At 47.6% G+C, this 56,867-nt stretch overlaps 1 protein-coding gene across 2 annotated transcripts; it reads right to left on the bottom strand.

Moving 5' to 3' along the window:
• Positions 1-14,837: 14,837 nt before the first annotated feature.
• Positions 14,838-56,590, bottom strand: SLC6A8 (solute carrier family 6 member 8). Of its 2 annotated transcripts, none has more exons than XM_081177210.1 (13): positions 56,252-56,590; positions 48,895-49,026; positions 47,705-47,957; positions 47,423-47,555; positions 44,150-44,284; positions 43,444-43,547; positions 40,241-40,365; positions 31,001-31,113; positions 30,695-30,832; positions 28,110-28,212; positions 25,007-25,107; positions 21,925-22,095; positions 14,838-20,622 (listed from the first exon to the last, which is right to left on the bottom strand). In XM_081177210.1, exons 1-13 carry the CDS (start codon positions 56,523-56,525, stop codon positions 20,479-20,481), a joined length of 1,926 nt encoding a protein of 641 aa, XP_081033336.1. In that variant the 5' UTR covers positions 56,526-56,590; the 3' UTR covers positions 14,838-20,478. The 2 variants fall into 2 exon arrangements, with proteins under 2 accessions (XP_081033336.1, XP_081033337.1); XM_081177211.1 differs by having other exon boundaries at positions 48,895-48,946; positions 56,252-56,371.
• Between the last annotated feature and the right edge of the window lie 277 nt (positions 56,591-56,867).

Genomic DNA, 56,867 nt, shown 5'->3' with positions numbered 1-56,867 from the left:
TAGTTTGAAGAATTAAGCTGAGGAAGTAGAAGGGTTCTGAAAGAGAAGAAAGCTGCATGGTCAAGAGTGTGAGAGATGACAAGGGTCTTCAGGATGAGGGACAGAAAGAGACTCAGAGCACTTGCGCCTCAAATGTACAAGGAGCAGGATGGCTCAGTCATCCTTGAGGCAGGAGCAATAAAGCTAAAGGCCTCCCCACCCCCACCCCCAACGGGTCAGAGGAGAGGTCCTGCTTCCCCCCTTGCTAGCACCAGGTGTTTTTGCAGGGGAGAGCGTGTGCCTCCTTGGTTTTCTTGATGGCTTGCAGACTGACGCTTTTCAGTGCTGTAGGACAAGTGAAGAAGGGGTGTGTGTAGAGAGAACACAAAAAGCCCTGCTGGATCAAGAGTCTGTGTCTGGCCAGGTCCTTCTGGAAAGCCAGAAGCTGGACATGAAAGGAACCTCCTCCCCCCCCCCCCCGCGGCATGCGGTGAAATTTCTCGTAAGGGAATACCTCTGGTTGTGAATGGGATCCGTTCCGGAGTCCCATTCGCAACATGAAAAGAGCACAACCTGAAGCGCCGTATCTGCGCAGGTGCACAGTGCGATTTAGCGCTTCTGCGCAGGTGCGAGCGTCGAAACCCGGAAGTAACCCTTTCCGGTACTTCCCAGTCGCTGCGGGACGTAACCTGAAAGAACGTAACCTGAAGCAAACGTTATATGAGGTATGACCGTACTGTACTCTAATTTACCAGGAACATTCAGGGGACTAGCCTAGTCTCCGTAATCCACTGACTGCATGCCGCTGCTTCCTTCCAAAACACACACACACACACACACACACACACACACACACACACACACACACAGTTTGTCTCATGAAGCTGGTGCAGAACAAAGTTTCTGTGTCTCTCCCTTTGATCACTTCTGTCAGGCATCTTGGGTGTATTCATTGCTCCTGTTCTTGCCCTGTTTTTCTCATAACTATCATCCAAAAAACTGCCCTGTCACATCCTCCTGAAAAACCAGTGTGGCCACCATGTTAAACTTCATTTTTGCACGAGGGAAGCAGCCCAAAGGCCATGTGGACGGCGCTACAGGTAGCTGCCCAGTCTTCCAAAGCACACAGCCAAAGTGGAAAGTTTTGCTCTCTTTCTCTCCCTCCCCCTCCCTGCCCCTAGTCTTGGGTTGGTGTTTGTGCATTGGTGGATCTGTTTTCCCAGGCCCTGCCAGGTGATTTATCATGGCGAAAGCCGGATCCTAGCCAGGAGTAACCTTTAAAACGCTCCTTGGGCAGCCTTCCTGGCAGGGCAGTCGAGAGGAGCTCTCAATCGAGGGCCTGTTCTTTCTCTCCCTGTTGAGGGTGATTCTGGCCAGGAGCCTTGGCAGGAGGGAGGTGTCCCCCTGCTTTTTTTAACGGCAGGATGTATTTTTCCTCCCTCTCTCTGACAAAATGTGTGTTTTTAAGGAACACATTTATTGTGGACAGTGGGGAGTGGGGTTTTTTTAAACACTCCCCTCCACCCCCAGCCCCCAAAAGTTGGTTTTGAGCATTGGCTTCCAGCCTCCCCAAACCCAACTTGTCTCTGTTGATTTCTCACATTCAGACCCTGAACTCCTCTGTTTTGGAGCTGCCTCAACAGCTCCCCCAAATTCTGATGGCTGCCCCTGACAAGGCGGCTCAATGTGGTTTGCTGCCCAGCACATGATGACAATCCCAGGGAGGAAGCGAGCCTTGAGCCCTTCTCTTCCAGCTGGCTCAGTTCCTTCTCCTCCCCTATCCCTTTTCCTAGAAATGGGAGTGTAGTTGAATGACAACACACACAGCTCCCAGAAGCTGAACCTCCAGGCTACATTTTAAATTCCCCTACTTGAATCTTGCCTCATTGTGCTGGGTGAGAGAAGGATCATTTGCCCTCTTGCAACAGCTTGTTCTTGGGGGTGTGGGTGGGTGTAGGGAGCCGAAACACCAAGGGGGCAGGTCTCTCTCCCATCTCATGTGCGCTGCATCACACTTCTCAGTGCTGGCAGCTCCCTTGGCCTTCAGTTGCCCAGTTTGAGCAGGCTCAAGGCCCGGTGGCATGCGGTCCCTTATTGACATCCGCCCCTGGTGTGCATGTATGCGCCACCTCAATTTTGTGTGGTGTGTTGCTCATGATGCACAAATGTTTGCCCTAGGTCTTATTGCCCACCTCAGTTAGGCCTGCTCTACCTGCAAGCTGTTGTCTGTGTGTCTCCTTCTAGTCCTGACTGAACTGGGAATGAAGGCCGATAAGAGTAGATGCAAGATTCAGCTTCCTGAACGTCTTTGCCCCCTCCCCACTTCTCTACGCCAAGGGTGGCCAACAAAGGTGTCCTCGAGATGTTGGACTACAACTCCTGTCATATCTGGACAATGGCCGTACTGGTTAGGGCTGAAAGGAGATGGAGTGGAAGAACATACATGTTTCTCCCTCGTTTTATCCTCACAGCAATCCTGTGAAGTAAGCCAGGCTGAGAGACTCCTCACAGTGAGCTGCATGGCCAAGGGGACATTTAAAACATCTCTCTCTCAGGTCTTCGTCTGACTGTCTAACTGGTACACTGCACTCCCTTAAGGATGAAAAACATACTTGGAGTGGTGTGGCAATTCAACACTGTCCAGCTTCTGAGCTGATATTAAATGCCAAATGGCATTTCCCCCGCCCCCCGGTTATTCCTGGGCTTCTGTGGAAAAAATTGGGAAATCTGGGGCTTTATTTTATTTAACAATGGGACAGTAAAGATGGGAGTTCACAGTTTTTCAGTAGGCCTCTTCTGCAGGGGGAAATGTTTTTTTTATATATTTATTTAAACATTTAAAAGCACAGTGCAGTTGCATGTCATTCAGTGGCCCACATGTGCCAGCATGCAATTGAGTGTACTGCAACTAAGATTTCAGGGAGGCATTTTAAGCAGAGCTGACCTTTGTTTCAAGCTGAGGGCTTTGGACTGGAAATCCCACCAACCTTGGCCTCAGCTCTAGCCTGTAGTACTACAAGTGGATTGTATTGCAGGACTGTTGCGAGGTTCTTTCAGAAGCAGCCTGTGGGGAAAATTACGACGGTTTTAGGCAAGGCAGTTTTTCAAATGGGTACAAAACAAACTGCATTCTTGAGGTGAAACAGAACCGGAGTCAGAGCGTGAATTCCTCTCTTTGCTGCTACCTCTTGTTTATGAGCGGCTGCACTGCTGCCTAATCACAGCTGTGCTACAATCCTGGATTCCTTTACTTCATATTATTATTATGGTGTTTTATCCCTAGGAGACAGAGGAGATGGTGTGGCGGGAAGGTAGTCTCAGGGCCTGGTTTGACAGCAGGTGATTCTAAGCAGGCCTGGCCTGTGTCTGCATTGGGCGACCTGCTGGGAACCACATGGGGGCCACTTGTGAGTTCCATGATGGAAGAAATGTATTGAAATAAAATAGTGGGTTGTCACTCCAGTATGTCTTGTCTTTATGAGGAAATCCTGTTTCCCCAGAAACTATTGGAGAAGCTGGAGAAAGGAGGGGCAGAAAACGGCTCATGGTAGCCGTTTGGAATAATGGGATTAGGATTTAAAGTTTTGAAAAAGCTGGTGGCAGCAGCCATAGCCATTGGTTCCCTCATGTCTAGTTTGGCTGTCAGAGGGCTTATCTATACCTACTTTTCCTCCACGCTTTCCAGGCACTTTCCTCTCAGCCATTTCCCCCCCTCTTTCCAGGCTCAGGTCTGAGCTTTAAAGCTGCGCGTCTGAGCACACTTTTTTCGCCCTGCACTTTGCCCCATGAAAACCCTCCCTTTACTGCAGAAATAGACACGAAGCTTTGAAGCGTGAACCTGTGCCTGGAAAGAGCAGGGCAAAAAGTGCGAATAAGCCCAGCGGGAGGGCAAAGGCAGAGGTATGCTGATGTGGAGTTTCTACAATATTTATTTTTTGAATGGCAAGCAGTGCTTGTTCTCCCCACCCCACCTCTCCGAAACAACCAGAAATGTCTAGTTCACCTTATGAACTTCTCAGGCTGTGAAAATTCCAAGAAGAGATGGACGCTTGCAATGATCCCTACCAGGATTCCTTTGGCACAGTCTTTCCTCAGCAAATGCTAAAGTAAGATGATCAGAATTGCAGGGCTGGCTAAGACAAGAGTCCCACTGAGACCAGTGTTAGGGATCCTCCATTTAACTTCCCTCCCTACTAAATAGCCTTTGACACACCTATCCTTTATGAATTTGCCCCAAACCATTTATTTTCCTTTTAAGAAATCTGGGCTTGTGCCTATTGCCACATTGTGAGGTTTCATATGTCGGAATGGATAAATATTGCCTTTGTTGGTCCTAGGCCTGATGCCATAAACTTCACGGGGTCTTTCTGAGTTCTGGTAGTGTGAGGAGGTGGAGGGGGAACATTTCCATCACATGTTTGTTCTCTCCAAATTTTTTATCAGCTCGTCACATTCTCCTTCCTGATTTCTGCATACTGATAACTTAATTTCTTCAACAAAAAGCTGAAGAGTTTAGAGAAAAAATGGCCGTGGCAGTGCCCATGCCATACCTTTAAAGCACATTCTTTCAAAGACTTTTGCAAACTGTTCTTTGTTGCTGGGAATTGTAACTCTGTGAGGCGAAAACTACAATACCCACATTTATTTGAGGGAAAGGATGTGCTCAAATGTGCTTTAAAGGTATAATGTGTACGGCAGGCTGTGTTTTTAAAGGTTAGATGAATAGTCCCGATAATAGTAGTGAGGGCAAATTAAGTTGCAGGTAAGCTAGAGAAGAATAAAAACAATGTCAAGGGCAAGTGGCAGTTTCTGATAATAGTGTTCAGGTGCCAGAAGCTAGTTTTGAAGCAAATGTTGAATTCTTGGTTGCAATGGAATTTTTGCCACGCAAGGCTGATCTTGCCATGAGGAAGAGTGAAGCCCAGGTAGATGTTTGAATGCCACAGAAGAAGAGTAAATGTTTCTCAGTCTGGTGCTTGTGGAGTTTTCTGACTTGGATACCAAAATATCATAGGTGCTGTCTGCTCAGAGTTGGGTGACATTTACTGTTCTACCTCAGGGAACGAAATACCTTGGCTGGCCTGATTTGCTGTAACCTCCCGTTGTCCGAAGATAATGATCGAAACTAATAGAGTACAGGATGTACAGTTCCCACCTGAATGCCTGAATCATTAAGTTACACCTCAGCACAATGACAGAAATCATCCCATTGGAGCTCTGCGCTGGGAAGAGAAGTTTTGAACCTCTCCTCTTAACACTGTGATGTGGAGGAAAATGGGGTTTGCCAGCCTGTTCTGTACTGCTGGTTTGCCATCCTGCCTTAAAGCAACAATATAGCTTGGTTTCAGAGTATCCAACAAAGGTGTGAATGAATAAATGTTTGGTAGAGGAGCTAGGGATGCCAACATCTACATTTGCTTGGCTTCCCACTTTGCACAAATGAGTGAATGTATCATAGTCATAGAGTTGGAAGGGATCCTGAGGGTCATCTAGTCCAACCCCCTGAAATGCAGGAGTCTCAGCTAAAGCATCCATGACAGATGGCCAACCAACTTCTGCTTAAAAACCTCCAAGCAAGGAGAGTCCACCACCTTCAAAGGGAGACCATTCCACTGTCAAACAGCTCTTACTGTCAGGAAGTTCTTCCTGGTGTTCAGTCAGAATCTCCTTTCTTGTAATTTGAAGCCACTGGTTCGAGTTCTACCCACCAGAGCAGGAGAAAACAAGTTTGCTCCATCTTTCATGTGACAGGCCTTGAGATATATAAAGATGGCCATCATATCTCCTCTCAGTCTACTCTTTTCCAGGCTAAAAATACCCCCTCAACCATTCCTCATAAGGCTTGGTCACCCTCGTCTGTGCATTGTCAATATCCTTCTTAATATCCTTAAATTGAAGCACCCAGAATTGGACACAGTATTCCAGGTGTGGTCTGACCAAGGCAGAATAGAGTGGTACTATTACTTCCCTTGATCTGGACACCATACTTCTGTTGATGCAGCCTAGAACTTCATTAGCTTTTATTTATTTTTTCTGCTGCATTACACTGATTCATGTTTGGCTTGTGGTCCACCAAGACCCCTAGATCCTTTTCACATGTACTGATAGTAAGCTAGCTGTCTCCCATCTTATATTTGTGCATCTTGCCTAGGTGCAGAACTTTGCATTTATTGCTATTGAAATTCATTTTGTTACTTTTGGCCCAGTTCTCCAACTTGTTAAGGTCATTTTGAATCCCAATTCTGTCATCTTCAGCCTTAGGTACCCCTCCTAGTTTGGTGTCATTGTGAATTTGATGAGCATCCTCCCATTTCTTTGTCCAAGTTGTTTATAAAGACATCTAACAATTATGGGCCCAGGACACAACCCTATGGAATGCTGCCCATGCAGCAACAGTACTGGGGCAGTAAAGACAATAAATAAATCTGAACCTGAAAGAACAAAAACCACTATTCATCTATACTTAACACCAGTTGGGAGCCTACTATGCTGGTCCAGTGTTGGCTTTGGTGATCTATACCATTTTGTCAGATTAGATGGTAGTAAAAACATGACTTTGGCTAGGGCTCTGGTGTCCTAAGAATATAAGAAGAGACCTGCTAGGTCAACAGCCCATCTAGTTCAGCATCCTGTTCTCCCAGGGGCCAACCAGAGGCCTCTGGGAAACTCTAGCAGGAGCCAAGTACAAGAACGCTCCCCCTTCCTGTGGTTTCCAGCAACTGGTATTCAGAATCATTAAGGCTGTGCTGGGCCCAGGGGTAACCCGAGCAACACGGTCCAGGTCCGGTCCCGAATCCAAGGGTTCCATGAGGAGACAGTCTGACAGGGCCAAGGCAGGACACGAGGCAGGAAACCAGGCAAGGTCAGGCACAGGATCACAGGCAGGTTCTGGCAAACAGCAACGTTGCTCCCGCAGCCTAGGGCAGGCTCCAGCAGCCTTTTATCTCTGTCGGGGTAACGGCTGGTCCTGATTCCCCGGTGACTCACCTCCCTGTCTTGCCCAAAGGCAAGCACACCTCCTGCGAGTACTCAGGTCTCTCCTCTCTGACCTGAGTCTCTGCAGCTCGGGAGACGGTGGTGGGTTACTAGACCCAGAGGCTGCCTCAGCCTCTCCTGACCCAACTAGTAGTGGAGCAGCTGTAAGTGATGGCCCAGCTGGAGGCAACGAGGTCATCCCTGCATCTGGAGCCAGGGCAGGCTCAGGCCCCTGACTCAGCCCAGCTGGTGCTTGTTGCAGGGGAACCTGTGCAGACTGGGGCTCTTCAGAATCAGGCCCCAGCCTAGGTTCAGCTGCCACCTGAGGCAAAGGATCTGGTGCGGACTGAGACTCCTCTGGCTCCGAGTCCAAGCCTGAGTCCCAGGCCATCACAAAGGCCTCTCAATCTTGAATCTTATTCTTCTCAGCTTATTAGTCTCCTTGGAGCAAAAGTAGTTCAACAGAAGGCTTCAGCTGGCCACAGATTCTTACTGTATTCTTAATTGTCTCTTTCTTTCTTTGGTGATCACTCATAACCGAGTAAGATTGTCTTCCATAAACACAGTTTTAACATTGAGTCCATAGGTGACTGTGGAGGCCAATTCTGGATCCACACATCCTTCCACAGAGGGGACATTGGTTTCCGGGTGGGAGTTGATCACGGTGTGGATTTGCCAAGCGTGCCTTCCTCTTATCACGTTTCTCTCTTGCGTCCTGAGTTCGAGTGTCTTCAAAGCCCATGACACCTTAGGTAAAGGCTGTTCTCCAACTGGAGCGCTCGCAGACCAGTGTTTCCCAGTTGTCAGTTTTTATGCTACATTTTTAAAGATTTGCCTTGAGACAGTCTTTAAACCTCTTTTGTTGACCACCAGCATTATGCTTTCCATTTTTAAGTTTGGAATAGAGTAATTGCTTTGGAAGATGATCATCAGGCATCCGCACAACATGACCAGTCCAACAAAGTTGATGTTGAAGAATCATTGCTTCAACACTGGTGATCTTTGCTTCTTCCAGTACACTGATATTAGTTCGCCTGTCTTCCCAAGTGATGTGTAAATGGAATTGTTGATGGAATCGTTTGAGGAGCTGGAGATAGCGTTTATAAGTGGTCCATGTTTCACAAGCATATAGTAAGGTTGATAGTACAATAGCTTTGTAAACAAGCATTTTGGTTTCCCTGCGAATGTCCCGGTCCTCAAACACTCTGCACTTCAATTGGGAGAAAGCCGCACTCGCAGAGCTCAGGTGATGCTGGATTTCTGCATCAGTGTTGACCCTTGTGGAAAGATAACTGCCTAGGTAGGAGAAGTGATTGACATTTTCCAACATTACACCATTGAGTTGGATTGGATTTGTGGTGCTGCAGAGGGGTTATTTTGTTGGTGCAGCACTTTGTTTTTTTGGATGTTGAGTGATAGGCCAAGCTTTCCATAAGCTTCTGCAAGGATATTTAGGATGGTTTCTTAATTGTATTTGCATTTACACTTAGCAAGACAAACACCCACAGATGGGCATGCTATGATTAACACATGCTGTGTAAAGCTTTTCTGCCTGGGAAGTAGTAGGCCTAAGGATCTCTGTCTTAAAACTAGTGTGTCCTGAAATTTTAAAATGTGGGCTATTTACAGTTTTAAGACATTTTGTAACCATGAAGGCTAGTAACTTGAGTTTTGGAGCAAGAAACAAAATTCCATGCCCTGCCTTTGTCTAGGGATGCAGGGAGAGGCATGAGGAAGTGCTTATAGCCTGGCAGCTCTTGATTTATATGCCTTGTGCTGGGAGTTGATCAAGTAGAGCAAATGCCAGAGTCCTGGAGGCCTGTAACTATGCAGCTATTTCAGCACTGAACTCAGCACAAAGTGGTAATGCTTCCCTGTTCTCTTTTACGTAGAGTAAGCAAACTAGATTGGGAGGCAGGGCTGGAGAACCTGTGGTAGCCTTGAGATGACCTTGGACTCCAGATTCCATCAGCCCCTATTCCCAGTGCAGGCAGTAGTCAAGGTTGATGGGGCTTGTAGCCCATCAATGACTGGAGATGGCAGTTTCCCCATCCACAAGTAGGGATGAGAAAGTGAGAGTGGTCCATCAAAGTGTCTGAGTGGCCCATAAAGCATCATTTAGTTGGTGCCCACTGTTTCTCCCCTGCCCCCTCACCAGTTAAGGATCTCTACCTGTGGGTCTTGCCCATGCCAAGAGCCTTGCAAACCCACACTCTTTTAAATTAAAGTTTACATCTTAATAAAACAGGATAAAAATTGAGCCACTGGTACAGAGTGGGGAAAGTATACATAAAGAGCACACAGATAACAGGGGATCCGTCAGATAGCTGTTAAAGGTGTGGAAGCGAGAACAACATACAAAAACCTCAAAATAACAGGATGAGCATCTAGGTCACGAAAATATTTCCAAGTGAACTCAGGGCTAGGAGAGAGAAAGTTCCTTTCAGGATGATTATTCAAATAAGTGATAAAAGCCAGCTGCAAAATCTTCAGCTCTGCATCCCTTGAAGCACTTTCAGGTGATAGCAAGTGAGATTTGTGACAGAGATCTGCATACAGCTTTCTTAAACCAAATTGTCAATGGTGGTGCACCAAGTGCTTGCTTCTAAATCCTTTATCCAGCTCTGTCTTGATTCCAGAGTCAAGGGGTGCCTCCAGCCTGTCACTATTTTGTGTGAGCCATTTAAACACATACTGGAAATTAAGGTTGGTGAAATTAAGGTGATTAACGCACTCTTGGTGCCAAAGGCACAACAATTATTCTTTAAAATGACAACAGACCTTTTGCAGTCAGAAATGTGCTGGGGACATGCAGTGAAAAGTGTGTGGTAAATGAATGTTTAATGGGAAGACATATAAATACCCCACAAACAAATTGGGATGAATGCTCATTGTTATAAAACAGCCCTGCGTATGAATCAGAATAAATGTTCAATACAGAGCACACATTGTCTAATCTCTGCATAAGCTTTGTGCAAGTGAATCAGGATGAATGCTTGATAGACCTGTCACCTGGCAGAGCTCCAAGGATACTTTTGGGATACAGCCCTAATTATCAAAGTATACTTCAGGAAATGCACATATTTTGCTTCTGCAGAAGATTGAAAGGTTTGGAGTAATAAGAGTTTTTGGTCTTTCGTGGCTACAGAAACCTCCATCGCATCCAGACATCTTCGTTGCCCATAGGAAGCCACCACCCTCTCCCACCGATCCCACAGCAGTTGTCGTCATCATCACTCCTAAGAGTGAACTTGGGTGCTTGAGGGCTGACAGGACTGGAGCCAAAATGGGACCTCTGATAAATGCAGAATGAGGTATCTGCATGTTTGGGTTGAATCTCAAGGTATGCAGAATAACAAAACATTAAGAACAACAACCTGAATGGGGGCAAACATAAAACCCCGCAAAACAATAATTTGTAAGAGATCCAGGACTGAGCATGCTCCAATGCCTGTACCAGTTACATGGTGTTGACTGTCAGTAGGAAAAGGAAAAGGGGCTGAGAAGAGACATTGGCGGCCTCCAACCCTTTGTGGCTTGGAAGGGCATTGCTGGCTGCCTGGAACCCTGAACATCAGCCTTCCAGTTGGCAGACGGTGTGGATCCATGGCAGCACTTTGTTTCAGGTCACACTTGTACTGATGAGTTGAAATTCAGCCAAGAAACCCCTTTTGTGCCAGTCTATATGCTAATCTGACTTTACTTCCTTATGCTGCTTTCCCACCACCATATTCTCCTGATCTTTGGAGGAGTGCCATTCCTCATAGTTCTCTGCCCCCCCCAAACAATCCCAGCACAGAATGCAACAGGTATGGGCAGGTTTACCTGTTGAACTCCTGTTTGGCATGGGCATTTTAAAGCCAAAGAATCCTTGCCAAAAAGATGGGCAAGTGGCTGTGATATAGGCCTCAGTGAGAATTTGGGGGCAGGCCTGAGCAGTTGGCCTTTTGGCTGCTCTTTCTGAGCCAGCCTTTCCCTTGGCCTGCCTCTCTTCATCCTGCTGTTGCGGCGTCTGTTTCATCTGCCAATCTTGGCCGTGGGGAAGCTGAGGCAGAGTGGAGACAGAGCTTTGGCTGCCGGAGCATGATGTCTTCCTGAGCACCAAGCTACTCTCTTTTCTCTCTTGCACTCCCTGGCTTCATGGAGCAACAGAATAAGCGTCCCCAATCTGTTTATGGTTTCAAGAATTCCAGCCCTGGAGGTGGTGGGGACAAAGGGTGGGGTGTCAGTTTGAGAGCCAAAGAGGCCTTAGCTACGAAACTTGGTATCAGTGTCTTTAGAAGAAGAATAAATAAATTAGTAGAACTTGCTCAGTGCAGCCCAACAGGCTGGTGGTTCTTTGCCATTGACAACATGCCTGCACAATAATCACGGGGCTCTGCCCTTGCTAAACTCCACACTGCCTTGGCCAAGTATTTTGACTCGTGTGCATGGCCCAGTTGATCTTGCCAGACATAGGAGCCAGCTCCTAGGGGCCGAGGTCCCATCACAGAATTGTAGGGTTGCAAGGGTCATCTAGCCCAACCCCCTGCAATGCAAGAATCTCAACTAAAGCATTCATGACAGATGGCCACCCAACCTCTGCTTGAAAACCTCCAAGGAAGGAAGCCCCCCCCCCCCGTTGATGGGCATTGCCATTCAAATGGTGGGTGTGTGCTGTGTCATGTGATCAATTATGTGGGACAGGGCTTACCTGGGCCCCTCCAATATTTTATTTAAGTCGGCGCCCCATTGCCAGGCTTTGCTCCCTGAGGAATTACTGTTCTATGTAAGAAGAAAGGGAGCCATTTTTAATCACACACAAATTTCCATGGCAATAATTTCCCCTCTTCCTTTCCCTGAGCTCTATTCCTTCCATATAGGGGTGCAATCCACTGGGAAACTTCCTTTGCACTTTCCCTCCCCATGACCTGCTTTTAATGGTGCTGGAGTTTTTTCAGTAATTTCCCATGGATTTGTAGTTTGGCAGTTTAAATCACCTGCCCTGAAAGCTTGTGAAATAGGGAGGGTGCTAGTCCTCATGACTTATGCAAATATATTCAAACAGGTGCCAGATGTCATGGGCTGTTTGGATGCAGAAGAATGGTGGGAGGCACCCCCTTGGAACCCCCAGGGGTCATCATCATGATTTATTACGGTCAAGGCCAGCTCGAAAAGCACAACTGGGACAGCTTTCACAAGAATAAAATATACATTTAAAGCAGTGTACAACAACAGCTTAAAGATTAAAATCCAAGATAAGTGCATAAACACCTAAAAATTTGGGCTACCATACAAATTGGCCCTGACACCCTGGAGGCCGACAATGAGTGGACAGAGAGAGAAGATTGGGAGGAGGAGGTGGCAGAAGCTGAAGAGGCAACAGGACTTAGTGAGAAGGGAGAGACTGTGGCAGAGAGAAGTCCAGGTGCAGAAGCAGAAGCTGGAGCGGAGGGGGGGGCAAGAGAGATCAAGAGGCAAAGGTGAGTTAGGCTGGTGCAGAAGCATGAGAGCCAGTGTGGTGTAGTGGTTAAGAGCGATAGTCTCGTAATCTGGGGAACCGGGTTCGCGTCTCCACTCCTCCACCTGCAGCTGCTGGGTGACCTTGGGCCAGTCACACTTCTCTGAAGTCTCTCAGCCCCACTCACCTCACAGAGTGTTTGTTGTGGGGGAGGAAGGGAAAGGAGAATGTTAGCCGCTTTGAGACTCCTTAAAGGGAGTGAAAGGCGGGATATCAAATCCAAACTCTTCTTCTTCTTCTTCCCAATGGTGTGCAGTGAAACTTTTTCACAGAGGAACAATGAGGGCCAGTGGCACCAACTTGAGGGGGCGATGTCGCATGTGTGATGTCCCGTGTGTATGCATTGCACCTCCCTCTCTAAGCTGAGCAGAAACTTCCAGGGCTTTGGGAAGGAGGCACCCGGCCTCTGACAGGATGCTGCAGCCCTCCTGCCAGGTGGGCTTTGGGAAGGTTGTGGAAGAGCTCTTGGATCCTGTTGGAGCATTGTACCTCCCTCTCTAAACCCGGCAGAAGATTCCTAGACTATGTGAAGGAGGCATCAGGCTTTAATACTGTAATACTCTAATTTACTGGGAACATTTAGGGGACAAGCCTAGCCCCTAGTCCACTGCCCCCTCCTGCTGCGACATGCTCCCCTCCCCACTGGTCTCCTAGGGCTAGGGAGGGGCATGAAGCGGGAGGAGCAAAGTCAGGCACACCAGTGCAGTCTCAAAATGTGGGAGGGGAGGAGACTTAGGCATCTGTGGAAAGGCAGGCAACCTACCAAAGAAGAGTGGCTGTGCTCATTAGCCTGGCACTCCTGAGCAGATCCTGTTTCTTCTAATAAAGAGTTAACTTCACTTGCTCTGTGTGATTTATTGCTGGCTCACTCCTGACACCAGCAGCCCTTGTCCTTTTTCTAAAGTGAAAAGTTCCAGATCTAAGCCTACCTGGCAGCAACTGCCCCAAATCCTGTATGTGAGAGAGAGGTGGGCTAGTCAATAAAAGTACAGGTAATGATGTTCTGGTCCTGCTGAGACCTTTTTCGTTGTTTGCATTTTCCTGAGTTGACTCCAGTTGTGTACTACTTCTGGGCCTTTCTTTGTAGGGTTTCCAGGGCTTCTGGGGCTCATGGCCTTCTTCAAAAAATAAAGCACATGCACACACACACTTTAATGTGTCTCCTAACTGATCTTCCTTGTAGGATTTGTCTTCCAAAGCAACTACTCTATTCTGAACTTAAAAATGGAAAGCATAATGCTGGTGGTCAACAAAAGAGGTTTAAAGACTGTCTCAAGGCAAATCTTAAAATATGTAGTATAAACACTGACAACTGGGAAACACTGGCCTGTGAGCGCTCCAGTTGGAGAACAGCCTTTACCAAAGGTGTCATGGGCTTTGAAGACACTCAAACTCAGGACACAAGGGAGAAACGTGCTAGGAGGAAGGCATGCTTGGCAAATCCACACCATGATCAACTCCTGCCCAGAAACCAATGTCCCCACTGTGGAAGGACGTGTGGATCCAGAACTGGCCTCCACAGTCACCTACGGACTCATTGTTAAAACTGTGTTTATGGAAGACAATCTTACTCAGCTATGAGTGATCACCAAAGAAGAAGAGACTGCTTCTACCTACACTGGCGATGGCTTCTGATTCACTCTCTATCAGAGAGAGACTACAACAGGTAGGGAAAGTTGGGTTGTTTTAAACTTTCCAAAGAAGAAAAAGCCAGGGATGGGCCCAGAGGCAAATAGCCAAGTTTCCCCTTTGCTTCCAACACCCTGGAGACCTTGACATACAATGTGGCATAATGGTTATAGAGTGCTGGACTGGAACCTGGAGTACCAGGGTTCAAATCCACACTGAGCCATGAAGGTGACTGGGTGACATTGAGACAGTCACTCTCTCTTGGTCTAACCTACCCCATGTGGCTGTTGTGAGAACTGAAAAACAAAACAAACTGCTGCTGGGGGGAAAGAGCCATGTACTGTATATGCCTCGAACTCCATGGACAAAAGGTGGGGCAAATATCTGGGGTCCAAGGTTCAGAGCCAGAGTCCTCATAGTCCTGCTTCTTGACCACTCCTTTATGCTTCCCAGGTGATCTTCCCTGGTGTGGCCATCACCTGCTCTCCCTCACACCTTCCCTGTTACTACAAATCGCTCTCCCCAAAGCTTTGTCTTGAAGTGGTGAAAACTATCTCTCAGGTTATAGATATCTATAGCCTCCATTTTGAGTAGCCTTTTGAGTTTCCTGCATGCAGAATTTTTATTGGCTTGGTGCTGTGTGTGAGAAAAATTCTGTTCCTAACCCAGCAAGGGAACTGGTGGGTTTATGAGCAGAATTCCTCCCTCTGTCCCCCAACCAAAGCTCCCCACAATAAACATAGACACATTCAGCTGGAAGATCAGGGTGGTTCCTTTTATTGCTATGTTCCATGATAAAGTTAGCACAAAAATCACAGACAGTATATAACCTGCACTGGGCAGGACTTGAGGGGTAGGAAGCGAAGGAGAAGGTCTGAGACAACACTGGCATTGAGACAACACTGGTGGACTTAAAGCTGAAACCCTGGAAGACTGTGTTTGGGTTCTCCCACGGCTCTGGCGATGCAGGCGTGAGTGTGCGTGCAAGAAGATGGAACAGTTGCTCTCCCAGTGAAACCTGGCCCTGAGCAGATGAGACTTCTGATAGCCACTCGCCCCTCAATTTGCAGGAGGGTGCAGGGCAGACACTTGGCACGTTCACAAATCTGGAACATCTTAATGATGGCAGCAGCAGCAGGAAGAGGTGGTGGTGTTTGGAAAATCCCTAATTTTGGGCCCAGTTGCAAGGGAAATAACTCTCACAGTTATTATGGAAACTGGAACTGGTGGAACTGGTTGGCATTCTCAGGCTTAAAGAGCACAGCAGTTATTTCATCCTCAGAACTAACCATTGTTAGCAAAACAACTTCTCACCTCCTATACCATGTTGACATTCCCCATCCCCAGCCATTCAAGAGTGGAAAACACTGGGTTCTTGGGCCCTATTCCCTTTGCTCTGGCTTGCAAATTTGTAAGGGAAACACAAAGGGGTGTAAAAATCCTGTGCAATAGCTCAGAATGTCAGGAAAAGTGGTCTGTAGTCTTACGATCAAAAGCAACAAGAGACTATTTACATCATTAGCATAGGCCAGCAAATTCCTCTCCAATCATTATATGAGTAAGGCAGTTGCATTTATCATCACTTAGGAAAGATGGTTTGTTTTGGTCTGGGACAGACAGGAAATCAATGGCCCCACTTTGGCAATCTGTGCCAGAAGCTAATGGCCTTTGAAAAATGAAGCAAAATCTGGCCAGATTTCAGCCCTTCCATCCATCAGGAATCCCAGGACTTCCATCTGCTTTATCAAAGGGTTAGTTGTTACTTGCAGTGTGGGGTGGGTCAGAGGTTGTTTTCAGGAGATGAACAGGAGAGGCTGTGTTACATAGCTAAACGGTAACAGGGGTGAGATGAAGAACCGACAAGAGCCGTTACAAGGGGGAGGGGTGTTTGGCAAAGGATATGCAGCTCCTAGGTCAGGTGAAAAGCTCAGCCCCAACCAAAAACCAGTACATAGTTCAGAGCTGTACAAGCCTACAATTTGGTGCCTCTTCCAGCTGGGAAAAGAAGTTGTCCCTCATCCCCTTACCCAAAGTGCAATGTACATAGGCAGGAGGTAGGGACCAGGAAGGATGGACCATAGCATGGAGCATGACCCAATCTCCAGCTGGCCCGAGCTGATGAAGAATGGTTACTCCCATCTATTGATTATTTTCCAATGTCCTATGCTAGGAACCTTGGTCATTAGCAGCAGAATATGACTCAGAAAGCACAAGGTGTCTACAGAGTCCCAGCAACTGTTGTGGCAAGATGTTTGAACACCTGCAGAGAGAGTAGGGCTGGACCAGGGGGCATGCAAGATTCCTCAGAAAGAAAGAATCAACAGACATGCTGGTAGGACAGTGGGGTGGGTGGAGAGAATCTGAAGTATCTCCTGGAAATGTCCAAACAACTCTTGAGAGCCAACCAGTTCTGCACCAGCACCTAGTTCCATTCCAAGGTGGTGTTCACTGCTGAGTGAGTCCCTTTGTTAATTAAATTTGTGTTTCTTAATACAATATTCCCTCTTCTTCCCATACAGAATGTTTTGAAAGATTTGCATTTTGTAGCCAGTTAGCAATACATGAAGGCTCCCTCTTCCAATAATTATTGGGGAACGGGGGCAGGGAGAGAAGCTACTGTTTCCATTTGAGGAGTGGTGGTAGAATAATTAAAAACAAAACAAAACAATTTCTACCCCACTTGTACAGTGCTCAGACTAAAGTTTATGTGGTTGTGTGTGCATGCAAAAACATTTAAAATATTGAAAAGATGCTGTTGTAAGAATTCATATAGGCAAGTGTGTGCAAAATGCAGAATGGGAGTCCATGTTAATAAAGGTTGTTGAACCTGAGCAGCCATGAACCATGAGCATAAGAAATAGGATTGTAAGGTTTAATTTTAGGTGCTGAGGGCAGATTTTGGTTGCTGGGACTGAGAACAAACAGCACATGTCTTTGAGGCTATTTTGGCTCTGATGCTGTGCCATAATAGGAAATGGTAGAGGAAAGCATTAAAATATGACCTTTCATTCGAACAGGGAGTCACAGATCTTATACTTACAATGCATCTCAAAAAGGCACCTATATTGAGATTTTGGTAACATGCAAATATATTTAAAATGAATCATTCAAAAGGCATGTGATTAAACAACTGAGAATTCCATAATCAGCAGAAGTTTAAAAGCAAACAACTTGATAGAGGAGGAGGTGGAGAAGGTTTTCCAAAGCGCTTGCCCAAATAAAATTTGCTGGTGTTAAAGAGCATTTTGTTAAGAATTGGCAAATTTGTTATGTTGGCAAATCTCCTGCACATTTCAGGAAAGAAATTGCATGCAACTTGCATGTAGAATGTCATGTTTAACAAGTGGTATTCTGCTGTGAACCCAGCAAAATGCAACACGTGTAATCAGAGGCGTTCCTAGGCTCCCTTGCACCCTTGGCAAAGAGGTCCACCGAGGCACCCAGAGGAGTCGACGTGCCATGCCTGGCTGCCCAGAGTAATGGAGGGGTGGCCCAGGGAGTGTGCAGATGGGCAGGGGGGGGGGCTCCTAGGCACTCTGAGCCAGAGTCAACAGGTGTGAATTTTGCCCCCCTGGGCAAGGGCCAATTTAAGTGACCTGTAGGTATGTCTCTGCGTGTGACTTGTCAGATGTGGTCCACAAGAACATTGCATGCTTTTTCTTGCTTGAAAGAAAGCATAACCGCTTGAGTCCTGCTGGATTGGACCTCAGGTCCACCTTAGTCCAGCATTCTGTTTTCAACAGATGGCAGGCAGATGCCCTTGAGATGCTCACAGGCTGCTCATGAAGACAACACCCCTCCTCTGTTCCTCAGAGTGTGCAATTTAAAGGTATACAGCATGTGATCATGGAGGCTCTGTTTAGCTTTCTGTGCAGGATTTTTGTCATGCTAGGAGGTGGTACCTATTCTGTGAAGTATCAGTTAACACATTAAGTGCACGTTATACATTAGGAGTGTAGACAAAGCAAGCTACACGCAGCAGAGAATGGAACAAATCACTCAAGTCTTGGCTAGTGCAGCAAACACAGTGTAACCCTCATAATCCTGTCCACATTTCCTCCCCCACTGTTATTTGCTACACTGACATCCCTCCCCCACCCACTCCACACAACCCCCCCGCTACAATTTCCAAACACCCCAATCCCCTGTAGCATGAGGTTGGCTTGTTATGCAATTTAATCTCATTATATATATATATATTTATATGTATGTATTTATGAAACAAATATAGACATAATATTTATAATTTTGTCACAAAATAAAATTCTGTGATTTCTCTCTCTTTGTCTCTGCTTTTTTTTTACAACCTGCAGAAATATTAAGAAAATTAGATATTTCTCTTTCTTTTATAAGTGCTTCCAATAAAAATATACACGCGAGAAGCTTTTTGTACTGTTAAAGTTATGCTTGTTTGAGATATATGTATAAGTATGTGAGTTTATCACTCTCTCTCACACACACATACTATCTCTTACTCTGTCATAGAAAATGTGCAAATTAAAAGCGTAGCAAACATATTTTTTTGAGGGAGTGTGGGAGGAGAAGCTAAGCATAGAGGGATACCAGCTACTTGTTTCAGAGACAGGAAACTGGTCAGATCCTGTCAGGCAGGGTTAAGGGATTTTGAGTATAATCTTGACTTGGACACACAGGACACCTGGGTTCCTTATCTAAGTTAAGGGAGAATTCCACATGTCGTCTGACCCCACCCCACTCCAGCAATCAGGAAGAAAATTCCCACAAATCATTTCACAAGTTGGATTTCAGAGCGCTCCTTAAGATACACTGGCGCAAGGGGTGGGGCACCTGCAGAACTGTTGGTCATCAAGAACCTCCGCCTCCCACGGTCGACATGCTGTTCCTGCCAATCAGCTGTGTGGGCACCAATGAACATGGGTTGCCACTATTTGAGAACACATCTGAACCTCAAAAAGGGACCCCCCTAGTTGTCACATGAATGACCCAAACAGTGAACCTGGAGCAGCCAGCAAGTGTCTGCAGCCAATCCCAGTGCCTTGACCATTGTACCTAAATGGTACCCAAGTTTGCAAACACCTGTCTGTCAGGTTCAGACTTTACATTTTTAGGTGTATGCCCCAGAAATGTAGCACGTGAGGGAGTCTAGAGGCCGAGGCCTGCTGCACTTTCCCCTTGATCAGTCTGCCATGTCTGAATAATAGAGTGACTTAATAGCAGGGAGCCTTAGGAGGTGTTGGGAACCTGCAGGCGGCCAGAAATTTACGAAAGGGGTTTGTTCTTTGCAGGGGAAGACAGAGGGGTTGGCAATACCTCAGAGTGAGTTTGAGGAAACTTTCTAATGCTGTTAAACACAGTTTCCCACAAAGAGCTCCAAAGATTTATGCCATCCTGTGGCAGAGATTATGCCAGGGTTTGCTTCTGAATCAGATGCTGGTATATCTGAGAGCAGTTCTGTGCACCCGGGCTTAATGCAGGGGAGAAGTCAGGGATATAAAAGAGTTCCTTTGTGCACTGTAAACCTCAGCCCAAGGGCCTGGTTGCGGCTGGCTGCTTTACAAAACGCTTCTGTTGGGGCAGAGGAATGGGCTTCCCGTAACACTGTGGTTGGTCAAGGAAGTGGGATCAAGGACGTCAGACATTATGCCTTGCCTCCCCCTGGGGACGGCAGGGCTATTCCACACAGGCCATTGGAGGCAGGGAGGGGTACGTTTGCCACCTCAACGCAACAGGGACCCGGCTGCTCACCACAAGCTGCTGGATATGGCTCCCCCACTTGCCACTGTGGGTCGCACCCAGGTGTCCTGGTTCACAGCACCCCTTTTTTAACCCCCTCCTGCTTCTTTTGACTGTCTCCTCTCACAGAGCAGGAGTGGAACCCAGGCGTCCTGCATCTAACCCGTTAAGATCCCAGAGAGCTCTGGGAATAAAATTCCAGGACTTCTGGATCCCTTTGGGTGGGAGGGAATTCTCCCTCCTGTGTGTTTGGCTAAATATAGATAGGTAAGAGATATATAATGCATATATAGAAATTTAAAATATTTTATCTTTAAAAAATAACTTTTCTTTTTTAAAAAATGTAAATCTAAGGCTCTCTCTCCCCCCACTTCCCTCCCCCACCCCCCACCCCTATGGCCTTTAGGACCCCCACCCTCCACTCAGAGATCTGAGGGGCTGGCTCTCCCTCTCGCCCAGCTGGGCTTCATTCTGGCCCCTGAGAGGAGAAGGTGGGAAGTGAATAAAGAACCAGCAATACCTTTCCCCCCAACAAGCAGGGAGCACCGCCCCCCCCATTCCACACATGGCAGGTAAACTGTATCCCCCCTCCCCCTCCCCTCCCCCCAATGGCAGCCAGGGGTTGAGTGGCACAAAGACCTCTTGTGGCCTCTTGTTGTGGGAGAACAGTGGACGAGCATTGGTCACATGACGCTCTCCAGGATGACTGCCTTGCTGCCCCCATCTGAGGCAGGAGTCAAGGTGGTCAGAACGCCAAATTCTGATTCAGGCACCTTGTATTCCAGATGGTGCAACCCCCAGATCGGCTGGGTGAGGTGGTGCCAGCGCTGTTGAGTGGAGAGAAACAGACAGTGAAGACCTGTAGAAACTCAACAAATGCATGCTTTTTTGCACATAATACATTCTCTGTGCCCTTTACTACTAGAGACATTGACAGTCTCATAGCCAATGCCCCCAGCAGCACACTAACCTGACATGGGCTTCACGTACACTCTCTCTCTCAAAGGATGGCCAAGGCTTCAGCAGTGCTGCTCTCTTCCTTGCCCCTTCCCACCACCAACACCTAACCTTAAACACACTGTGCTTACATTTTCTCTTAACTTTGCAGAAGTTGGAATGTTTCTGTACTTCCCCCATCATGTCAGCAGAAGAGTGAACAGCTACAGAAGACTCAAAGTAACTTCAACTCAAGCCAGAGCTCTCAGAGCAAATTGTTACAGTGGCAGCAATCCCTGAAGTATCCCTTCTCAGTATTTTTCTTTTTTGGGTTGAGTTTTTCTGCCTTGAGCCATTCAATGTCAAAACTTCTACTTTTCTGTTTATATGCTTTAATTTGATATTTGTCTCTCTACAGCCTTAAGACGATTCTCCAGATCTGCCTTTGACAAAATGGACAGGCAGGCAGGCAAGTGGGTGGCAATGGGATGTTTTCCCAAGCTTATACCCCTCTTCTAGTTTTGCATCTTACGGCTATTGTGCTAAAAATGGCAGAAGCACCGAAAAATAAAACTAGCCTGCTAAATCTGGGTGAAAGGGCAATGCACTAAGTGAACTGAGAAGGCTCCATGTGCCTAAGAAGTGCCTCAAATTCTCTAAACGAAACAAGCACCAGCATGTCTGTAGGACTCTCACTGGCGGTATCAGATCAGCAAGCAGCCCAGGCAGCATGGCCGTCTAAGCCACGGCTGCTGAGAAGCATCTCAGGAGGGAGGAGCTGGGGGGGCACCAAAGGAGGAAAGGAGAGGGCTGGCTGCAGGCTGTGGCCATAGTAGCCTCTGCAAACTGATCAGATCACTGACCTGGACAAGTCACTATAGGAGCAGGGGAGCAGCGACCCAAAGAAATCAGGAGCCCTCCACAGTCAGTGCTCAACAGGGTCAGCTGGCAAGGGGCAGGGGCCCTTCTGGCACAACTCATGGCTGCTGCGCACTGGGGCAGGTGGGCGTTGAAACATGCATGGCTTGAGCACATGTCTGCAATCCTCATGGGCTAGAGTGCTTCAGCATGCATTTCCCCCTGGCACACCCCTGGTCAAGTGTGGGATGTTCACCCTCCAGGCTCAAACCCACCCCCTTGAACCTGGGAGTCCTGGGTCTCTTCCATTCTGGAGATCTGGGAAGGAGCCTCACCTCAGCCAGTGTCCCCTTGGCACGGATGAGCTTGTAGAGAGCAGTAAGAGGGACACACAGCATGGAGGATAGTGCGAAGCCCCAGCCGATGGCTTCTCCCCACCAGGGGTAGACGTAGCTGTTGTTGTAGATCAATGGCTTGTAGTAGGCAACATTGAAAAGAAAGACGCCCTGGAAAAGTGGGGGGAAGGGGGGGCAGAGAGGTATCAAGTGGTTGTCAGGTGCCTTGTGGCAGCTTCCATTCCTACAGCAGTCAGGCTTTCTAACCCCACCTCCCCTCCAAACCTTTCAGTTTTCCTTTCTTTTCTTGCTTAGAATGAAAATGTTGGTATCCCTCTTTAACATTTTGGCCATGTTCTGGTGAATGGACCTATCTCTAGGGAGCATTCAAGTTGTTCTCTAAGGTGTCCACACATGGGGTTTTTGCCATCGTGGCTCACACAGCTCTACATACCCAATCAGACACACGGGAGGCACCCAAGATTGCAGCCACTTCCTTCGGGTGACCTTACTATGTGGACAATGGCTGCTTGCTGTCACAACTGTTGATAGAAGCAGGTTTTCCATCTGCAAAAAGCTGCTCACAACAGCAGCAGCACCTGGGTATGGAAAGCGATTGGGAGCATTCTTGTGATCCTTAGAGAGTGCACGCTATAAGTGTGTATGCCTGAGTGTGCAGACCCATGTTTGCCACTTGCAGGAGGCAAAGTGTATTGGGACAGATTTAATATTGCCAATGCAATCCTGGGCTGCATCAATAGGAGTATAGCATCTGGATCAAGGGAAGTAATAGTGCCACTGTATTCTGCTCTGGTCAGACCACACCTGGAGTACTGTGTCCAGTTCTGGGCACCACAGTTCAAGAAGGACACTGACAAACTGGAACATGTCCAGAGGAGGGCAACCAAAATGGTCAAAGGCCTGGAAACGATGCCTTATGAGGAACGGCTAAGGGAGCTGGGCATGTTTAGCCTGGAGAAGAGGAGGTTAAGGGGTGATATGATAGCCATGTTCAAATATATAAAAGGATGTCACATAGAGGAGGGAGAAACGTTGTTTTTCTGCTGCTCCAGAGAAGCGGACATGGAGCAATGGATCCAAGCTACAAGAAAGAAGATTCCACCTAAACATGAGGAAGAACTTCCTGACAGTAAGAGCTGTTCGACAGTGGAATTTGCTGCCAAGGAGTGTGGTGGAGTCTCCTACTTTGGAGGTCTTTAAGCAGAGGCTTGACAACCATATGTCAGGAGTGCTCTGATGGTGTTTCCTGCTTGGCAGGGGGTTGGACTCGATGGCCCTTGTGGTCTCTTCCAACTCTATAATTCTATGATTCTATGATTCTAATATTCCTGTTTTGCAGGCATGAAGGAAGGCCAAGAGCCACAGCTGAGCTGGAATTTGAACCCAGTTCTCTGCTAGGTTCCAGGGCACCTCTACAGAGGTTGCTTGTCAGATGTGTCATGGTGTCTGCCCAGCCTCTGTGAACAAGAACTCACACCTCGCCTCTCTGTCAACATTACATTTGTATGAAATCTGTTTGGAATCTGTAGAAGTCTAGCAGCCATTACCTCACTGGTAAGGGTTGTTAGATTTCAGGTGTGAAGCATCAATATTTTGATGAGATGAGAACTTTGGTTCTCCCCTCATGTGAGGCTGCAGTCCTGATCCACTGGGCACAGCCCACTAGGTGCCCTTACGCACCCTCACCAGGCTGTGCCTCATTCCACCAGGCCTCACCTCTTGGCACCACCCTTTAGCTCCCAAGCTCCCTAACCTGACAAGCCAAATCAGTGGTGGCACCGAGGGGGGGGGCATCTGAAGTGGTGGTTTTGTTGGGGCAGAGAAAGAGAGCAAGAATTGGGTGTATGTGGTTTTATGGGGACATATAGATTCTGAGAGGAGAATGCAGAGCACTCTCCTGCTTGAAAACAGCTGTAGCTCTACATTTAGCTGCCAATGGGACTACGGAGAAGATGCAAATATTTTTTGTCTGGAGTTGGCTTCACCATGACCTAGGAAGGGGAGGCAACCACCTCCAACAAAAGACTTTGGGCGCAGTTAGGGGCAGCAGACGGGGAGGCAGACAAAGCAGGTCAAATGCACCATGTAGTTGTCACTCCATGACATGTGAATGCCAGAGAGAGAAGATCCAAAATGGTGCATTCACCTTCTCCCTCCTTAGCAATCCCTTGGGAAGTTTGAGTGCACCAGTCTCTGTCTGTTGAAAAGGAGTGGCAGAAGATCACAGTAATTCCTGGTAATGTCAGTGAGTTTTCTGCAGGTGAACTTCCCCAGGGGATTTTGCAGCAGCTTAATTAGTAGGAAGGAAAATGTGTCATTTTGGGTTTTCTGCTTCAGGCATCAAAATGTTTTTGCCCAGTCTTGCATCCCTGAAGCACCATTTGTGTGTGTCATGCCACACACCTCTTTTTTTCCTCCTCAGCTTTGCTCATTTTCCTACCACTTATCGCTATGCCTGGAAAAGTTTGAGCCACTAAATCTCCCTGTGTGTGTGTGTGTGTGTGTGTGTGTGTGTGTGTGTGTGTGTGCCTGGCTGCTGCTAAAAATGTGAGCAGGGTCAGCAAAAAAAGGCAGCCACTCTGCTCTGAGCTGCAAAAGTGTCACCTGTTGCATTTCTCCCCAAATGATTCAGTGCTTTTGCTCAGGAACAGGACAGCCACCTGACTTGCAGGCAGACTGTAGTTCAGGGGTAGAGCATTTTCTTGCCACACAGAAGATCTCAGGTTCAATCTCCAGCATCTCCTGGTAGGGCTGAGAATGTTCCTTGTCTGAAACCCTGGAAAGCTGCTGCCTGTCAGTGCAGACAAGCTGAGCTAGATGGACCAATGAACCTGAGTATGAGGCAGTTCCCTTCCTGTGTGTCTTTAGTGGCAGCCGGATTCACACACAGGAGAATCATTTTCTGCTGGATTTCTGCCTGTCATCCACCAGTTTAAGGCCCAGAAATCCTACTGTGGAATAGTTAAGCTAGGAACAGCTTTTATACTGGCACACAAGAGATGTCCTTGAATCCACGGCCCACACCACTCTCCCCCCTTAGAATCCCACCCTGGAGAATTACCAGGCAGATGAGAGGAGTCAGGAACATCCAGCACCACTTCATCCACAGGGAGGGCCGGTAGCCAATCATGCAGGCAATGTCATCCATGAAACGATCGGCACCTGGAGGAAGTTGGGAGAGCGCATGAGAGCATAGCAAGAGCCCTGCTGGCTCAGAACCAAGGACTGTCCAGGCCAGTATCTTGCTTCCCACAGCAGCTCATATGGTGTTGATGCGAGAGCAGGAGGGAATAGCCCTCTCCTGCTGTAGCTCCTCAGCCAATAGTACTCTTGCAGCGGTTCTCAACTTGTGGGTCCCCAGATGTTGTTGGACTACAACTCCCATCATCCCTGAGCTCTGGCCTTGCTAGCTAGGGGTGATGGGAGTTGTAGTTCAACAACATCTGGGGACCCACAGGTTGAGAAAGGCTGTCTTAAGGGAAATGCTGCTTCTTTGAGATGGAGCAAAGGTTTATGATTATTTGTTCCAATCCCTCCTGGAGCCTCTTGGAAAGCCCTTGGCCCCACGTAGGCAGCCCTGCTCGCCTGCTCCTCCCTCCTCCCTCCTCCCTCTCCTAGTTGCGACAGATAAAACAGGAACCTTTCAAGGGCACAGCTCTGCCCAGGAGCCCAGAGAGGAAAGGGAAGTAGAGACACCTATGACTGGGGATGGGGCAGAACAAAACATGCCAGTTTCAACTTTTGCCCACATTTGCTGCACACACAAGGTCACACCTCGTTTTGCTCCCGACCCATTAAGCCAGAACAATGCTAACCCTGACCTTGAACACACAATCACTAAGTGAGCATGTTCATGTGGAATAGTTACCATTCAGCCCCTTTTAACTGCCCCACTGTGCTTCTAACTATGATGGCTGAAGTGTGCAGCTTAGTCCCACAACTATGAGTGCCCTGCAGCGTGCATGGCCCTGGCACCAAAAGTTGTGGGTGCCCAGCCCCTTCATGGGGAATTCTGTGGGTGCTTGGGCACCCAGGGCCCCAGCGAGTTGACACCTATGGCATGAGGTATTGTTTATGTGGGGGAAAGGTGCTTAATGTTTTCCCTTTGCAATGGAGTGTGCAGGGGCCTTTTGTGAAATCCACTCTTTTGTTGTTTTTCAGCCACTCAGACTATGAAATATGTAAGGGAGTTTAGGTGTGCGTTAGCCAGAGGTGGAGCTAACTGCTCCGACACCTGGAGCAGCACACATGCTGCGCACCTGGGGGCGGAGTGAGCATCCCGGGGGGGCGGGCGGTGATGTCACCCCCCTCAGGGATGACATCTGGGGCAGACCGCACCCGCCACCCCTTCCTCCGCCAGTGGTTAGAGCCAGTCCAAATGAGCAGCAGAACATGCTGGGAAACGGTTCCTGGGTTGTTTTAGGCTCCAGATGTGGGTGGGGTTGATGATGAAATGCTCCCTCATATATTTTACAAAGGAATAAACACATTTGCAAGGAGAAGAATGGTAGTCTGCCCTTTCCTTTGCCAAGCTAGCTATCCATGGGTATTTCCCCACACGCATCCGGTCATGGGACCTTCCGCTTGCCCCACTGGCAGTCTAAAGTCCAGGAACAGTTCTAGCATGAGACCAACCCTTAAAGCAGGAGTAGGGATGTGGGTGGCGCTGTGGGTTAAACCACAGAGTCTAGGGCTTGCCGATCAGAAGGTCGGCAGTTCAAATCCCCACGATGGGGTGAGTTCCCGTTGCTCAGTCCCTGCTCCTGCCAACCTAGCAGTTCGAAAGCACGGCAGCGCAAGCAGATAAATAGGTACTGCTCTGGCGGGAAGGTAAACAATGTTTCCGTGCGCTGCTCTGGTACGCCAGAAGTGGCTTAGTGATGCTGGCCACATGACCCGGAAGCTGTACGCCGGCTCCCTCGGCCAATAAAGTGAGATGAGCGCCGCAACCCCAGAGTTGCCTACGACTGGACCTAATGGTCAGGGGTCCCTTTCCCTTTTAGCTAACATGGCACCTTGTTAGCTAAACACCTGGAGGACACAGCATTGGCTGCCCTTGCTTTAAATCTGTGGCAAGTGACCTTGTGCCATATATTTGCTAGACTGACATTTTCCCTGCTGTTTCAAACCAAGGCTGTCATAGTGTTGACCATGTAAACAAATTACACCACTCCATGGCTGTTGGCTCCCTTGGTGCAAATTGAAAGGGCATTTTCACACATGAGGCCTAAATCCCTTTGAGTCTCTTGCACACTGCAGGCAAAAGCTCCCTGGAGAAAAGGTGCCATATAAATGCAATAAATAAAATGAAATACAAGACAGAAAGCTGAAGAGAATAATTTGTAATACAAATGAGCATTCTGGCCAACAGTGTTTTTTGTTTTTGTTTTAAAATCACATTAAAACATCCTCCTTTCACTTGCAAAGTATGTTGGGCGTCTGTGACTTCCAACCCCCAAGCAGTGCTGAGTCTCACTCCTGATCTGGCCCTCATATCCCTGCAGTTTATTCCCCAGAGGATTTTTTCCTCTCCCCATCTGGAAAACAGTGCCAGGTGGGGATAAGGCAGGTGGAAAGGCTCAGTGACACACAGACTCAATGCCCCTCAATTCCCCACAAGCCAACGGAAAACATTTATGTTTAAAAACATGAGTCTGCCCTGGCCACATGCAGTTTGGGGTCCCGTCTACACTATGCATTTAAAGCAGCATTGTGTCACTAGGAACAGAATCCTGGGAACTGTAGTTTGTTAAGGGTGCCGAGTGTAGTTAGGAGACCCCTATTCCCCTCTCAGAGCTACAATTCTCAGAGTTCTCTGGGGAAAAGAATAGATTGTTAAATCACTCTGGGAATTCTTTGAAGGTAGCACGGGGGGGGGGGGGGGCAGGTTGTGTCCTTTATGCTGCCCGGTGTTTGCTACAAATAAGTAAGTGATCTCTCTCCAAAGGTGGCACCCATCTTAAACGCAACAGTGGTCTCCCTCTCCACCCAAGAGTACTAGAAACATTTTCTCCAATTTATCCAGAGTGCAGCCTGTACACATCTGTGACAACTATGTGGCATTCTGGTGGACCAGCGTGCAGTGTCAACATTTGCGACTGCTTCTCTGTTTAGCCAACTGAGTTCCCCCCACTCTTCCAAACAGAGATACAACTTGATCTTACCGTAAACCCAGCCGACTGCTACGCACTCCCAGAAGGCCTGCCACAGAAGGGTCGTGCCACTTGCCGAGTAGTAATCAAATAGCTGGAAGACATACATACCCCCCTGGGTGGAGGGCCTGGGTGTGAGGTTCGCAGGGCACAACAAAATGCTTATCCAGTGGCTTCTTGTTCCCAGCACCTGGCTCCTACCATCCCACACCTCCCTTCAACATTCCTGAAACACCTCCATTCTTCTAACTAGGGGGTCAGCCTTACTTCTTAGCAGTGGTTCAGAGCAGCTCATTTCTCCAAAGCAGGAGCAACGCTTCTTTTCCTGGCACTGCTTTTGGGAACCCACTTCTCCTGCTTAGGGACAGCAAGGAGTGGAGAAAGGAAGAGCAGCAGTGCGGGGAGGCAGGTGCTGAAGAGGATGGCTGGCCCACAGGCAAAGGGGTCTGTGGCAAGAGAAGGTAGGCCTGTCAGAGGCCTGAGGTGGTGAATATAAATTGTGCACTCTCCTGCCATGTACACACACCCTGTGGCAACAGTGGTGCTTCTGGGATTCCCCTGCACCTGTCAGGGGCTGCAGGACGGGCTGCATCTGGGAATCCCAGGCTGTCCTTACTCCTTTCTTCAGGGTGATGTCACTGCCCAAATACGGGCACCAAGGGAAGACTGTCAATAAAGGACTCCCTGCCCACATGATCACAGGGTGCTTGTTGCAGCTGACCTGATGGCTTAGTCTTTTGAACCTCACCTCACCCTCAGTCATGTGCTCTGATTACAATTAATGTGCTCTGGCACACAGTTCAGGAATCTCATAGCAGAGGGTTTGTGCCTAAAAATAGGAGCGGCCACCTTCTTGCTGCACTTAACAGACATAACTGCCTCTGCTTCAAACACTGAATTCCAGTACAACCCGTACCATGTCTTTCAGAAGTATGTCCTACTGAATTTAACAGGGCTTGCTCCAAGGTAAGCAGGTTAGGACTGCAGCCTTATTGCCAATGGTTCAGGTGGGCTGTCCACCATTTTTTTTTTAAGCATCACCTGTACATATTTTCAATTAAATGTTTGTGCAGCACTGTGCTTCAATATTTATTTTTTAAAGCTCAGATCAGGGTTTTTTTAAGTTCAAAAATTGCCCAGGGGAGAGGGGAGTGGTATTGCGATGTCTAAGCCACCAGACAATCAGTAGTGTGCACAGCCAGTTGCTCCCAACTCACTGAACGGTTTTCCTTGGGCCTGGTTCTGAAAAGGAATAGGTACACCCAACAGCCACCAGAAGTGGTGAGTGCACTTCTAGAGCACAGCGGCCATTGATTCTAAGCCCATCTGTTTGCACACTTAAGTAAAGGACAGCTGGCAGGTGCAGTTGTGGCAACAAAGGCATAGCAGAGGCCATTGATAAGCTACTTAATCAGGCAGGGGCGTGAAGAGGGAGCAGGAGGCCCCTGGCAGCTCCAGGATCTTGTGTCAATTTTTGTCTGACCTCAGCTGATAGCTATTCACTGCCAGATCTGCCTATACTCTCTGACCGTAAAGCCAACCCCTTTCCTGCTTTGCAATGAGATCTCTTTGTCAGGTCACTTATACCTTTGCGTAGCTCCCCTGAGCAAGACTATTAGTCTATTTTGGACAATGGCACACAAGGTGAGCCAGCCTTAATAGATCAAGGTAAAGGCGCCTCAGCTGCTGTGTACAGTCATCAAAACAATAACTGAGAAACACCTAGACTGAGTGGAGCCCCTATAGATCCCTTTTTGGAAATTAAGGCCTTGCAAAACATGCCCTGTTAGGTTAAGCTGGGCTTCTTACAAGACTTCAGCAACAATTGGATTCCACGTAAGTCCTGAGATGCATTGCAAAATAAGCTTCACTAAACCTGAACTGTTACATAACTCAGATCTAAAGTCTTGCAGGCAGATTGCAGCCACTTTGCCAGCAAGTAGAACAACAGAGACTCAAATCTTTCCAGCCTGAAAGCCATATCAATGCATCTTTTTGCTTTGTTCTGTTCTAGCATGTGTTTGGGAATAATTGGCAATTAAAATTTTACTACACTTTTTTTTTCTTTGCTTGTATTCTGGATCTGACTGTGAGAGCAGCAGGAGGAGTCCAGATTTACTAGCAACGATATTAGCGACCTTGGACCACAGATTTTGGGTGCCATTAAAGGATGATGGAATACAATCTACTGGGAACTTGAGACCTAGGGCAACTAGGAAGCTGCATTCTCTGCTCCCCTGGAAGAACATCAGGGCAAAGGAAACATCAGCACCACACATCAGCCAGAGAGGGAGAAGCAGCAGGGAGCTTCTTTCCTCCTATCCTTTCAGAAAGAAACACTCTGTTCCAGTGCCCTGGGAGAGCAGAGCAAAGGAAAGCTAAGGACTGCCAGGACTATGTAGATTTTAGGAGATATGTGTGTGTGCACAAATCTTATTGCAATGGATTGTAAGTCGCCTTGAGGATCTTTGAGAGAAAGGTGGGGTATAAATCTTCTACATAAACAAAATCTCCTGCACCAAGTCCTCCTCATTCATTCCAGTGATGCTTGTGCAGGGAGAAGGTCATAGTGAGGGAGGTCCTCTATTGTATTATACCTCGGTCACCATGGACAGCTCAAGGAAGAAGCAGACAGCACAGGAGACAGCCACAATGACCTCTCGCTGGAATCGGAAGGTGTAGGCGGCTGGGAAGAAATCCAGGATACCAGTGATAAAGCCTTCAACGCCCACGAACTGTGAAGGTGGGGAGTGAGATATAAAAGCAAGGCGATTGGAGAAAGAAGGAAGGAAAATAGTAAGATGTCGGGCAATGTGCTTGCTTTGCCCTCCCCTCCTCCTTCATGAAAACACTCTGCTTCTTGGCCACTTCCCGCCCTGCCCTCCCCGCCCCCAAACTCTCACCTGGCTATCCAAGCCCAGGAGCAGCAGCATGAAGAAAAAGAGGGCAGCCCAGAGTGGAGCGACAGGCATCAGAGTGACAGCTCGTGGGTAGGCGATAAATGCCAGGCCAGGCCCTGGGAAGAGGGGAGGAAGGAAGAGACAATCTTAGAATGCTGGAACATGTGGCTCCCATTAAGGGAAGTTGGGGCTGTATTCAACCAAGAGTGGACCCAGTGACATTAAGAAACCTTAGTTAGTGATGCCCATTAACTTCAATGGGTTTACTGAGTAGAACTAGTGTTGACTACCAGCCTCAGTCACATGTACCCCAAGCAAGCACTGATGTTGGCAGCTAGGGCAGAAGTCCATCTCTATAAATGTCTGGCACACATTTAGTAACAATAAAGCAAGCCTCTAGTTACCAGGGCTGCAGAAATGAGGTGGCCACTCCAGCTCAGAGCTCTACACAGCTCTCTGGTTCTCCTCCGGTTTGAAGTGGAGCAAATTATGCATGATTGACTTGAATAATTTATTGGACCTACTACATTGGCATCAAACCAGAATTCGATGGCTGCTGAGTTCAGGCAGTCCTGGTTATCCCTACACAGTTTTATTGTTGTGCAATGCAAGTGCTGGAGTGGGCTTTGGCTTTCACACTCAGCATCCAAAGGATCTCAGCCTTCATTTTCCTCCCTCAAAACAAAACCAGTTTCAAGCCCTTATGGGCTTTGAAGGATGTGGGCAGCACATACTAAGATATTGCGAACTAGAAAGAGGGAGGGTTGGAGGAAAAGCACCATTATTCAGATTGCTATGTAGCTTTTTGCCCTTCTCGTGACAAGCAGGGTCTAACCATCCGTTATGCAAAATAAGCCAATATAAATCCGCAGAAGTCTCAGAATTTAGCTTTTCTTGGAACACAGTATCAATCAATCATAAATTTATTTCTTTACCAAATTGGACTATCAAAGTGTGAAATGGCATTCAACGATGGTTTACTCAGAGGAGACACAATGAAATGAATGAACATGACTAAGTTAGGTCCATTAATTTCAATATGCCTGGTCTGAGCAAAACTTAGTTGAATACCAAGAATGGTGTTTTATCACTGATCATAGAATCATAGAATCATAGAGTTGGAAGAGACCACAAGGGTCATCGAGTCCAACCCCCTGCCAAGACAAAACAACCCCCTGCCAAGACAAAACAACCCCCTTATCAACCCCCTGATAAGACAAAAGAAATACTCACAAACAGCATCTTTAAAAGCAACACAAAACAGTGTATTTAAAATGATGGGCGGGGGGGGGGAGAGAAATCAAATTAATCAAAACACTTAAATTCCAACTTTTGTAATTGGTCATCAAGAAAAATGATATATAGTAAATCCATACCTAGCTTTAACAGCAGCAAGGCCAAAACAACAACAAGAGTACTTATAAATGGACAAAATATTAATCCCATTCACAACATAAATAAATTCAAACCTAAGTTGGACAGGTCATATGCAACAAACCCTTTTTGTTATTATTTCTGCATCAGATCATAAATTGGATAAATAAAGAGATATGAAGAAGATCCTCTAACTCATTTCCTCCACTGTAAAAGAATCTCTCCTCTTTTGGTATCCTCATATAATTAAGTGCATTTCCATCTCCAGTAGCCACAAACCAAAGGTATCTAAAGGTGTTTCCTGAGATGGGTGTCCTAGAACTCTATCGAGTAACAGTCAGGTTGAAATGTTTTCTTAGCACAGGAAAAAAAACACACGAGAAGGTGAAGACTTCTAAACTATGTGCTAACTAAAATCAGCAGCAGTGCAGAATATGAGCTCCCTTTTACTAGAGGTTAGTTGTTGTTCCAAACATGTTAATACTTTTTTTTTTTTTTTAATAAAATTTTTATTGGTTTTACAACGTTTTTAAGAAAAACAAACAAACACAAAAAGTAACAGACATACATGAATAGTTTCAAACATATTTTCATAAACCTCTTTTCTTGGACTTCCCCATACCCCCCCTCTCTGCATCCCAATGTCCATAATTCAACTAGCAACTCCCAGTTGTTACTTTCTAATCTCTGTCATCTTAGTCCTCTTTTATAATCTAGCCTTGTATCCCTGTACCCTTTTACTTCTGGAAACCAGAACATTTTAGCATTCATTAAGTTTATAGTAGTCCTTAAGATAACTTTTAAATTTTCTCCATTCTTCTTCCACCGTCTCTTTTCGTTGATCACGGATTCTGCCTGTCATCTCGGCCAGTGTCATATAGTCCATCACTTTCATCTGCCATTCTTCCAAAGTAGGTAAATCTTGTGTCTTCCAATACTTTGCGATAAGTATTCTTGCGCTCTATGTGGGGCTACCTTTGAAGGTGACTCGGAAACTACAACTAATCCAGAATGCGGCAGCTAGACTGGTGACTGGGAGCGGCCGCCGAGACCATATAACACCGGTCTTGAAAGACCTGCATTGGCTCCCAGTACGTTTCCGAGCACAATTCAAAGTGTTGGTGCTGACCTTTAAAGCCCTAAACGGCCTCGGTCCAGTATACCTGAAGGAGCGTCTCCACCCCCATCATTCTGCCCGGACGCTGAGGTCCAGCGCCGAGGGCCTTCTGGCGGTTCCCTCATTGCGAGAAGCAAAGCTACAGGGAACCAGGCAGAGGGCCTTCTCGGTAGTGGCGCCCGCCCTGTGGAACGCCCTTCCAGCAGATGTCAAAGTGATAAACAACTATCTGACATTCAGGAGACATCTTAAGGCAGCCCTGTTCAGGGAAGTTTTTAACGTGTGATATTTTATTGTATTTTTGGTTTTTATGGAAGCCGCCCAGAGTGGCTGGGGAGGCCCAGCCAGATGGGCGGGGTATAAATAATAAATTATTATTATTATTATTATTGCTGCTGTTGTGGCATACATGAAGAAAGTTCTATCTTTCTTTGTCACCAATTGGCCGACAATGCCCAAGAGGAAGGCCTCTGGTTTTTTAGAAAAGGTACATTTAAGTACCTTTTTCATTTCATTATAGATCATTTCCCAGAAGGCCTTTATCTTCGGGCATGTCCACCAAAGGTGATAGAAGGTACCTTCAGTCTCTTTACACTTCCAACATTTATTGTCGGGCAAATGATAGATTTTTGCCAGTTTGACTGGGGTCATGTACCACCTGTAAACCATTTTCATAATGTTTTCCTTTAAGGCATTACATGCCGTAAATTTAATACCGGTGTTCCATAACCATTCCCAGTCAGCTGACATAATGTTATGTCCAACATCCTGAGCCCACTTAATCATAGCCGATTTAACTGTTTCATCCTGTGTGTTCCATTTCAACAACAAGTTGTACATTCTAGATAAATTCTTAGTATTGGATTCTAACAATTCGGTCTCTAATTTTGATTTTTCCACCTGGAAACCGATTTTCCTATCCTGTTTAAAAAATTCCATTATTTGGCGATATTGGAACCAATTTTCTACTTTATGCTTCAATTTCTCCTGACTTTGTAGTTTGAATTTATCTCCATCCTGTTCTAAGATTTCCCAATACTTCGGCCATCCGACCTCCATATTGAGTTTCTTCACTGCTTTAGCCTCCACTGGTGACACCCATCTAGGGGTTTTATTTTCCAATAGATCTTTATATCTTATCCAAACATTAAATAATGCTTTTCTAACAATGTGATTTTTAAAGGCACTGTTAACTTTATCATACCAAAGATATGCATGCCAACCGAAAGCATTATTGAAACCTTCCAGATCCAAGATGTCCGTGTTCTCGAGGAGCATCCATTCTTTCAGCCAGCAAAAAGCTGCTGCCTCATAATACAATTTTAGGTCCGGCAGGGCAAAACCCCCTCTTTCTTTAGCGTCAGTCAATATTTTAAATTTAATTCGGGGCTTTTTGCCCTGCCAGACAAATTTCGAGATGTCTTTGTGCCACCTCTTAAAACATTCCATCTTGTCAAGAATCTGCAAGGTCTGAAACAAAAACAACATTCTAGGCAATACATTCATTTTAATTACTGCAATTCGGCCTAACATTGACAGTTTCAAATTTGACCATATTTCTAGATCTTTTTTAATTTCTGACCAACATTTTTCATAGTTGTCCTTATACAAATTCACATTCTTAGATGTTAAATAAACCCCTAGGTATTTCACCTTCTTGACCACAGTCAAACCTGTTTCCTCTTGAAATTTCTCCTTTTCCATATCTGTTAGATTTTTCCCTAAAACTTTAGTTTTTTGCTTATTCAACTTAAATCCAGCTACCTGGCCAAATTGTTGTATTATTTCTAGAACCTTTTTCGTACTAGTGTTTGGCTCTTGCAAAGTCAATACTAGGTCATCTGCATACGCTCTTAACTTATACTGTTTAGCTCCGACCTGCACACCTTTGACCTGCTGGTCTCCAAACATGTTAATACAGGCAAGGGAGACCAGTGGCTCTCCAAACATTGTTAGACTCCAACTCCCATCATCCCTGACCATTGGCAATGCTAGATGGGCATGATGAGAGCTGGAGTCCAACCAAAGAGAGAAGGCAAAACTGCCCAACACCTACTTTGCCTCTGTCTTCACCCAAAAGGAAAGCAGTGCCCAACTCGGTGATAACAGAATAAACGACACAAGAAGGAAGCTGCAGCCTTGCTACTTTGAACGAATTCAGATCTCCAGGGCCTGTTGAGCTGCACCCAAGGGCACTAAAAGAGCTTGTAATCTCAGAGGCTCTGTCTATAATCTTAGAGAATTCCTGGAGAACAGGTGAGGTTCCTGCAGATTAGAGGAGGGGTGTGAGCACTTAGAAAAGGATGCTGTGATTAGTAAAATCCAGCACAGGTTTCTTGAAAACAAGTCATGCCAGACAAATCTCATTTCTTTTTTTAAAAAAAGATTTACAAGCTAGGTGTATCAGGGGAATGCTGTGGATGCAGTGTATCTTGATTTCAGTAACATTTTTTACAAAGTCCCCCAGAATACTCTTGTGGAAAAGCTAGTAAAATGCAGGCTAGACGAGGTAACTGTTAGGTGGATTTGTTGCTGGGAGACTGATCAAACCCAAAGAGAACTCATTAATGGCTCCTCATCATCCTGGAAAAAAGTGACAAGTGAGGTGCCACAGGGTTCTGTCCTGAGCTGGTTGTTGTTCAATGTCTTTATAAATGACTTGGATAATGGAACTGAGGGGATGCTCATCAAATTTGCAGATGACCCCCAAACTAGCAGGTAGCTAATACCAAAGAAGACAGAATGAGAATTCAATATGACCTTAACAGATTGAAGAACTGGGCCAAAAGTAACAAAATGAATTTCAGTAGGGCCAAATGTAAGGTTGTGCACTTAGGCAGGAATAACCTGGTGCACAATAGTACCTGGCTTGCTAATAGTACACGTGAAAAGGATCTAGGGGTCTTAGTAGACCACAAGCTTAACGTGAGTCAACAGTGTGATGCAGCAGCGCAAAAAAAAAAAAAAAAAAGCTACTGATATTTTAGGTTGCATCAACAGAATTATAGTGTCTCAATCATGAGAAGTAATAGTCCTGCTCTATTCTGCCTTGGTCAGACCACACCTGGAGTCCGGTGTCCAGTTGTGGGCACCACAATTTAAGGATATTGACAAGCTGGAACATGTGCTGAGGAGGGCAACCAAGATGATTAAGGGTCTGTAAACTAAGCCTTATGAGGAGGAAAAAATCCTTAAATAAGAGACACGGGGGAATGATTAATGGACTTCAATGTCTGTACACTAATGCGCAAAGCATGGGAAATAAACAAGATGAGCTTGAGCTCTTGGTACAGCAAACTAAATATGACATAATAGGCATCACTGAAACCTGGTGGGATAAGTCCCACGATTGGAATGTAATAATGGGGGGATACAATCTATTTCAGAGAAACAGACCAGACAAGAAAGGAGGAGGAGTGGCGTTATATGTCAGGGATGTGTATACCTGTGAAGAGATCCAAGATTTAGAACCTCAAAGCCAAAGTGAGAGCATTTGGGTCAAAATTAAGGGAGAGAAGAATAACAGAGACCTCATTGTGGGAGTTTACTATAGATCCCCAAGCCAAACGGAGGACATAGATGATGCCTTCCTGGAACAGATGGCCAAGCATGCAAAAGGAAGGGAGACAGTAGTAATGGGGGACTTCAATTACCCGGATATTTGTTGGATGTCAAACTCAGCCAAGAGCATAAGGTCAAACAGATTCCTCACTGGCCTTGCAGACAACTTAATTGTCCAGAAAGTGGGAGAAGCAACAAGAGGAACAGCCATTTTAGATCTGGTCCTAACCAATGTTGATGACCTGGTTAGTGGGGTAGAAGTGGAAGGATCATTAGGTGCGAGTGATCATGCTCTTCTGAAGTTTACTATACAGCGGAAAGGAGCAGCCAAGCATACTAGGACTCAATTTCTTGACTTTAAGAAAGCCGACTTCATAAAACTTAGGGAAGTGCTGGGTGAGATCCCATGGACAGTAATACTAAAAGGAAAGGGAGTTCATGATGGCTGGGAGTTTGTTAAGAGGGAGATAGTAAAAGCACAACGTCAGGCAATACCAATGAGACGGAAACATGGAAGGTGCCTAAAGAAGCCAGGGTGGCTATCTAAAGAACTTTTAACTGAGTTAAGATTAAAAAAAGATGTGTACAAAAAATGGAAAAGGGGGGAAACCACCAAAGAGGAATTCAAACAAATAGCCAGCACGTGTAGACACAAAGTCAGAAAAGCTAAAGCACAGAATGAACTCAGGCTTGCTAGAGAGGTTGAAAGCAACAAAAAAGGCTTTTATGGGTATGTTCGTAGCAAAAGGAAGAACAAAGAAACAGTGGGGTCACTCAGAGGAGAAGATGGTGAAATGCAAACAGGGGACACAGAAAGGGCTCAACTCCTCAATGCCTTCTTTGCCTCAGTCTTCTCCGATAAAGAAAACAATGCCCGACCTGAAGAATTTGGAGCAAATGATTCAGCAAAGGAAACACAGCCCAGAATAACTAAGGAGATAGTACAAGAATACTTGGCTAGTTTAGATGTATTCAAGTCTCCAGGGCCAGATGAACTGCATCCAAGAGTATTAAAAGAACTGGCAGATGTGATCTCAGAACCACTGGCAGTCATCTTTGAGAATTCCTGGAGAACAGGCGAAGTCCTGGCAGACTGGAGGAGGGCAAATGTTGTCCTTATTTTCAAAAAGGGGAAAAGAGAGGACCCAAATAATTACCGCCCAGTCAGTCTGACATCAATACCAGGGAAGATTCTGGAGCAGATCATTAAGCAAACAGTCTGTGAGCACCTAGAAAGGAATGCTGTGATCACCAATAGTCAGCATGGATTTCTGAAAAACAAGTCATGTCAGACTAACCTGATCTCGTTTTTTGACAGAATTACAAGCCTGGTAGATGAAGGGAACGCAGTGGATGTAGCCTACCTTGATTTCAGCAAGGCATTTGACAAGGTGCCCCATTATATTCTTGTAAAGAAGCTGGTAAAATGTGGTCTTGACTATGCTACCACTCAGTGGATTTGTAACTGGCTGACAGACCGAACCCAAAGGGTGCTCATCAATGGTTCCTCTTCATCCTGGAGAAGAGTGACTAGTGGGGTGCCACAGGGTTCTGTCTTGGGCCCGGTCTTATTCAACATCTTTATCAACGACTTGGATGATGGACTCAAGGGCATCCTGATCAAATTTGCAGATGACACCAAACTGGGAGGGGTGGCTAACACCCCAGAGGACAGGATCACACTTCAAAACGACCTTGACAGATTAGAGAACTGGGCAAAAACAAACAAGATGAATTTTAATAGGGAGAAATGTAAAGTTTTGCACTTGGGCAAAAAAAATGAGAGGCACAAATACAAGATGGGTGACACCTGGCTTGAGAGCAGTACATGTGAAAAGGATCTAGGAGTCTTGGTTGACCACAAACTTGACATGAGCCAACAGTGTGACGCGGCAGCTAAAAAAGCCAATGCAATTCTGGGCTGCATAAATAGGAGTATAGCATCTAGATCAAGGGAAGTAATAGTGCCACTGTATTCTGCTCTGGTCAGACCTCACCTGGAGTACTGTGTCCAGTTCTGGGCACCACAGTTCAAGAAGGACACTGACAAACTGGAGCGTGTCCAGAGGAGGGCAACCAAAATGGTCAAAGGCCTGGAAACGATGCCTTATGAGGAACGGCTAAGGGAGCTGGGCATGTTTAGCCTGGAGAAGAGGAGGTTAAGGGGTGATATGATAGCCATGTTCAAATATATAAAAGGATGTCACATAGAGGAGGGAGAAAGGTTGTTTTCTGCTGCTCCAGAGAAGCGGACACGGAGCAATGGATCCAAACTACAAGAAAGAAGATTCCACCTAAACATTAGGAAGAACTTCCTGACAGTAAGAGCTGTTCGACAGTGGAATTTGCTGCCAAGGAATGTGGTGGAGTCTCCTACTTTGGAGGTCTTTAAGCAGAGGCTTGACAACCATATGTCAGGAGTGCTCTGATGGTGTTTCCTGCTTGGCAGGGGGTTGGACTCGATGGCCCTTGTGGTCTCTTCCAACTCTATGATTCTATGAACGGTGGAGGGAGTTGGCGTGTTTAGCCCGGAAGAGAGAGGAGATGTGATAGCCATTTTCAAATATCTAAAGAGCTGTCATGTGGAAGATGGAGCAAGCTTGTTTTCTCCTGCTCTGGTGGGTAGGACACGAATCAATGGTTTCAAGTTATAAGAAACGACATTCTGACTAAACACCAGGAAGAACTTCTTGACAGTAAAAATTGTGGAATGGTCTCCCTTGGAAGGTGGTGGACTCTCCTTCCTTGGAGGTGGAGGTTTTTAAGCAGAAGTTGGATGGTCATTTGTCATGGATGCCTTAGTTGAGATTCCTGCATTGCAGGTGGTTGGACTCTATGACCCTCGGGGTCCCTTCCAGCTCTATGGTTCTATAACACATGACAGGCCACAGTTTCCCCTTTCCTGCTCTGAATCAATTACCTTTTTTAGTAAAGTATTAGCCTTCCCTGCACCCTTTGCCAGGCCCACTTGAGCTGCCTTGTGGCTTACAGCACAGTGGCTGTTCTCTCACCAGCTGGGAAGGGAATGAACGCCAAGTTCCAGTTATGGAGAGATTTAAATGACAGGTAGCCAACCCAACATGAGGAGAACCACGGGGTTCCCCGTCCCATGGCTGCCTCTTACAGAATAGTAGTCAACCCAGCATCTCAGTCCCTGAGGAGACTCTGTGACAGGTGGTCTGAACACTCACCAGATTCAGCTACCTTGGAGATATCAACTCCTTGTTCTGCTGCCATGAAGCCCAGAATGGAGAAGACCACAAAGCCAGAGAAGAAGCTGGTCCCGCTATTGATCAGAGCCAGGATGATGGCATCTCTGGGGAGGGAAGGCAAAATAGCTATCAAATGGGGCTGTAGGCTGGCATGGAAGAGAAGAGAGGAGAGAGAAGAGGAAAGGGATTTCTGCTGCCTGAGAACCTGGAGAACGGTTGCCAATCGGTGGTGAGCCAGATGGACCATTGCTCTGGCTCTCGACAAGGCAGCTTCCTTTCCAATCAAAAGCAGACACGAAAGAGGGACTTCCTTAGCAATGCAAGGAAAGGCCCAAAGGACTTTCATCAACAAATGCATTCACCATCTCGTCAGCTGCAAATATCCATTTTACCCTGGTGGGCAACATTCAAGGACCAGATAATACTCTACTGTGAAGCATATAACTCCATCTTATGTCAAATGAGGCACCTGAACACCTGTGTTTTTCAATGGGTTTAGGCGTGTCTAATCAGGCTGCGAATGGAGTAGCAGCAGGTGGGAGGCCTTTTGACATGACATGCCTGCATACATGTGCATATAGCATGCTGGTGGGAGGGAGCCTATGGTATGGCCGGGAGCCTAGAACCAGTAGCAGGAGGAAGCATGGAGTTAGAGGCAAGTGGGAGTGGGGTTTCAGAGTCTGCTTGTGGGATAGGGAGATGGGTTGGGAGGGAGGCTGTATCTCTAAGCCCAGCACAATCAGCAGCAGGAGGCATAGAGGCAGGAAGACTCGCTGAGTGTTTGGAAGCACATGCATGTGATGGAGGTCACGTCTGGAGTCTATGTGCTGGCAGCAGGAGGCAACACAGAGATGGGGATCAGGCAGGGAGACCTTAAGAGTGTCCTGCCATTAGCATTAGGCAGGAAGTTGGATTGTGCTGCTGTGTCCAGGGATGGGGAAACAGTGGCCCTCCATATATTGTTGGACTACCATTCCCATCATGCCTCACCACTGGCCATGCTGGCTTGTTGGGGGCGAGGGGAGACTGACAAAATCTGGAAGATACCAGGTCCCCATCTCTGGCTTTAACCCAATACCAGGAAGAGGGGGGAGTGCAGAGTGGAAGGAACTTTCAGAACCGAAAGGCTTGCTTGCCCATCATTCTCCTCCACAAGGGCTCCCCACCCACAGAGCTCGGCTTGAGGGAACATCCAGAAACCTGTCACAGGACCTACAGCTTCTCCTAGTTGTCGTATCCTTAATGCAATTGGTGAGACTTGCATGTGTGCATATGAGGCAATGATTAAATACAGGCGCGCAGCAAAAATATTCTGTTTGGTGGCTTCCCTGTCTCCTTTTGTGATCATCTGCGCTGTCTACTCAGGAGTAAGTCCCAGTGACTTCATTGGGACTTATTCCCAGGTAAGTGTGCACTCCTAGAAATGCTTCCTGGGAGTAAGCTCCAAAAAACCCAGTGGGATTTCTGAGTAGACACATACTGTACCTGGGATTGTGCTGGAAATCTTCCAGGAGCAGAAATGTTTGGCAGCAGTGGGTGATTTGGAAGGTATCTGCAATTGAGAACATTTCCCGCACTGTTTCATTTTCAGTAGACCCAGTATTGCAATCAGTGAGTGTTCCCTATAATCAGTCCTAGGCAAAATGAAATTGATTCAGAGAACCATCTTGGATTTGGGGGAGGGGAGGGGCGGTTTAAAACAGTTGCCAGTGGTCTGACTGCCAGTAGAATGGCTATAAAGAAATGAAGGCAGAGCTGCTCCTGCAGAACCATTCATAGTTGCATAGAAGAGGGAATTCCAGTGAGGCTTGTCACTTGCTTCTATACACCTGTTAAAGGTGTGTTTGAATTATAACTGCAAGCCAGCCCCAGCCAGTACATGCTAGCTGGGGCTGATGGGAGTGCTAGTCCAAAATATCTGCAGGGCTCCTGGTTGGCAAAATCTGGTGTAGAAAGAGGAGCCCTGCCCTCTCTGGCACCTGCCCACCTCTATTGTCAAGCAAGTCTCCTCCAGCACCACGACCAAGTGACGCCCCACTGTGTCAAGCCTTCTGAAGAGTTTTGATGATCCTGCATAGAATTCGGTTGTGCCTAAGAACTTGTCCCATTTCAGTTTACAGAAATAACACTTTATAATTGCTTTCCTTTGATGAACACATTGTTGTTGTTGGCATCCATCTGCCTCGAGAAACAATGGAGTGGACCTCCAGGTGTGAAGTCAAATCGCTGCATTAGCAGCACTGAAGCGCAAGCCTGGGCTGTGCGTATGGAAGTCCTGGGCTGCCTGGACAACTAAACCCCGCTCTTGGCCTCGCTGATGTAGTCAAATGACACATCATTTCCCTGCCCTGCCCTGATGCCATCGTCCATAATAACTTCCATTCTACATAGGAGAAAAGGGAGAGTGCTCACCAGCCACAAAATTATTATGGACTATTTTATTACTGGGTGATTGCTGTTTTATTACTGGATGGAAGTCGTTCTGCACACTGGACAAGTCAGTCAAGTAAGGTAGACATCTAGCATTGCCAAACTAGCCAGAAAAACCAGCAAATGGCGTGGCTGTCTCTTGCATGTTGCAAAACTCCCTGTTTGAGATGCAGAAATCAACAGGTGATACATTTTGTGGGGTGGAGATAAACAGACATAACTTGCTAATAGATGAAGATCAGGCTATGACTGGCTACAGCTGAAGGCTGAAAAAATCAGTTTTTATGAGTTGGGTACTCATCAAGTCATTGTTATGGGGCAAAGGTGTTGAACAATGGAGAAGATTGTGTGGGGAGGGGTGACGTTCTCTTTTGCTGGAGGATTTTAAGCCGGGGGGGGGCATCCAGATGTTGTTGGTCTCCAACTCCCATGAGCCTCAGCCAGCATGGCCACAAGTTCCCCACCCCAGATTTAAGCAGAGGTAAGATTGCTGAGCCCTCCCATGTCAAGCAGGGTGTTGGATTTTATGTCCTCTAAGCAACAACTATGAATTTATGATATCCACAATTCAACCGGTCCAGGTCTTTCATGCCTGGAGATAATGTGTTTTGTCTGTTGAATTTCCACCTGCCATGCAGCTGTTAAAGGGACAGGAGCCCAGCTAGCAGAGGTGGGGGAATGATGGCAACCCTACAGGGCATAGCATATTTTTTCCTATGCCCTGCCTGGTTGCATAGGAAATGGGCTCTCACTTATAGCAATTGTTGTTGAACCGGTTATAGCTGCCCAGGGCAGTGAGTGCCCCCAGTCCTATGGCATACGAGAAAAAGATTTGGGTCCCAGCATCGATCCACACCTGGGAGAGAAAAAGAAAGAGAGAGAGAGAGATTGAGGTATGACAGGGAAGAGCCCAGGAGTCCTGGCTCCAACCCCTTCTCAAGAGAGTTGCCAACTTTTCTACCAGCTATGGCTCATAACAGCAGCTTGATCTGTATTACCTGACAGGCAATACATTTGTATCTATGTTGTGAAATACTTCAGTTACAGCTGCAGCCCTCTGTAGGTTAGTGGCTACTTTTGGAGTAAGTTGCCTAACAAATCACTGACGCAGAGCTATTTGGTTGCAATGCATTGGGATTTGTATAACTGGCACCCATACATTTATCTCCTGCAGCTGCTGGACTTTTGCTTGTTTTCTGTTTTGTGGTGCTGCGCTTGTGGTGTGTTCAGGGTTGAGGAACCTGAGGGCCTCTAAATGTTGCTGGATTCCAACACCATCACCCCCCACCATTGGCCACGCTGGCTGGGGACGAAGGGAGTTGGGAGCCCAACCACACCCAAAGGGTCTTGCCCACTTCTGTGCTGCTTCCTGCATTCTAAGTTGCTCTTAATGCTACAGAGGCTGGTTAACAAGTTGGCAACCCTACTGCTGCCCTCACAACTGCGCTTCCCACTTACCTGAGGGGAGGCCAGTTTGGACCAGTCGGGTTTGAGATAGTAGATTATCCCATCCTGAGCTCCAGGAAGCATCACCCCTCGGATTAGCAGTATAATGAGCACCACGTAAGGGAATGTAGCAGTGAAGTAGACAATCTGTGTTGAAAAAAGGAGACGAGGGGCAGGAGGGTGTTATGCCTGAAAAGAAAAGGCTTGGCTTTTCAGCTCTCTGCTCAGTATTGGGAAGGCAATGGGGCAGGGGGGGGGGAACATGTGCAAGAAGACTTGGGAAAAGCTTTGGATTTTTGGCAAAGGAATAGCTTAAGTACCTCCTTGGAGCACCTCCTTGGAGTAACATTGCCAAGGGGCACAAATTATTGATATTTTAGAGTGGCTACTTTTTAAACTGGCCATCCTCCTGCACTTTTAGCAGCAGTGTGACATGGAGTCAGGTGGCCAGTGAAGCTTCCCCACTGGGTAAGATGCCCCAAATCCTTTGAAACACTTCAAAGGATTTGAAACACTTCATTGTAAACTACAATGCCCATAATTCTTTGAGGGAAAGGATGTGCTTTGAGCGTGCTTTAAAGGTACAGTTTGCATGCAGCATCTATGTATGTGCTGTGACTTGTGGGGAATGGCTCATCATCTGTGCTTCTGCCTCTGGTGGCAAAATAGCTTGTGTGTCAGCCCTGGACTGAAGACCTCCACACATATGGATTGCCCAGGCCCAGTTGTCACACATACGCACCCCTAAACTGTGGGAGACCAGGAAGCCAAGGCTCTCCTGCCCCCCCCCACTCCCCTGTCTTCCACAGTCGCCACCAGGCTTCTCCTTTCCCACACCTGCTGCATAACACAGCTGGAGTTGTGCCTGTTATAGCGCGCAGGGGGGAGGGGGAGGCAGGGCAATAGCTGGGGTGTGTGTGAGAGCTGGGCCCTCGCCAGGGGTGCAGGTGATGCCCCCCCTGCAAAATCTGCTAAACGTATGCCCATAAATATATATATTGGTTATTGCCTCTTAATAAATTGTTTTAAATAGAGGGTGAATTGAATGGGTGGATGGGGGGGGGGGCGGGTTGGAGGAGAGGCGGAAAGGAGGGTTAAGTTATCCATGGCTAGGGGGTGCAATCTGGATGGTTCTGCCAGGGGTGCAAGATCACCTAGCTATGGCTCTGGGTGGAGGTGGGGTGGGGGGACGGACACATCTGACTCATCTCCTGCTGCATTCGGGAATTTCAAGCCACAGATGTATTCTCCTGAGTCGCTGACTTGTCAGTCCTAAGCACTCATGACCCCAGACGTTTGCTGAGATGCTCAGTACGATCAGGATTACAAAGCATTCTTTGTTGCAGGATAGAAATGGATATGGATACACACACACACACACACACCACACACACACACACGGAGCTGGCTTTCATTTTGCTTCCTTCTGATGGGAATTTACTAAGCCTGTGGGTGATCAACAGTTTCTCCACTGCAAAGCTGCTTTGGCATCACTCCTTAACAACTTTCTTCAGACTGGCATTCTTAGAAACATAAAGGCCTAACTCTGAATGCTTCCCCTTCACTCCCACCCTCCTCTGGATCGCTGGGGACTTCTCGTTGTCCACTACTACTGGGGAGAGCATGTGGGCAGGCAGCTGCCAAGGTCTCTGCTCAGCCAGGCCTTGTGAACACAACAGTGGCCTACTGTGGGAGGCCAAGCCACATGTGTGCCTGTCTCGCCGAGGCCTCAAGGCGGCTGCCCCCACCTCCAGCTGCCGTCTGGTGAAAAATGTCAGGCTCTCTCAGGCATGGAACTTGCTGACGGGTGGGATTTCAAATGCACTGGCCATGCGCAGGAAAAGGAGGAACAGGCGCAGGGTGTCTGAGAAGGAGAGGAACGTGTGTGAGCATGCGCGCAACAGAGAAAGATTGTGTATGCATACCGCATGGCAAATGGAGAACTGTGACTTTCTTTTTTGTGTACAGAAAGGAAAGGGCCATAGGTCATCAGCAGAGCACAGGGATTCCAAACACATATGTCCCAAATTCAATCCCTGGCATTTCCCTTTTTAAGAGGGTCTCAGGTGTCAGGGCTAAGAAAGGACCCTGACATAGGCGGCCACAATGTCATTTTTCTCCCTTGAGGTCTTGGGAAAGCAGCTGCTACTCAGGCGAGACAGCCTAATGGTGGGACTCACTATAAAGCAGTTTTCATATGTCTGGTCTGCACTCCACATGACCACTCTCCGAAACGCAACTCAGGGATAGGGGTGTAGGCATGGAGCCCCACTGAGAAAGGTCAAAACCCTTTTCTGCTTTCCTCAGGTGCTTGTGCATCAAAATGTCACTTTAGGTGAAATAACGAGGCCTCTGTTTTGGCCCAGGTACCAGATCTCAAGAACATAAGAAGAGGCCTGCAGGATCAGGCCCAAGGCCCATCTAGGCCATCATCCTGTTCACAGGGGCCAACCAGATGTCTGTGGGAAGCATGCAAGCAAGGCCTGAGCACAGCAGCTCTTCCCAGCAACTGACTGTCTCTGAAAGTGGTGGGAGAACGTATTGCGTAGAAAGCTGCCTCAACTGCCCCAGACTCCTAGCGGACGTCAAGCAGTATCTGTGTGTGTGAAAGAGAAATGACACCCACAAAACTGTTTGACTAAGAACATTCCATCCCCCAGAAATTCCTAATAATCTTATTGGAACTGGTTTCAAAATTCCTCAGGTGATTCATTTGAGTGGACCGTCCAACTTTCCCTCACACAAAATTTATTGTTTGCTTACTTATTTAGATGATGTTTACCCTACTGTCCATCCAGGTATATCTTTGCCATCAGGACAAGACAGAGAAAGGGAGTGTTTGGCTGCGGCTGTCAAAAATTGTTCCTGTCTCAGTCCATAGCCAAATGGCAGAAGAGATGCAAACTTATGCTATGGGAGCAGGACATCTCTAGAGGAAGCCGCAGTTGACATGATATGAGGTGGTCTCCTCAAGTAGTGGATCTGGGGCTCTTTTGGACAGATAGGTCTGTCACACAGGACAGAAACTGGGGGGGCAAAACAGACACTGCTGGACTGTAACTCTCATCGCCCCTGACCGCTGGCTATGGCTGATGGGAGTCTAGAAACTTGTGGGGGTCACCATGTTGGCTATTCCTAAAGGAGGCAAATGCTGGCGCTGGTGCCTCCTCTAAGGACAATTGCCTATCCTGCCAAGAGTCCTGGATGACCTCTGCCCCGGTTGACCTACATGTTTCTCCGCTTGCTCCTGCCCCTGGAGTCATGCCACCTCCCCAAGCCCCCTACCTTTCCTGTGGACTTGACACCCTTCCAGACACAGAAGTAGACAAGGACCCAGCAGGCTAGCAGACAGAGGGTCACCTCCCAGTTGATCTCACCAGGGAGCTCCAGGCCTCCTGACAGACGCAGCACCTTGTTCCTGCAATCAGGGAGAGAAAAAGTGAGCACTGGCTAGGGTGTGGCAGACGAGGAGAGGGGCTTGGTGGTCTTTTTGGATCGGTGGGTTTTGCCCAAGCCAACCCAGTTCATCCCAGGAGTAATGACTAGCCAGTGTATGCCAGCACTCACTCCCAAAACTCGATGACAGGCGACCTCTTGTCGGAGAGCTCGTCACAGGTAAGGTTGCCTGTGGCGGTGCCATTGGCGCAGTCCTCATGCCGGAAGATCTCCACACATTCATCAGAGTTCCAGGGGTTCCCGCAGGTCGCCCAGGGCAAGGTGGCCGCAAAAGATTTCACCAGGTAATAGAAACCCCAGGCAAGCACCATGATGTAGTAGGTGTTGCAATAGAAGACGATCACCATAGAGGCAAAGCCCAGTCCTGTGGAAGAGAGGAGCTGCGTGAAAAGAGGAGCCCGGGGCAATGAGGCACCACTTCTTCAGGCGGCTCAAAAGCCTTGGTGCCACGCCTGCCTCCTGCAATTCTACTGGGTGGTGTACGTTTAACTGGGTGGTGTGCATGCACCGTGAAAACTTGGATTCTGAAACCTGTATAGATGGTGCAAATTAAGCACCCCTGCACAACAGTTTATTCTGCTTCTGCTTCTTATGGGAAGGACTGGGGAACAAGGGGTGGATTGAAGCCCCATCTCCAGAATAAGGTGGGCGTCTTATTCTGCCACCTCTCTGGCTTCTGAGATTTCAATAGACCTTCACAGCCATAAGGGCTAGAAACTTTTCTTTTTTAATGAAAGCCAAGATTCTTAATATGATTCCTGCAGGCAATTCAGCACTGAGCTCCTGAAGAATCATGAAGTCTCCCTGCAGCCTCTTCCTTTTTATTATTTTTTATTACTTTAGGACACTCCATCTTGCTTTCTTATTCTCCTGCCACCTGCTAACATAGATGACTGTCAATTCCTGGAGGGACTACATTCACACCTCTGCTTCATATATGGAGCATCATGTATGAATGAAATTTACATAGTAACAGGTGGGGCTCTCTGCTCAAAACCAGATACAGATCAGCAAAACTGGCTTGGTTAGAGAGGCTGGGAAAGGGCTACAGCCTAAATGGTGGCTTATAGCACTGCTTAAGTGTTGTTCCCTGCTGTTCCCAGGTGAGCCCCAGAGGCCTGCGTGGGGCAAGGGGCACCAAAGGCCCCTTTGGTGGCAAGAGGAGGTGGAGATTAGGTGGAGGTGGAGACGGGCATACACTCCAAAATGGTTGAGGTGCCGGACCTTCCATTGCAAGCAAGAACCTGTTGGAGGAGAAGGAGGAGAGGCATGTAAGGCTCCAGGGGGAAGGAGTCTCTTACCTTTGAACAGTGGTGCGATGTTCCATACGTTGATGCTCCCAGCTTTCATGAACTGCCCCAAGGAAATTTCCAGGAAGAAGATGGGAATCCCGCCAATGAGGGCAATAAGAAGGTAAGGGATGAGGAAAACACCTGTGGCCAGGTGAGCAGCACAAAGTAAGCAACAGCTCCCTCATTCTTCAATCCCAGCCCCCGTCAATCCCAGCCCCACCCCCCAAGCTGTGGGCTGGCCTATGTGCTCTGTACTAAAATAATCATAAAAATCTGTAGTAAGGTAACCCAAATTCCGTGCTGAAAAAGCTTATTTCTGTGCCATGTATAAAGTACAGAAATTTGCATGACTTCTCATGCTTTGCACATTTTGTTCTCCTTCTAACTGACGACACTGGAAGGCAAACCGTTAGAAATCTTATTCAGCCTTTTGATTTCTGACATCACCAGCACACCATGAAGCACATTGTTTGCTGTCATAAAGGAGTAGAAGCACATATATAAAACTGCCACTCTTAGGAAGCTGAACCTTTGCTTCCAGAACCAATAACTGTGGCTTTCTGAGATTCCATGGAATTGCAGCTTGAACCAATGCTTCTTGATGCTGCTGCCTCCCCCCATTTTAACTGAAACATAACCTTCCAGCTTCATTCAGAGATATTTTGTTTGTAGCACAAGAGTCAGTATGTACAAATGACTGCAGAGTATACAGAAGAACAGATTCCTGAGATAGCTGCTAGGGAGCGGCAAAGAGAATAGTTACACTACAGAATATCTCGTTCCTGTTTCTCCCCCCTGCAGCTTTTTATCCTCCTAGCTCTTCCATCTTAGCTTGGGTTGGCTTCAAAGTGTGCTGTTCCGCCTGTCTAATGCCGCTTCTGCTTCTCAGCCTTCCTTCCCCAAACAGGCCACGTCTTTTCTGCCATCACTAAGGCACTTGGCAGGCCAGCCCTGTGGCTGTGACTGACAGCCCTGTGTGTTTCCTGGTGCACGTGGGTCTCAGTGTGAACCACTCCGGGGTATGCTATTTATATCACAGATCCCTGGGCTATGGGAAGGCCCAAGCCTTGCTCTTCTTCCTGCAAATCCCTGGCTAAGAGGATAATCTTGGAGATGTAAGATCTTTCCCATGGGGATTAGCAAGGCAGTGGTCAGCGAACCCATTCATCACTGTATGCTTGAAAGGGCACCTGTGGTCCAGGGACTGCAAACACTCGTCTGTGCATACATGTGCTCATAGGGTGGAAGGAGCCTGGCTCTGGCAGTGTATGTAATTGAGTAAGATATGCTGGAGTGTGCCTCATTCTGTGTGTGCTCGTGTGTGCACCTAATGCTCACTGAGGGGGTAAACCTGTACCATTTCTTAGTGTAGGTATAAGCTCACATGACTGAATAATGCTCCGCAAATAAATAAATATCTGCACAGAGAAAATTAGCATGCCAGGGGGAAGCAAATCTAGCCTCACCTTCTCCCTGACATACTAGTTTTTTTAAAAAACAACAACAATAGCAGGGTGTTGTTGTTTTAAATGGAGCACACACATTCAATCATGTGAAGTCTCAACTGCAGGCAGAAGACATCCATTCTAGACAATAGTTTTCTATCTCTTCAAGAGTTAGTCCTGATATACAGGACCAACCCTCTCTGGAATCTGTTTTTCAAAGGCCCAAAACATTTGGGTCCTGAGAGGCAGAAAAATGAGCAGGCGCTGCGCAGGAGCAGGATTGTGCCCCATGTGTCTGTTCAAGTTGCTTCCCACTTTGCTTCAAAATCTATTGTCTCTCATTTAACTCATCTTGGTTTCAAAGCCAGAATCAGTTGCTGAGATATGTGAAGTAATAAAAGAAAAATCTGCCTCTGAGAACATGCAAAGTGTGTATTTCACACAACAGAGTAACAGTAGTTAACTCCCATGCATCTGGCCTTCCAGGACAGAGAATGTAGCTTCTAGACAAATTTAATCTTCAGCATCCTTAAAAAATGTAATGTATGTAGTGTGTATCTACACTACAGACAGTAGTATTAAGCAGGAGTTTCCTCTGCAAAGAACTCTGGGAACCCATGGACCTCAATGGAATTCTCAGCACAGTTCCCAGGATTCTGTGAGGAAAGGCATGACAATTACACACTTATGATAGCAATAAACATGTGTAGCGTAAACATGCCTCATGTGTTGCCTTTATATACGAGATCAGTGACTCATTAAAGGCAGGAATTAGAGAAAGAAATTACAAATGCAACCTACTGATTATTTTCACTAAACAATGGCTATTTGTATGGGGACAACTGAGAACTTTTGCTGCCATTTGAAAAGGATTCCATAGACCTCTTTCTGACTCAGGGGAATTCATACCCAGAAAAGATGAGCCAGAGAGATGCAACTGATCAAAATGGAAAAATGAATCCCTGGAAGCAGAAGAGATCCCCGTTCTGTGGAGACTTGCAGTAACATATGAGAGAAACCAGTGACATCTTAACATATTCCTGCCTTGAGCACACAGTTGACTGGTGGCCCAGCTGACCTCGTTGGAGAGGGAAGTTCTTTGCCATTGAGGACACAGAACCAGGGAGTTGCCAGTTTCCTCTGGAGGAATAAAGCCTTGTGGCAGACTAGCTAGCAAAACTAGCCTGGCCCTCAAGGTAACATGTCTGTTTAATGCTTGATGACCAAAAATTAGGCAAAAGGTTGTGCATGTGAATGCGCCAACACAGATGCAATGCTGCAAACAGAACTTTCCTGCCATACCTCCTCTTGATGCAATACATGTTTGTCAGCTGAGGCAGTTCACACATTCACCTGTACGCCACAGAGCAACACGCTTGTGCCCCTGACTCCTGCAGAAGCCGTTTGTACTCAAGCCGCCCTATGCCCTTCTGTGGCTTTTATACAAACGAAGCTGCCGTCAGCTGCCTGCAGATTAAAAAAGGGGAGGATGCCTGCATCACTCTCACTCAGAGGGGTGGCAGTGGATTATCCCAGTCTCAGCACAAGCCAACACCCCTCCTGCCACTTTCCCTAGAAAGCACCCAGCAAGCAGGGCGGGGGGTGTCATCCCAGGCCAGCAAGGTTGTCCAGTGACAGTCTCTCTTATGTGCTACTTTAACCCTGGCCTGCCCACCCCAGCCAACTTTGATGATACATCAGTCCAAAATATTATTTCTCCATGTTTTGTTCACCTCTGCATCACACTCCCATGTAGTTTCCTTCCTGACCCCTTTAACGCTCAGGCACACAGCACTGCCTGAATCATCTCCCGCACCGACTCCGAGCTCCTATGAGCCTCAAAATGTTATTAGAACACTTTAAACTTTTATTCTGTCAGGTTTAAGAGTCAAGAGTGATGAACTGCCTACGCTGGGGGTGGATTTTGCCATGCCCCTATCTTTTGCTTGCCAGACAAAAAAAAATTCCTTTCCTCAGAACCCGGGACAGAAGCTGGATAAAAGCGGAACCCTGCACTCTAATGGCATAATAAGTCATGTGCCATTCTCTCACACAAAGACATACAAACACACACCATCTCTAGGCCACTTGCCAATTTCAAGATTTTGGCAATCCCTTGGGTGTTAGCTCAGTTACTCCATTCAGTGAGGCTCTATTAGCATAACAAGATATACAAGTAGTGTCAAAACATCTAGGAAGGACAGATCCCAGATCTTTCCAGTGGAAAGGGGAAATAATTCATTCCACCTAAGAGGTGCCTGGGTAACATATCTGGGGCTGTATCCATTTCTTTTCCAGTTTCATTAACCAGTTCCAGTAGCAGGTGTCTGCAGACCACAATGCTGCTGCTTCTCACCTGAGGCTGAGCAATTTTTCTCCTTGTTTCTCTCTTTAATATGAGAAAACAAGGGTTGGCATCTGTGGGTTCTGTCTAAATACGTCATCTGCAAGTAATAGACTGGCTCCAGGGACGCAGCTTGAAGAGCTGACTTTCTGCCAAAGCATAAGTTGCCCCCCCTCACCACCATACACAGCATTCTTAATATAAAAAATGGCAATATTTTATTCTAGTCCTCAGTTAAGGGACGCGGGTGGCGCTGTGGGTTAAACCACAGAGCCTAGGGCTTGCCGATCAGAATGTTGGCGGTTTGAATCCCCATGACGGGGTGAGCTCCCGTTGCTGCCAACCTCCTGTGGTGACCTCCTGCCAACCTAGCAGTTCGAAAGCACATCAAAGTGCAAGTAGATAAATAGGTACCGCTCCGGCGGGAAGGTCAACGGCGTTTCCGTGTGCTGCTCTGGTTCGCCAGAAGCCGCTTAGTCATGCTGGCCACATGACCTGGAAGCTGTACGCCAGCTCCCTTGGCCAGTAAAGCGAGATGAGCGCCGCAACCCCAGAGTCATCCGTGACTGGACCTAATGGTCAGGGGTCCCTTTACCTTTACCTTAGTCCTCAGTTAATGCAGGAAGCAAAATGCAAGAGTAAGACCACTGGAGCTAGGAGCAGCTGATATATAGTTTACAGGCAATCTTGTTAGTAGTACCCTGGCACTATGCTAGCTAAGCTGACAAAACACTTGCATTGGGCTTCCAGAGCTATTTTATCTGCACTGAATTTATTTTATGTATTTTTTTACCCCACCCTTCCTCCAAAGAGCCGAGTTACCCCACTTTCCCACACCCACAGCCTTCACAATTCTGTGAGGTAGATTAGGCCAAGAAATAGTGACTAGGCCTAAAGTTACCAGGTGAGCTTCACAACTTGAGTGAGGTTTGATTCCGGGTCTGCCCTGTCCAAGCCCAGCGCCATGTTGGTGCTGCACAAAGGCACACCCATCACAGAGAGCACTTGGCAGGGGGACATCTATGCAGACCTGTCAGCTGGGCCCGCTCATTTTACCAGGGAGCAACTGGCTTGTGTGTGTGTGTGACTTGATACATGTCACATCACCCAAGCTGTGATTTCATCACCCCATTTTCTCCCCGGCTAGCACAAAGGAGTGCTTTCCCTTGCAGAATAACTTCTGACTTTCTGTTTTTGTTTCCTTGCTTTCAAAAGGCAATGAGGGGGAAAAAACCCCAGCCTGGGGGTGAATGAGATGGCAGTCTTGGCATCATGCCCTATAGTCACATGACACTTGATCAGGAATGGAGTAATGCTGAGGTCATGTTCCAATGGCGTGGTGAGATTCAGACCTCCAGGCTGGATTGATACCCACCACCAGCAGCCCCAACACTTAATTTCTTTTCTTTCTTTTCAATTAATTTTTAAACTGATAGGCATCAGGAAAGAATGCAGGCTGGCCTGAAAATCTTTGACCTCTGGCATGTAAGCCAAGGTGTATGGGAGCTGGCTGTGGCAACCTTTAGGGTGTGGGGCTTTCATCTGAGCATGTACAGAGCATACTCTCTGGATCTTCCTGTGTTTCATGTTTTGGAAACAGGACCTGGAGCTCAGCTAAAACGCCCTGGCAGTGCCCACCCGCCTGCCTCTTTCCCATCTCTCCCTGGCAGATTTGTCCTTCCATTGTAGTTTGACAACACTTGCTTCCTGCACCATGTTGTGCCAATTAAACACACCTGTGTGAAAACAAATTGATCCTTGCTTCCCATTGACTTCCTCCTCCACATCCATCCACTGCTTCATCAGTTAAAAATGGACCAATCGTGAGGTGGTTGGTGCTGACGGTGGCCTGATGTGTCATCCTTGACCTTAACGGTCTGGCGCTCTATTGAGATTTAATGAGTGCAAGCAGATCTGCCCAAGAGCTCTTGTCTGTTCAGGTTCTCTGCAGATTCAGGCAGCGGTCACTGCGCCCAGTACACCCTTGGCTGATGCCAGGGGACGTTTGCTTCACGTTTATGTTATTTTATTACTTACTGAGACATGGTTTGCCTCAAGAGGACATTTGGGCCCCACGGAAACTAAGAAACAACAGGCCCACCTATTTTGAGAGAACCTGAAAAAGGCAGTGCGTAGAGCATCAGATGGCAAGGACTTGAGGGGTTCAAATCCTCACTCAGCCACAGAACTCTTTGGGTGACCTTGAGCCTGTCGCTCCCTCTCAGCCTAACATCCCTGACAGTGCTGTAGTGGAGCTAAAATGGGGCGGGGGGCAACCATGTGTGCCACCTCCTTGGAGAAAAGAGAAGATCTAAATGGGATAGACTGAAAAATAAAATATCTTCCCCCCCCCCACCTGTGTGCTCCCTCACATACAAAGCATCAAGCTAGACATTACCTCAGTGAACATGTGTTCCCAGCCACATTTGCCAATGGGGACAGTAGAATGGGCTGCTTAATCTCTCATGTGTATACAAAACTCTCCCTTAAACAAATGCCTCCTCTGAGGCAGGGTCCCCCTGCAATTAACTAGACTCAAGTCCACTTTCAAAATTTACCTGAGAGAAAAAAATTCTTTGCAATAATAACGAGGGAGGGGAGACAGGATTTTCCACATAAATCAGCAGTCAGGGGGCGGTCAAGGTGCCCCCCTCACTTCCCTAGTTTGGTCCACAATTGTAGGCTGAAGTAGTCCGACTGTGAAGGAAGGCAAAGTGACTGGATACTGGAAGCTACTAAGGGTGACAGGGCAGGGCTTACCTGCCCCACCCAAAAATATTTTATTCAAATGGGCATCTCTGGTCAATAACCAGGACCCCCACCCTCTCAACTTCCCTCCCAGCATCTCACCTCCGGATTCTATCTGTTGCCTCCAGAATTACAACCTGGCAAGATTCCTTATGTCAAGTGATGCCATGACTCATTTTTCGAGGGAGGGTGTTTCAGTTCTAAAATGTGAGGTCCTTCTGGAGCCGAAGATTACCCAGCAATGTGGTCACCCGGGAGCTTGATCCCAGATGCCCGAAGGTTGGCTGTGGTCATTCATTAGGAAGGGAAAGGCATTCTAGACATGCCAAGAGACATGTTCTTTACACGTGTGCCTGGACTTTTGAAACAGCGTCTGGGGCCAAAAGCAGACGTGCCCTAATTCAACCCTGCAGCCTCCTTTTTGTAGGAAAGGGACCCTCTCTCTCTTCTCCCAATGGATCCCAAGTTATTTTTCCCCCTTTTTTGCTCTTGCCGCCGTGAGTCCGTGAATGGAACAAGCAGCCCTTTTGTTCAGGGAATAGCAAGGGGCGCCTGGAGATCCCAGTCTCCGTTTCCAGGCTGGACGCGTGTCGACGCTCCCCACTGCTGGACTACCTTGGATCTCGGACATACCCTGCCTCTCGGCTTCTGCAAAAAGCTCCCCTGTCCAGATTCCCCTGCTGGAGCTTCGCCTCTCGGAGCCCGATCCCCGCCTGCTGAGGAATTGCTCGCTCACCCCCAAGCGGCAGCACCCGCCCCCCCTCGCCCTTCCGACGGGACCCCCCCCCGGTTGCACCCCGCCCCCCGGCACGTGCCCGCAGCTGCTCACCTCCCCCGTTCTTGTAGCACAGGTACGGGAAGCGCCACACGTTGCCCAGCCCCACGGCGAAGCCCACGCAGGACATGATAAAATCCATCTGCCGGGTCCAGGTCTCCCTCTCGGGGGGCGGCAGGGCCACGCTCGGCCCAGGAGGGTCCGCGGCCTCCCCTTTGCCCGCAGCGGGGACTCCCGGGCACATGGCGGCCTTTTTGTCCTGCTGCTCCACCGAGACGCTGTAGATGCCGCCGCAGCCGCTGCTGTCCGACGAAGCCCCCTTGGCCATGGCGCCGGGGGGGGACCCCGAGTCCCTGCCGCCCCCCTCCAGGCGAACCGGGCGCTGCTCCGAGGAAGGCGGGCGGGCGGGCGCGCGGGGGTCTCGGCGGAGCCGGCAGAGAGGGGGGTCTGGCTGGGTCGGGGCTCGGCGGGGGGAGCGCGGGGGCGAGTCCGGGGGACTCAGAAACAATCCACGAAGCACTTGAAGGTCAACCTGAAAAACCTCATGTGTTCAGTGGACGCGGGAAGGGAGTTGCTGGAGGGCGAAGGTCGGCGAGGGCAGCCGAGCGGGGGACACCCCCGCAGTGGCCGGCCCGGAGGCTCAGCGGGGCCGCGGGCGGAGCGGGGTCGG

The sequence above is a fragment of the Podarcis bocagei genome, assembly GCF_964188305.1.
Source record: "Podarcis bocagei genome assembly, chromosome: 17".
Classification (NCBI taxonomy): domain Eukaryota; kingdom Metazoa; phylum Chordata; class Lepidosauria; order Squamata; family Lacertidae; genus Podarcis; species Podarcis bocagei.
The sequence above is the reverse complement of the archived record's forward strand: the minus strand, read 5'-3'. Positions and strand labels throughout refer to the sequence as shown.

Excerpts from the sequence above, each read along its gene's own strand:
- SLC6A8 (XM_081177210.1), bottom strand. The coding sequence starts at position 56,525 with ATGGCCAAGGGGGCTTCGTCGGACAGCAGCGGCTGCGGCGGCATCTAC. Across the intron at positions 40,366-43,443 it reads TTCAACAACAATTGCTATAA|AGATGCCATCATCCTGGCTC; the intron begins GTGAGAGCCCAT and ends TTCCCTCCCCAG. Across the intron at positions 28,213-30,694 it reads AGCTGTCCATGGTGACCGAG|GGGGGTATGTATGTCTTCCA; the intron begins GTATAATACAAT and ends CCCTCCACCCAG.